We start from the raw sequence: 70,825 nt of genomic DNA, 5'->3' as shown, positions 1-70,825 counted from the left end.
TCACTAGTACTCCGCTGTTGTGGGGGGCTGGCCGAGGTGGAGAGGAGCTCAGAACGAGGCCTGGAACAGTGGTGGTGTGCAGAACAAGGATGGATGACGTCACTGGCAAACAACGCGTTTCCTGAGCATGCGCACTGCGAGTGCAGCCACGCTCCTTTATCAAGCTCCCTGTGTTCCCTAGGAGACTTAACAATATAAGAATGAATAAAGTAAATGCATTACCTATGTGATAGGATTGTAGAGACCCCTGCTACTACAATAAAAAATCCTTAGCATAAAAATCAATAATGTATGAAGCTCCAATGCCAACCTTTCAGTTGGCATCGAAGCTCAAACCCTGGTCAATCCCAACATAAACATAGTGGAATGAAAGAACCTTTTTATCCCAGATATGGGAACTATAATCTGAACCATAAATGTTTTTTGAAATTACTTCTAATCACTAATAATTTCAGCTGTAATGTTCCTCTGAATGTATACTTTATTTGGGTGAAAAATTCCAAAACCACATGAAAATCAAACTGTTTATTGGATACTTTCATAATTAATTTGGGATTGCCATTAGCAGTTTTGTTGCTGTCTCTTTCCCTGACATCAGTGAGCTACTGCAGAGCCTGAGGGGACTCTGCCACTGGACAGTCAATGGGAAGTGTCCACATCATACAGGTAACAATGTGCATACCCAAAGATGAGCCCTTCCAATCTGCAGTTCAGAGCATAACATGACCAATGATTCAGGAAATTATTAGGTGCTTAAATGTACTTTTTTTCAAAATGTAATTGGTTTATTTGTTTTAGATATACTGTATGTGAAATATTCCCAGACAATCTTTTTTTCATCACCTTAACTAACATTTCCCTTTTTAGCCACATTTCTTTTTCATCAAACTGTACTTGGCATGAAAGCCAAGCAAGGGTTAATGACAGTTAGGTCTGAATTTGTGTTTTTTGAGCTAAAGCCCTGGGTTTCTCATACTTCAATAAAGGAAAAAGCAATGCTGACAGCTGTCATCACTTTGTTCTTAGTTGAATACGTAGGTCCCTAAAAACGCTGGCTAGGTCTGACAGACCCCAATGGAGCTTTGGGATTTGTTGGGAATGTGGGTTTCTTTTTCAATTCAATCCTTGCCTCTAATAAAGCTTCTTTACTCTTGAGTCCAGGTACATTGATTTGAAATAAGTCATGTTCCAAGACCTGTGTTGTAAAAAACCTATTTAAAAAGACCAGTGGGTGTCATACCTAGGACCTGCTGCTGAACACTAGTAGTGAGGATGTTGCCAAGTTTGAGAAATAGGCTTTAGGACAATGCCAATAAAGATATGTCATTGGTGTTTAAGCAAACCCTACCACCACCCTACACCCCCCATTCTACAATTTTTTTCTAAGGGCTTCTAAAGCATTTTTTAACATTTTGTCATCACATGTCTCTCTCTGATGCCTTTTCTGGGAGTGGACACCAGCAATCCAAGACTGCAGTTTGGGATTGCCATGAGCAGTTTTGTTGCTGCCTCTTTCCCTGACTTCATTATGCTACTGCAGTCTTCTAGAACCTGAGGGGACTCTGCCACTGGACAATCAAGGGGAAGTGTCCACATTATATATGTAACAACTAGGGATAAGCTTCGAGTTCGAGTCGAACTCATGTTCGACTCGAACATTGGCTGTTCGCAAGTTCACCGAACAGCGAACAATTTGGGGTGTTCGCGGCAAATTCGAATGCCGCGGAACACCCTTTAAAAGTCTATGGGAGAAATCAAAAGTGCTAATTTTAAAGGCTAATATGCAAGTTATTGTCATAAAAAGTGTTTGGGGACCTGGGTCCTGCCCCAGGGGACATGGATCAATGCAAAAAAAAGTTTTAAAAACGGCCGTTTTTTCAGGAGCAGTGATTTTAATAATACTTAAAGTCAATCAATAAAAGTGTAATATCCCTTTAAATTTCGTACCTGGGGGGTGTCTATAGTGTGCCTGTAAAGGGGCGCATGTTTCCTGTGTTTAGAACAGTCTGACAGCAAAATGACATTTTGAAGGAAAAAACTCATTTAAAACTACCCGCGGCTATTGCATTGCCGACAATACACATAGAAGTTCATTGATAAAAACGGCATGGGAATTCCCCAAAGGGGAACCCCGAACCAAAATTAAAAAAAAAAAATGACGTGGGAGTCCCCCTAAATTCCATACCAGGCCCTTCAGGTCTGGTATGGATATTAAGGGGAACCCCGGCCAAAATTTAAAAAAAAAAATGACGTGGGGTTCCCCCTAAATTCCATACCAGACCCTTCAGGTCTGGTATGGATTTTAAGGGGAACCCCGCGCCAAAAAAAAAAAAAAAAAACGGCGTGGGGTCCCCCCAAAAATCCATACCAGACCCTTATCCGAGCACGCAACCTGGCAGGCCGCAGGAAAAGAGGGGGGGACAAGAGTGCGGCCCCCCCTCCCTCCTGAACCGTACCAGGCCACATGCCCTCAACATTGGGAGGGTGCTTTGGGGTAGCCCCCCAAAACACCTTGTCCCCATGTTGATGAGGACAAGGGCCTCATCCCCACAACCCTGGCCGGTGGTTGTGGGGGTCTGCGGGCGGGGGGCTTATCGGAATCTGGAAGCCCCCTTTAACAAGGTGACCCCCAGATCCCGGCCCCCCCCCTGTGTGAAATGGTAAGGGGGTACATAAGTACCCCTACCATTTCACGAAAAAAGTGTCAAAAATGTTAAAAATGACAAGAGACAGTTTTTGACAATTCCTTTATTTAAATGCTTCTTCTTTCTTCTATCTTCCTTCATCTTCTGGTTCTTCTGGCTCTTCTGGTTCTTCTGGTTCTTCCTCCGGCGTTCTCGTCCAGCATCTCCTCCGCGGCGTCTTCTGTCTTCTTCTCCTCGGGCCGCTCCGCACCCATGGCATGGGGGGGAGGCTCCCGCTCTTCTCTTCTTCTCTTCTTCTTTTCTTCTTTTCTTCTTTTCTTCTCTTCTTCTCTTCTTCTTCATTTTCTTCTCTGGGCCGCTCCGCAATCCATGCTGGCATGGAGGGAGGCTCCCGCTGTGTGACGGCGCTCCTCGTCTGACAGTTCTTAAATAACGGGGGGCGGGGCCACCCGGTGACCCCGCCCCCCTCTGACGCACGGTGACTTGACGGGACTTCCCTGTGGCATTCCCCGTGACGTCACAGGGAAGTCCCGTCAAGTCACCGTGCGTCAGAGGGGGGCGGGGTCACCGGGTGGCCCCGCCCCCCCCGTTATTTAAGAACTGTCAGACGAGGAGCGCCGTCACACAGCGGGAGCCTCCCTCCATGCCAGCATGGATTGCGGAGCGGCCCGGAGAAGAAAATGAAGAAGAAGAGAAGAAGAGAAGAAAAGAAGAAAAGAAGAAAAGAAGAAGAGAAGAAGAGAAGAGCGGGAGCCTCCCCCCCATACCATGGGTGCGGAGCGGCCCGAGGAGAAGAAGACAGAAGACGCCGCGGAGGAGATGCTGGACGAGAACGCCGGAGGAAGAACCAGAAGAACCAGAAGAGCCAGAAGAACCAGAAGATGAAGGAAGATAGAAGAAAGAAGAAGCATTTAAATAAAGGAATTGTCAAAAACTGTCTCTTGTCATTTTTAACATTTTTGACACTTTTTTCGTGAAATGGTAGGGGTACCATTTCACACAGGGGGGGGGCCGGGATCTGGGGGTCACCTTGTTAAAGGGGGCTTCCAGATTCCGATAAGCCCCCCGCCCGCAGACCCCCACAACCACCGGCCAGGGTTGTGGGGATGAGGCCCTTGTCCTCATCAACATGGGGACAAGGTGTTTTGGGGGGCTACCCTAAAGCACCCTCCCAATGTTGAGGGCATGTGGCCTGGTACGGTTCAGGAGGGAGGGGGGGCCGCACTCTCGTCCCCCCCTCTTTTCCTGCGGCCTGCCAGGTTGCGTGCTCGGATAAGGGTCTGGTATGGATTTTTGGGGGGACCCCACGCCGTTTTTTTTTTTTTTTTTGGCGCGGGGTTCCCCTTAAAATCCATACCAGACCTGAAGGGTCTGGTATGGAATTTAGGGGGAACCCCACGTCATTTTTTTTTTTAATTTTGGCCGGGGTTCCCCTTAATATCCATACCAGACCTGAAGGGCCTGGTATGGAATTTAGGGGGACCCCCACGTCATTTTTTTTTTTAAATTTTGGTTCGGGGTTCCCCTTTGGGGAATTCCCATGCCGTTTTTATCAATGAACTTCTATGTGTATTGTCGGCAATGCAATAGCCGCGGGTAGTTTTAAATGAGTTTTTTCCTTCAAAATGTCATTTTGCTGTCAGACTGTTCTAAACACAGGAAACATGAGCCCCTTTACAGGCACACTATAGACACCCCCCAGGTACGAAATTTAAAGGGATATTACACTTTTATTGTTTGACTTTAAGCATTATTAAAATCACTGCTCCTGAAAAAACGTCCGTTTTTAAAACTTTTTTTTGCATTGATCCATGTCCCCTGGGGCAGGACCCAGGTCCCCAAACACTTTTTATGACAATAACTTGCATATAAGCCTTGAAAATTAGCACTTTTGATTATTCATGTTCGTGTCCCATAGACTTTAACGGTGTTCGCATGTTCGAACGAACTTTTTTCCTGTTCGCATGTTCTGGTGCGAACCGAACAGGGGGGTGTTCGGCTCATCCCTAGTAACAACGTGGATACCCAAAAAAGAGCCCTTCCACTCTGCAGTCCAGAGCATAACATGACCACGGATTCAGGAATATATTAGGTGCTTAAATGCACTTTTTTTCAAAATGGAACTGATTGATTTGCTCTGGGCATAAGTGAAATATTCCCCAAACATTTTAAAGGATTGTTTGTTCACCATGACTAATTATTATACGAAACGAACTGCACATGTCTAATGGAAAATAAGTGTGGTTGAACACACTTATTTTCCATTAGACATGTGCAGTTCGTTTCGTTCCGAATTGAAATTCGGACGAATTTTAATTTTTCTGAAATTCGGATGTACCCGAATTTCCGAATTACAATGGTACTGAATTTAAACGAATCTGAAATAACGAAAAAAAATTTGAACAAAATTCTAATTTGAATTGATTTGAATAGTTTTCAAATTGATTCAAATAGTTTTTTAATCAATTTCGAATAGTTTTCAAATCAATTTTGAATAGGTTTTGAATTCAAAAAGTTTTTCAATTTCCAAAGAGAATAAAATAGAATAGAAAATAAAGAAATAGAAAAAAAAATGATAGAATAGAAAATAATATAACAGAAATTAAAATAATAGAATAGAGTAAAACAGAGCAAAATAGATTAGAAAATAAAAGAACAGAATAGAATAAAAATGAATAGAATAAAAAATAATAAAAAAAAGAATAGAATAAAATAGTATGAATATAACCTTCTTATGATATTCGAATTTCAAATAAAATAAATTTGAATTTGAATACATAGAAAAAGAATAGGATAGAAAAGAATGGAATAGTAAAAAAAGAATAGAATAGACTATAATAGATAGAAAAGACATTTTTTTAAAAAACAATAGAATAAATTAGAATGAATATAACAATTTCCCAAAAATCAAATAGAATCATTTTGAAATTGAATAGAATAGAAAAAAATAGATTAGCATAGAATAGAAAATAACAAAATAGTATAGAAAAAAACAACAGAATAGAATAGAATAAAATAGAAAGAATAAAACTATATTCTGAAATTCGAATTTCGAATAGAATACATTTGAATTTGAATAGAAAAGAATAGAATAGAAAAGAATAGAAAAGAAAATAAAATAATAGAAAAGAATAGAATAAACAGATAGAAAAAGAATAGAATTAAAAAATAATAGAATAGAATAGGAAGAATATAACCATTTCCTAAAATTCAAATAGAATCAATTAAAATTTGAATAGAATAGAAAAGAATAGATTAGAATAGGAAAATGGTTATATTTTTTCTAATCTGGAAAACAGCAGGTGCAGGTAGCAATTATATCATGGGAAAGGAGCTGCTCTGTCCCTGATACACTATTCGAAAGATATCTCCCATGGGACTTTGTTGCAGCAATAGAAATCACACAATTTCAAATTAGTATATAAAAAATAGAAAAACTTATTGAACAACAAGTTTAAAAATTGGCTGGTCTAGACTAGGGATGAGCTTCGAACAGCGAACAATTTGGGGTGTTCGCGGCAAATTCAAAAGCCACAGAACACTCTTTAAAAGTCTATGGGAGAAATCAAAAGTGCTAATTTTAAAGGCTTATATGCATGGTATTGTCATAAAAAAGTGTTTGGGGACCCAGGTCCTGCCCCAGGGGACATGAATCAATGCAAAAAAAGTTTTAAAAACGGCCGTTTTTTCGGGAGCAGTGATTTTAATAATGCTTAAAGTGAAACAATAAAAGTGTAATATTCCTTTAAATTTCGTACCTGGGGGGTGTCTATAGTATGCCTGTAAAGGGGCACATGTTTCCCGTGTTTAGAACAGTCTGACAGCAAAATTACATTTCAAAGGAAAAAAAGTCATTTAAAAGTACTCGCGGCTATTAATGAATTGCCGGTCCGACAATACACATAAAAGTTCATTGATAAAAAGGCATGGGAATTCCCCACAGGGGAACCCCGGCCAAAATTTTTTTTTAAAATGGCGTGGGGTCCCCCTCAAAATCTATACCAGACCCTTCAGGTCTGGTATGGATTTTAAGGGGAACCCCATGCCAAGATTTAAAAAAAATTGGCGTGGGGTCCCCCAAAAATCCATACCAGACCCTTATCCAAGCACACAACCTGGCAGGCCACAGGAAAAGAGGGGGGGACGAGAGAGCGCCCCCCCTCCTGAACCGTACCAGGCCACATGCCCTCAACATTGGAAGGGTGCTTTGGGGTAGCCCCCCAAAACACCTTGTCCCCATGTTGATGGGGACAAGGGCCTCATCCCCACAACCCTTGCCCGGTGGTTGTGGGGATCTGCGGGCAGGGGGCTTATCAGAATCTGGAAGCCCCCTTTAACAAGGGGACCCCCAGATCCCGGCCCTCCCCCCTGTGTGAAATGGTAACCTACCATTTCACAAAAAAACTGTCAAAAATGTTAAAAATGACAAGGGACAGTTTTTGACAATTCCTTTATTTAAATGCTTCTTCTTTCTTCTATCTTCCTTCGGTTTCTTCCTCCATCTTCTTCTTCTGGTTCTTCTGGTTCTTCCTCCGGTGTTCTCGTCAGGCATCTCCTCCGTGGCGTTTTCTTCTCTTCATCTTCTTCTCCGGGCCGCTCCGCATCTATGATGGCATGGAGGGAGGCTCCCACTGTGTGATGCTTCTCCTCTTCTGACGGTCATGGGGAATGCCACAGGGAAGTCCCCGTCAAGTCCCCGTGCGTCAGAGGGAGCGGGGTCACCGGGTGGCCCCGCCCACCATTATTTAAGAACCGTCAGAAGAGGAGAAGCGTCACACAGCGGGAGCCTTCCTCCATGTCATCATGGATGCGGAGCGGCCCGGAGAAGAAGATGAAGAGAAGAAGATGCCATGGAGGAGATGCTGGACGAGAACACCGGAGGAAGAACCAGAAGAACCAGAAGAAGAAGAAGATGGACGAAGAAACCGAAGGAAGATAGAAGATAGAAGAAAGAAGATAGAAGAAAGAGGAAGCATTTAAATAAAGGAATTGTCAAAAACTCTCTTGTCATTTTTACATTTTTGACAGTTTTTTTGTGAAATGGTAGGGGTACTCTTGTACCCCCTTATCATTTCACAAAGGGGGAGGGCCAGGATCTGGGGGTCCCTTTCTTAAAGGGGGCTTCCAGATTCCGATAAGCCCCCCGCCCGCAGACCCCCACAACCACCGGGCAAGGGTTGTGGGGATGAGGCCCTTGTCCCCATCAACATGGGGACGAGGTGTTTTGGGGGCTACCCCAAAGCACCCTCCCAATGTTGAGGGCATGTGGCCTGGTACGGTTCCGGAGGGGGGCCGATCTCTCGTCCCCCCTCTTTTGCTGCAGCCTGCCAGGTTGCGTGCTCGGATAAGGGTTTGGTATGAATTTTTGGGGGGACCCCACGCCAATTTTTTTTTTAAATTTTGTCCGGGGTTCCCCTTAATATCCATACCAGACCTGAAGGGCCTGGTATGGAATTTAGGGGGACCCCCACATCATTTTTTTTTTAAATTTTGGTTCGGGGTTCCCCTATGGGGAGTTCCCATGCCTTTTTATCAATGAACTTTTTTGTGTATTGTCGGACCGGCAATTCATTAATAGCCGCGAGTAGTTTTAAATGACTTTTTTTCCTTTGAAATGTCATTTTGCTGTCAGACTGTTCTAAACACGGGAAACCTGCGCCCCCTTACAGGCATACTATAGACACCCCCCAGGTACGAAATTTAAAGGAATATTACGCTTTTATTGTTTGACTTTAAGCATTATTAAAATCACTGCTCCCGAAAAAACGTCCATTTTTAAAACTTTTTTTGCATTGATCCATGTCCCCTGGGGCAGGACCCAGGTCCCCAAACACTTTTTATGACAATAACTTGCATATAAGACTTTAAAATGAGCACTTTTGATTATTCATGTTCGTTTCCCTTAGACTTTAACGGTGTTCGCGTGTTCGAGTGAATTTTTTGCCTGTTCGCAAGTTCTGGTGCGAACCGAACAGGGGGGTGTTCGGCTCATCCCTAGTCTAGACAGTTCACGTCCTGATATTGAAACATTCCTACAATGCACATATACTTCAGGAATAAATACAATTATTTTAAATAAACGGCATATCCAGCAAGTCAATCCAACACGTTTCAACTTATACAAAGTCTTCATCAGGGGTAAGGAAGTGGAAGCCAAAAAAAGCCAAGTTTTTACCAAATTATGCATGATTTTATTATTTCATATGACATTCATAACAAATATAGTAAACTTACAAAGATATGGACGTGGCCAAATGTCCAGACCAACAGGAATTGGCTCAGTGGTGCAGACCACATGGGTCTCAACCCAACCCAGACCTCAAGCCCCATAGAAGATCAATGGCAATCAAGGGGAAGGCAACAGAGGCAGCTTGCTCACATTCACTAAATTAAATCAGAACTTAGGGACACTCTTTAGCTGGTCTATAACATTTTTAAAGGTGTTGTGGTCTATAAATTCTTGTAGGCATTTATAATGATTATGGGAATCAGGATGAATGTAATATTGTGCAAATTTAGGACAAACATCTGATTGGGCGTATCAGATATAACAAGGCACAGATGGGGCATAATTAATTGAAGAGTGAGAGGCCACACAATATGTATCTGAAGCTGCAACCGCAGGAAGCGGAAAGCAACCTCCTATAAAGCTCTATGGTAAAACAAGGAGAGGAAAAGCTATAAAAAAAAATCAAAATTTGAGTTTGTTGAGAGAAAAGTGCTTTGCATACTCATACTCACATGCAGCATGTATTGGCGATATGGACTCCACTGGCTGAATGTGGGAAGGGAGGGAGCTCTATATATATGTGTGGTGATGCAAGTCTGCATAAGTGCCCCCAGCTGATGCCATTCTATTTGATTTCCCCTGGTGCCCAATCACCTCTCCGCCATCCACGTGAGGCGTGAGTGACTGCTGCTGCTGACGTCAAGAGCTCCAGGCAGCACAGACAAACATTTTTTTTTTCTCATGATGAGTGGATTTAAGGCCAAGATTGGGTCAATTTAATGACATTATATGAAACAGGCTTTGCACCCACAGAGCAGGTAGACACAGAATTGTCCTCCCTATTCTTGGCAAGATGTTGGAGAAAAAATCTTCTTTATGTTGACACATTTGTGCCTTTGATAAATATATTGAAAACAATATTAATACAATAGGCTTGCGTGTTCAAATTCTTCCCAACGATGACATGTAAGTACAGATTGCAAAAAGGAATGGGAGAACAATCTAAATACCTGCACTAAGAAAACGATGACCATTTTGAGTACAAAATATAGGAAACAGACTGAAGTTGGACAGTGATTTGTCAGTTTTGGAAACACAACTCACTTCCTTTAATACAAATCTTTTCTGTAAAGATTGTGAAATCAAACTAAAAGAGAGTCTAGCATACTACAACAAAAAACTTTTACAGACAAAAGAGAAAAAATCTTGGCAAGACAAACTAGCCTTTGATGAGGGCCGAGCTTACAAATTCATCAATTCACAAAAAACACAAAAAGGTAGATTTTTTTTTTTTGTTTAATACATTTTTATTAAAGGAAAATATAACAAAAATATAAATTACAACTCAAAGTAGGTAACATTTTCATATTAGCAAAAACATAGATTATAGTACTCATGGATGACAGCGAATATGTGTAAGTCAGTTATACAGTATTTATCTCTATATATATACAGAGAATTAACGTTCAACCTAATTAGGAAGAGGATTTTTACTATGTGAGCACTATAATCCAAACGCTTTTAAAACCAGAAAAAAGAAAGATGTAACTTTGGTTTAATGAAAGTACTGAATATAAGAGGATAGTGGAGGGAAAGTAGAGAGAAAGAAAAAATAAAGAAGAGGGAAGGACGGAGAAAGGAGAAATGAAGGGAGAAATAGAATAAGGAAAGAAGAGGGGGAAGGTGGGTTGCCGGCATGCATAGCCATATATTAAAAAGGTGGGGGAGGTATCAGAGGTCAGATGTATGATAGCTGAGTTTGAATAACAGGTTTTAAGGGGTTTGTGCAATGAGGTCTCTATATGAGGAGGAGGTTTGAAATTTTTTCCATGGATCCCATATTAACGAATGTTTCTGGGAGGTCCCTCTAATATTGTGAGTGATGCTCTCCATGAGGTGAACATTGTCAACTGTATGTAGCCACACTTTTATAGAAGGAGATACTGGTTGACCCCAAAGAGTGGGGATTAGGGCCTTGGCAGTATTCAACAGATGAGGGATGAGTGAGCGTTTATACACCCTTATAGGAGTTGTTGTAACATGAAAAAGGATAGCCCAGGGGTCATTAGGTATATCGACTTCAGCAATCTGGACAATCAGAGCACGTATGTCATCCCAATGTGATCGAATAACTGGACAAAACCACCATATGTGAGCATGAGTAGCTTTGTTCCCACAGTTCCTCCAGCACAATGGGGAACTGGCGGGGAACATTTGGTGCAATTTAACTGGTGTGTAATGCCACCTAGTGAGCAATTTATAGTTTACCTCTGACATTTTTGAGGCTACGTATGAAGTGTGGGCTAATTGTAGAATCCTATCCTTTTGGTTATCAGTCAAAGGAAGATCTAGATCAGTTTCCCATTTAGTCAAGAAAGGTGGGAAGTCGGGAGTTTGAAGAGCAATGAGAGCTTTATAAAATAAGGAAATACTATGTAAAGGGGGGTCCTTTGGATGAAATATTATTTCTATATCGTTTAAGTCGCTGACACCCCTAAGTGGAGTAGGAAGAGATCTTACGAAGTGTTGTAGTTGGTGGTATCTCCATTTATCTAGAAACGTGGCATGGTTAGGTGCGAGGATCATATGTAATGGTTTAAGTATATTGCCATCTAAAATATGATGTAGTAAGAGAGGCTCTTCCGGCCTCCATGTTTTAAAGCCTGGGTCAAGAAGGCCTGCAAGAAAATATTTGTGATTAAGGAGCGGTAGTAGGGGGGAATCATAGTTCCAGGAAAATTTTTTATGTATGTCGTCCCACACATCCAAAGACATGGTAAGAACCAAGGTATTACGATCAAGGTTCCTGTGAGAACGGGGTATCCAAGGAGCCACTGAAAGATCCACTCCGCTCAGGAAATATTCTATTTGTATCCATAGTTTCGAGTTAAGAGCGTATTTCCAATCAGCTAGCCTGGCTAAAACTGTCGCTTGGTAATATGCTTTAAAACTAGGAAGTGCCAGACCACCTGAGCATTTGGATCGAAACAATAGCTCCCTGGATATTCTGGCATGACCTTTTCTCCAAATGAAGCGGGAAATCATGGATTGTAGAATAGTAAAAAACCCCACTGGGACACATAGTGGGAGCATTTGAAAGAGAAAGAGGACGCGAGGTAGTATGTTCATTTTGATTATATTTACCTTCCCTAACCATGTGTGGGTCAGGCTAGACCATTTTCGCAGGTCACCTCTAATCTTGTTTAGCAAGGGAATATAATTATATCGAAAGAGGGATTGGAGATTAGAGGTAAGATAAATACCTAAATATTTCAAACATTTTGTTTCCCACTTAAAGGGAAAGAGGGGCTTGAGAGAGAGAGCCTCGGACTTAGGAATGTTAATGTTTAAGATTTCGGATTTGGATAAGTTTATTTTGAAGTTAGAAATTGAATGAAACGTGGAAAATGCAGACATTAAATTGGGGATCGAAATGCGTGGTTGTTGGATGAAAAATAGTACATCATCTGCGTAAGCTGCGTATTTATGGGATCTGTTGCCTATTTGTATACCTTTAATATTATCATTATTCCTAATTGTAGCTAAGAAGGGTTCTAATGTAATAGCAAAGAGGAGAGGGGAGAGGGGGCAGCCCTGTCTAGTACCATTGTGTAAGACAAAGGGGTCACTTAACGTACCATTAATTCTAATTTGTGCTGAGGGATTGGAATACAGGGATGAGATACGATGAAACATTTTAGGACCCAGCCCTAAGTGTCGTAATGTCAGCTTAAGATACTACCAGTCCACCCTATCAAAAGCTTTTTCTGCATCGGTGGAAAGGAGTAGGGTGGGCTGGGAGCACCGCCGAACATATTGGATTAGAGAGATTGCACAAAGGGAATTATCTTTTGCTTCTCTGTGGGGTATGAAACCTGACTGATCAGCCGAGATCCATCTGGGTATGAGGGGAAGTAACCGGTTTGCCATTACTTTGGCGAATAATTTAATGTCAACATTTATTAGTGATATTGGCCTGAAACTGTTACACAGAGTAGGGTCCTTATCTGGTTTGGGAATGACAGTAATGTGAGTTGAAAGCGACTCCGGGCGTGGTCCGGAGGATTGAGAAATAGAATTTGCATATGCAGAAAGACGAGAGAGTAGGATGTCGCTGAATGTTTTATAATATAAAATAGTGAACCCGTCAGGTCCAGGGGCTTTACCAGATGGGGAGGACTTTAATGCTGCCTGGAATTCCTCAACCGAAAAGTCTTCCTCCAGTTCTTTAAGGGCAGAGATGGGCAGTTTAGGAAGATTGGCGTCTTTTAAGTAGGAAAGCATGCGGTTTCTTCTCTCCTTGTGAGGAAGATTTGATAAGTCGTTTTTGACATTATATAGGTCTGAATAATATTCTCTAAAGGCTTTAGCAATGTCCGGAGTTGCATGGGCCAATTCACCTGTTGAGAGTTTGATTTTGGGGATAAATGACTGCGACTGTTTAGTCTTTAATGATCTAGCTAATAATCTACTTGGTTTGTTCCCCCATTCATAGAATTTCTGTGACAAACGTTGAAACTTTCTCTTGGTGTCTAAATTAAGGAGAGATTATAATTCCTCTCGCTTAAGTGTGAGGGACTGGAGGTGTTCAATATGCAAAGAGAGTTTATGTTGCTTGTCAAGAACTGCTATCTGTTGTAGCACCTGGTCAATTTGTTGACCATGTTCCCTTTTCTTCCGAGCACCAAGCTCAATAAGTCGGCCTCCAATAGTAGCCTTATGAGCTTCCCATATAATAGAGGGGGAGGTGTCAGAGGGTTTGTTTTCCTTAAAGTATTGCGACAAGTGAGAGGCCAACATGGAAACCTCTGCTTCATTAGTAAGAAGGGAGTCATTAAGTTTCCAATTGGTGATATGACGCGGTAGGGAAGGCATGGTCAATGTCATCGACACAGGAGCATGATCTGAAACAGATGCGGTGCCAATGTGAGTAGATTGTAGAAGGGGGAGATGAAAATGGTCTGAGAATATGTTGTCTATTCTAGAGTAAGATTGGTGTGTTGAGGAAAAATGTGAAAAATCTTTCTCTTTAGGGTGAAGGAGACGCCAGACATCCATTAACTGAAGATCCAGAAGCCTTTTTTTTACAAACTTCAGTCGTTTAAAAGAAATGTTAGAGCGGCCCAATGACGTATCAATAGTGGGGTCTAGTGACATGTTTATATCCCCCACTAGGATAATAAGTCCCTTGGCAAAGTGTGACAATTTAGTCAGTATTTGGGAGAAAAAAGCAGGTTGATTATGATTTGGACAATAGATATTTGCAAGAGTGCATTGATTATTTCCAATAAATCCTCTAAGAAAAAGAAAGCGTCTATGATCATCCGCCAGCATATCAGACAGCCTAAAGGACACATTTCTGCAAAAACCAATGGCTACACCCTTGGCCTTATTGATGTCCGATAGGCTATAATACCACTGCGGAAAATTAGGTGATGTTAGTTTAACAGGTGTCGTGTGGGTTAGATGCGTTTCTTGGAGGAAGGCAATGGAACATGTGGCTTTTTTCAGTTCCCAAAAAATTTGATGTCTTTTAGCAGCGACATTAAGACCCCTAACATTATATGATATAATCTTTACCGTAGCCATTAATAGAATAAAATGTAGGTTTTCAGCCTATCCTGCCATGCATGCCAGCAGGGAGGGGGAAGAGAAGGGGAGAGAGAGGAGAAATAGTGAGAGAGATGAAGAAAGAAATAAAAAAATAAGCCTATACATAGAGTATACACACAAATCAGAAAACTTGTGGGCAACATATGAATATCACGCAGAAACCTGCAGTGGTCCCATTGGGGAAAGAGAGAGCGAGAGGCCATCCCAATCCCTGAGCAGGGATTAAATAGGATAACTACTGGGCCTCCCACTCTCACCAGCCCCAGAAGGAGATGGGGACGGGGTTGCGCTGTAGGGGAGAGGCAGCTAGGGAGGTGCACCTCTACAGCACACGGCCTGTAAAAAAAAAACAATTAATTTGTAACTACAAGTAAATAATTAGTTCCAGTTAGAAGTGTGAGACACTATTCATGTATATCCAGGATCAATATAAACAATATACATCCTACAAGAAAACATATAGGTAGGCCAACTGGGAACGTGAACCAAAAAACAAAAGAAAAAGAAAAAAAAAATTTGAACAGTGGTCGGTATAATGATAGGTCCGCTTTGAGCATATAAAGGTAAATAAAAGTAGAAAAAACCTGCAACCAAAGCTGGACTCTAAATTAAAGTTCTTGTAGGAGAGAGGTTGTTTACATTATTGACAAAAAGGTAGATTTAAACGTACTACACATTAAATGACTAATCACAATTATGTTTCTGGTTTTCCTCCACAGTTTACACAGGTTAAAGATCCTGCAAGACCCAATACTACACCAACAAAAATAAACTATCATGGTGATGGGATACCTGAACAACAACAGAAGAAATGAATGGTTTCTCAACATAGTTCAGATTCCCAAACCTCTAGTGGTGTGTCACAATATTTTTCTGGTTATCCAACAGGTTATACACAAGATGAGGTGGTGGGTGACTCTAATTCTTCTCTGCGTATGGTAAAATATCTGCGCTACCCCTAGAAAAAAATTAATACTGGTGCTGCAACTTAAATAGCCTGAATATTCAGCTAATAACATGTATATAAAGAGAAAAAGTGTGCAACCAAGCAATATATAAGTTCCTTAATATAAAAGGAAACAATTGACAAATTATAGAGATCAAACACGCTCATCAAGGGATCACTCAGATCAGGGATATTCCTCCATGGGTTCATCCGATGCAGGGATCCTAGTAATACAGCGAACTCTCCCGCGGTATGGTTATCCTGTAGTTGCAACGGTATCCTTACCATAAAATCTCCAGCAGTGGGATAATTCATATGACAGAAAAGAGAAGCTTCATGGTGCAGTACCCCAGTTTAAAAATGTATTGAAAAGTTTTCTTAGGCACTGACATCCAAAAAAGCTGGTGAATGGTACATTCAAACAGCCGCAGCTCAAGCCGGCCAGCTGATACATGGTGATGCCAAGAACAAGTCCTTGACGTCAATGTGGTGATAATGGATGATTCTCAATATAAGAATATGTGTATGCTGATTGTTTCCAACAAATAGTGTTATCGCCAAATGAATTCCTCTACAATGAGGAAATTCAATCAAATATTCCCAAAGACCTTTGGGAATATATACGTACACTATATCCCAAGATTTCGATCTTTTATAGCCTCCCAAAATTGCATAAAAATCCTATGAATCCAACAAGTAGACCCATAATTTCTGGAAATGAGGGACTGACTAAGAATTTAAGTCAAATCATTGATGCGTATCTTCAACCACATGTCACTTCTCTACCCACTTTCACAAAAGATACAATTCATTTTCTTCAGGTCATTGATAACCTTTCAGTTCCAGCCAATGCCTACCTCGTCACAATTGACGTGGAAGCATTGTATAGTTCAATACCACACAACCTTGGTTTAGCAGCTGTAAAAAAGATCCTGCCCCAAAGGATACTTGCAGGACTTGAATTCATCCTGCACCATAACTTTTTTCTGTTTTATGGCTCCCACTACCTGCAGTTGCAGGGCGTAGCGATGGGGACGTGTTGTGCCCCATCCTACGCCAAGCTGTACCTGGGAGAGTGGAAGCATAACTTTCTCTCAGACAAGGAACTGTACATGCCGTGTCTCTACATGGCAAAGGTACATAGAAGAGACATATTTCTCATCTGGGAGGGTCCAGAGGACATTTGATGTCAATGTCTTGAAGCCATGAACAACAATTCATTCAATTAAAAATTTACGATGACCTATGACCTAACCACTGTGACCTTTTTGGACACGAGTATTACTAAAATGCCAGACGGACGTCTTACCAGCAGCCTCTATCACAAGGGTACCGCTGGCAATACAATACTCCGTGCTCACAGTTTTCATCCTACCGGTCTTGTCAACTCAATACCTTTCAGTTGGTATTTGCGACTGAGAAGGAATTGCTCCATGGATTCCACTTTTAACTAGAAGCTGTTAAATTAAATAATAGGTTTTTGGAAAGAGGATGTAGTAAAACTTGCCATTGAAAAGCTTTCAACAAAGTGAGTGACTCCCTCATGAGGAGCTACTCTTTAAACATAAAAAAGTCCCGTGATCTTCCATCTGCACGTGTAATTCTAAGACATACCAATCAACAATCAGAAATCAAAAGAATATTGAATAGGCATTGGCCTATTCTAGCTGAAGATACTGTAATTAAGCAGTTCATCAATGAAAGACTAGCCATTACCATCAGAAGGGCTGCCTCTGTGAAGAATAAACTTGTGAGTAGAGAATTCCGTAATGGAAAGGGTGATCCATGTCGACAGGGTGGCACGTTTGCCTGTGGTGGGTGCTTTTATTGTACTTACATGTTAGGGAAAAGTCATTTCACTCTTCCCAATGGTGAAACCTTTTAATACATTTTGCAAATTGTCGCACGCAAGGAGTAGTATACATGAGCACATGTGATTGTGATTTGTTCTACGTTGGTAAAACCAAAGAAGAACTATGGCAACGTTTATATAGACATATTCATTGCATGCAAACAGTAAGTAAGGGAAGTAAGAAGTTTTACTACAATATATTTGCTTTCCCTCCCCCCTTTCACTTTTTTTGGGGGGCTGTCATTTTTAATATTTTCTGTCCCAGCTTTATGAATTTTCAATTGTGAATTTTTTGAATAATACTAAATAAATTTTGTAGGATTTGATATTTGACATTTATGTGACTTTAGGTCATTGGCTCATGTGGTGCGTAGCCCATCTGGGTTTTCGGGTCCCCTAGCGCGAACGTGGGGGTCTACGTCTGTCCAGTCTGGACGAGCTTTTCTCCTACTTGCCTTTCTGCCAGCTTGAATTGTCAGGGGCGGTTTTGGGCACACGTCTGTGCTGTTGGTGTCCCATCTGCCGATTTCTGGGTGCACTTGCCCCATCTATTTTGGTTGCCCTGCCTGGAGCGCTTGACATCAGCAGCAGCCACTCACGCCTTCCGGGGACAGCGGAGAGGTGACTGGGCGCCAGGGGAGATCAATTTGAATGGAATCAGCTGGGGGCAATTATGCAGACTTGCATCACTACACATTTATATAGAGCTTCCTCCCTTCACACATCCAGCCAGTAGAGTCCATATCACCAGCCCATGCTGGATATGAGTATGCAATGTGATTATTATGTCAATAAACTCAAATTTTGAACTTTTTTTTATAGCTTTTCCTCTCCATGTTTGACCATAGGTCTTTATAGGAGGTTGTTTTCCTCTTGCTGCGGTTGCATACTATCCAGCTTCAGACACATATTGTGTGGCATCTCACTCTTCAGTTAGGTATGTCCCATCTGTGCATTGCTATATCTGATACACTCAATTGGATGTTTGTCCTAAATTTGCACAACATTACATTCATCCTGATTCTCATAATCATTATAAATGCCTAAAATAATTTATAGACCACAACACCTTTAAAAATGTTATAGACCAGCTAAAGAGTGTCCCTATGTTCTGATTTAATTTAGGGAATGCGAGCAAGCCACCTCTGTTGCCTTCTTCTTGATAGCCATTGATCTTCTGTGAGGCTTTAGGTCTGGGTTGGGTTGAAACCTGTGTGGTGTGAGCCATTGCATTTCGGTCTGGATATTTGGCCATGTCCATATCTTTGTAAATATACTATATTTGTTATGAATGTCATATGAAATAATACAATCATACAAAATTTGGTAAAAACTTAATATAAATGTCATTGTGCATTTTCTCTTGCTTTTTTGATGTATGTAGGGTTGTTTCTACTTCCTTACTCCCTGATTAAGACTTTGTATAAGTTGAAACACGTTGGTTTGACTTGGTGGATATGCAATTTATTTTAAATAATTTTATGTATTCCTGCAGTATATGTGCATTGTGGGAATGTTTCAGTATCAGGACGTGAACTGTCTAGACCAGCCAATTCTTAAACTTGTTGTTCAATAAATGTTTTTCTATTTTTTTATATACTAACTTGAAATTGTGTGATTTCTATTGCTGCAACAAAGTCCCATGGCAGATATCTTTCGAACAATATTCTTTCTATTCTATTCTGTTGTTTTCTTCTATACTATTGTGTTATTTTCTATTCTATTCTAATCTATTCTTTTTTATCCTATTGAAATTCAAATTAATTCTATTTAAATTTTGGGAAATGATTATATTATTTCTATTGTATTCTATTGTTTTATTCTATTCTTTTCTATTCTATTTTTTTAGTCTATTCTTTTCTACTCTATTATTTTCTATTCGAATTTCAGAAGATGGTTATATTATTTCTGTTTTATTCCATTCTTTTTTACTATTCTATTTGTTTCTATTCTATTTTATTCTATTCCATTCTATTATGTTGTTTTATTTTCTATTCTATTTTGTTCTCTTTTATATTCTATTCTTTTATTTTCTGTGATATATTTTTTCTATTCTATTCTGTTTTTTTCTAGTCTATTACTTTATTTTCAATTTTATTTTATTCTCTTTGGAAATTGGAAAACTATAGAATTCGAAAACTGTTTGAATTAGAAAAGTATTCGAATTTGAAATCTATTTGAATTCGAAAACTATTTGAACTTGATATGAAAACGTTTCAAACCGATTTGAGTTTGGAAAATTTTAATCAATTCGAATACGAATAAACAAAAATAATTCCGAAAACTAATTATACGGATTAAACAAATTAAACCAATTAAAATAAAACAAAACAAAATCAATTGTTTCATTCTGCACGTGTATATTTTCCACACTACAAATAGTTAGTGATCTTTAAGAATACACACTGGTTCAGGTAGATTGTTTATGCAGGTCCATAGCTAGATTAAGCTGTTTTTGGCCCACATAAATGATAATGCTCTTTTATAACTGACCTTCTGTCATGCAATTATATAATAGAAACTACTGGTGGTATGGGCTGCTAGAGGTGGCATATGGTCTGCCTTATATGTTTCCTCAACTATAAAGAGTTTTGAACTCCTCTCAGAATCCCCTGTACCCCCTTTCCTCTACAGCCTTGCTTTTTCTTGCTCAATTAAGTCACAAATGACCAGGTGGATAGTAAATTCTGAGTCTAGATGCAGCCCCTCCCATTCTTGCTTCCCTAGGCATCGGTCCATGCAAGGTCGATCCTAGGGTCACAGACACCTGGGTGGAGAAACATTTCTGGCACCCCCACATGGGCGTGGTCATCTTATCAGTGCCTATCAAATGCAGCCTCATCAGTGCCCATCAAATGCAGTCTTATCAGTGCCCATCAAATTTAGCCCCATCAGTGACCATCAAATGCAGCCTTATCAGTGCCCATCTAATACAGCCTACCAGTGCCTGGATCACACAGAACGGCGATCTCCCGCTGTGCCACGGAGCTTGGATTTGAATTGCCCGGGCAGCCACTGTGACAAGGTCCTGCCTCCTAGACTGGCTCCTATGATGCACGATTCAATTTCCCAGCATTGGATCAATGTGCCATCTATCACAGAATCCAGTCTAGGAGGCGGGACTTTGTTACAGCGGATGCTGAACATTTCCAAGCTCTGTGACACAGCGGGAGATCGCCGCTCTGCATGACACACACAAGGAGAGGAAGGGAGGACATGACAGGGGCATGTGGAGATGACACCCCCCTGACACCCCCCCAATGTGTGGCACCTGGTGCGGACTGCCCCCTCGTTGGTATGCCACTGCCACTTGAGTTTCAGCTCCCCTCACCTCAGCTCATGGCACCTGGGCGCAGTGCACCCTGTGCATCTGCCCAGGATCGACCCTGGGTCCATGAGTGCCTTGTGGGCACTTATGTGAAAGCCTATTTAGAATTTCTATTTTATTTTTTATAATGGAAAAAAACATGTGCATCATTAATACCACAAACACAGCTGATTGCATGAACAAAATAGGATTAGTTTTATTGAAAATATTGTAAGTGACAAGGATATGAGAACGATGATCAAAATTCAACCAGAATACTGCAGTAGTACACCAGAATATTCATATATTCACAATAATCCTAACACATTTTAAATAACCAGAATCTAGGGCTTAGTATGTCCACCACAATAAAATATGCATTTTGCATGCTAATATTCCATTAATATGTGCAATGGTAGATAATACAAATAGGCTTATAATATCTGATTAAAAAAACGATACTACAACTCTATAATAAAACCTGCACAGGATTATGTCAATAAAACTCCCTAAAGTCAAAACAGTAGTTCCACTTGAATTAAGCATGTGTTTTATATGTGCATTCACGTACTATAGGCACATTTTAAGGTGCTGTTTTTTGTTCTTTTTAAAAGGAAACTACATTGCGAAGGAGAATTCAGCAAAAAATCATATTCTATCCTATACTGATCAGACTGGTTCATATTCTAACTCATTTTGCATATGATCATTGTAATTCAAAATGACTGATTATGGTGCAACTCACTTCTTCTGAGTGAAGCAAACTGCCTTGCAACTTTATGTACCATAAGTGCCTGTTTATGCTTGAACATGTTACAGTAACACATGCAGCACAACTCATTCTTAGGGCATTGTGGTGCACTCCATTACCACAGGTTATTTGTTCTGAATGGGCCTCAGGTAAATATGCTTGCACTCTATTGTTTTCTTCAAGCACTACCATGTAATCCACATTGTGCCGCGTGGTGTGCTGCATCAAGCCATGGCACTGCAACACATTGCACTACGTGTTAGCACAACGTCTGGATATTAAAATGCATTTTTGTAACAAGATGGTGTGAATGGGCACTAAAAATATTAAATGTGCTCCAGAAAAGGGAATGGAAAGTCAAAACTTATGCTCCTGCGTAATGTAATCCCTAAAAAATGCTGGATAGACTAAAATACCTTCATTCATTTTGGATCTTTAAAAAGTGTTCAAAGGCCAGAAATCCATAATTTTTGTAACACGTAGGTCAACAGCTTGAAATTAACTTACAACTTAGGTAAACTTCAAAAGTTTACCACCAACCTCTAAAGATGAACAGATATCTAACTAATCCTAAACCTTGCATAATTTCAGTTGTGTCTACTGAGTATTTTGGTGAATAAAGTTAGTGTCTCATGCCAAGTTTTGCCTAGGAAAGGAGATCCCGAAGACCACATAGGAAGAAGACACCAAAAGACTTTCTAGAGATACTATTATCCACAGAGTTCTCCAGAAGATATAGAAACACATTAGCATACATTATGGTGATTATGATGTTGATGACTTTGATGATGTTTATGATGAGTGTGGCTAGTCGCATGTTGAAGCTTCATTGCGTGGTGAGATCCTGAAATTAGAAGATACAATATTTAAGATTATTAATGATCTAGGGCACATTATAAAGAGATGCAAATTGTCAATGTTTTATATATCAATCCACCATATTCCAATTATCATTGTTATTGTTACATAACTAGTCAGGTTGTGAAACCAGCCTATGTACAATAATTTGTAGATATATTGATTTTAGCAGGAGTACCCTGAAATGTATTTATTTAGTAAAAAAAAAGGTTGAGAAACTTTACATTAAACTATGTTTTTTAAAATGTAGTTAGCCTTTTATGTTTTGTAGTTTCATGAATTTACCCAACTTTTTTGGAAACAGTCTAAATCTAAAATCAATTCCTATGCAAGACTATTCTACTTTTTTACAGTTAAAAACTATTGTGGGTCATTTAAATGCTATTTGTCACATATACAAGGGCATTTCAAAATTCACAGCAGACAATGTGACTGCTATGGAACTGATTAGCAAAATGGCCTAGAAATATCTGGTTACATAGTGATTTATGCAATGTGATTTTCAGATAGCATTTTTGTAAATTTATTGGATAGAATAAATGTTTAGAGAGTAATGCCCCGTACACACGGTCGGATTTTCCGACGGAAAATGTGTGATAGGACCTTGTTGTCGGAAATTCCGACCGTGTGTAGGCTCCATCACACATTTTCCATCGGATTTTCTGACACACAAAGTTTGAGAGCAGGCTATAAAATTTCCCGACAACAAAATCCGTTGTCGGAAATTCCGATCGTGTGTACACAAATCCGACGGAAAAAGTGCCACGCATGCTCAGAATAAATAAAGAGATGAAAGCTATTGGCCACTGCCCCGTTTATAGTCCTGATGTACGTGTTTTACGTCACCGCGTTCAGAATGATCGGATTTTCCGACAACTTTGTGTGACTGTGTATATGCAAGACAAGTTTGAGCCAACATCCGTCGGAAAAAATCCTAGCATTTTGTTGTCGGAATGTCCGAACAAAGTCCTACCGTGTGTACGGGGCATAAGACTGTTGATTAAAGTAATTGGTATTGGGTATCAGTAAATGAATGCCATTAAGATAGAGATTAAAGAGATGGTGTGCTCTTTTCAATTATTTGCTATGGGACCCTATATGGTGGTGTCTAAATGCCACTAATGACCAGGTCATTGTTTACATTTTTCTCATATTTTACATTCTACATTTCTACAAGTTCATGTTCTGCCATTTAAGTCAATATATGTTTACATACCATGACTGCCTCCTAGAAAACTTTGATTTGAAGTGCTGAAAATTAAAACACATGGTAACAATTAATGAAGAAATATATGGTATTCTGACAATTCTGTATGGCTTGGTTTAACTAATATATTGATAAACAAAATAGAAACAATTGATGGACTGTTTGGTCTTAAGCTATTATATTGTTCTGTTGTGATTGCTGATTGCATATTATAGCAAATACATTCAGATAGCAACATTATTTCTTTCCTTTTTAAGATTTAATGTGAAAAGGTGTTGCTTTAACTTGACCTGCATATTGTTTTTTTTTTTTTTTAGAATTAACTATTTTTAATAGAAAATCAAAGTTTAAGGATAAACCTTAAGGCAATAAGCAGTACATATTACATCAGTTGGAAGGACCTCGTAGAAAAAGGTAGGGGCATCATAGTTACATTAGCATTGCCTGCTACATATATTGTTTACTGGTGAAAACCAATGAGCCCAGCTAAAGAACCGAGGGAACTTTTCATGTCTAATTGAAAGTAGCGTATATCACAAGTCAAAATAAAGTTATCTCAAGAGGCTAAACACAACTGTAACATTTTATATTGCCAAACAATGCCAAAATGGTATGGATATTCAAACAAGTCGTGAATTGAAATGAAAAACAGGGTATAATAGTCACAAGAATTATAGAATCAAGTGGAACACAGTAAAAATCAGAAAGGAAAAAACAAGAAAGAGACACAGAGCCCTCATGCAGCATATCTGGGACCTAGCAGTTGTCCAACTAATTATAAAAGCTAAAAGAAGTGTCGAGTCACGAAGATGCCACACTTCCCAGATAGCATTATGTCCACAAGACCTACATATTTTAAAGAATATTAGTTCAGTTACTTGTCCTGTGTGAAATACATACTGGATATCATGACCCTCCAATAGGCGCTTATAGGTGGCGATCTCCATCTCGAGGTGAGTCTTTTGGTCCATCAGGATCTTGTATTCCTGTTTCTGACGTTCAAGATCAGATCGGATTTGGGTCAGCTGGGACTCTACATTGTTGATCAAACATTGTAATTGGGCAAGTTGAGACCCAAATGTGCCTTCTGTCTCTGCCAAAGTGTTTTCCAGAGCAGATTTCTGGGAAAGGATAAAGAAAGATTTATACAAAATAACAAAATGTTATAGTACATAGAGTTAGTATTTGCAGAATGAACTGAAGACCCACACAGACTTAAACTATGAGCAACTGGCCCTTGATACAAACTTTATTGATTGACTGGTAATAAAACTTACCAAGCTGAGCTGGCTTTGCAGTTCAATTTCCAAGGTTTGGATGGTACGTCTCAAGTCAATGACTTCAGTTTGAACAGACTGGAGTTGTTCAGAACCAGAAGCAACTTCACGATTCAATTCTTCAGTCTATATAAACAGAACATTTGTTAGAGTCATTTTCCCTTTAATATACGGAGGCTGATTTCCATATAGTTTTACATATAAAGCCAAAGAAGGTTTATTTCTGATCTTCTGTGAAGAAACATAGTACTCATTTTTAATACAGCAAGACTTAAGTTGATTTGTACTTTTCTATTAGTTTTATTATCTTTTAAGTTATGCCACTGCCTTTTTTCCTTTGTGTCCTTAGACAACAGCCTTAAAGCCCAGTTGTACTGTACACCAACACTCAAATTCCTGATCAGGAAGCATGAGCATGGCCACTTGGCCAGAGTAGTTGTGATTGTGCAAGGGATGTGGTAGACCACAGAAGATCTCTGTATTAGAGCAGTAGTCCTGATCTTCAGTGTAATGGGAATACTGGAATGGTACAGTACATCTGAGCATTAAATCCAATCATGTTCTCATCAATATTAATTGTTTTTTGGAATATAACCATGAAATAATAGTGCCTAATGATCAAAATTTAATAGATAGCTATCACACTATTTTTCTAACAGGTTTAACAAACTTTTTTAGTCTACAAATAGACTTACCCTTTGACGGAAAATAGTCTCCACCTCTCTCAGATTTCGCTCCATTAGATTCTCATACTGCTCTCTGATCTCAGACAATGCTCTATTCATATCAGCAGATGGTGCAGCATCCACTTCCACATTGACCCTGGCACCCAATTGAGCTTGCAAAGCGTTGACTTCCTGTAAATAAAAATGTTAGAAACAAGTAGTATGATGGGTGCATTTCTGGAGATCTTCATATTGTGTGCTTTAGGACCTGTTTTGACTTGGCATTTAGGATTATGTCAATGTGCAAATGCAGTGGGCTTTTAGATGTATTTGAGAATAGTTTGAGACATTTCTGAGAACATTTAAGGCAATTGACAACTAAAAAAGATAAAAAGATTAAAAAAAGGTGTCAAAGTTGCCAATTTTCCACATATGGCCCAGGATGGCTGCATACGACTAAAGCAAAAGTGATTTCAACATTATTTTTCTTCATATTAATGTCTGATTTAGCTTGAAAAATGGGTAGCAAGCATTCTACCTCCCCATGGTTCCTCTTCATCAGCTGCAGTTCCTCCTGAAGATTTTCTACTTGTGCCTGTAGCTGACATATTTCCCTGTTCAGCTCTTCTAGGAGTATACGAAGTCCATTCACATCAGCCTCAACACTGCTTGCCAGTTGGCGTTCCATTTCATACCTGGTGACAAAAGGAAAACAAAAGCAATTAATGCTGATAATGATAATAAGGATGAAGGACATTAAATATGGAAAGGCTTACTTATTTTTGAAGTCATCTGCTGCCAGACGAGCATTGTCTATTTGTAATACAATCCTGGCATTTTCCACAGATGTTGAGGAGATCTAAAAATATTGGAGTCAATTATTTATTACAAAGGGTAAATTCATACAATGTAATAAACTTAACTTTCCACTGTATCAGTTAAGCTGGTTTATCTAGTATGTAAGTTAAGCTGCATATCTAGTATGGCTTGCACTGTAACATGATTTAAGGGTTTTTTCACACTAGCCATATGCTAAAACTTTCCCATTTAGCATGCAACTGGTATCTGCTGTATGACAAGGGTTATTAGCAGTGCCTTGCATTTTACAACGCAAGGCACTGTTTACCTATTTTTTTTTTTTACTTTATTGAAAGTGTATACTCCATTTAGGTCTTTGCACAGAGGTGCAGTGCCCTGCCCTGCAGTGTCCTCCAGTGCTATCCAGTGTGCTTCAGAAAAATGCAGCATATCTGCATTTTTCCGTAAGACACATCACACTAGTGTTGTGGTGTGAATGGGGAACAATTATTTTCTATGTAACCTGGTGTTGATCCAGTGTGGAAAAACACAGGTCACCGCATTATATGTGAAGAAGCACTCTACCCCAACAATGAGCTCTCCCTGCCATAATTTCTGTTCACAAAACTTGGATTTTAGGGGTTCCTGCCAACTTTTATGTGTTCCAGCAGGGATAGTAGGGAACCATCATAATGGCCACTGGAGGTATTATCAGATGGTTTACCTCCCCAGTACTTACCAACCACTAAAACACCAGCACTGTCTGGACTAACCTTCTAATTAATGCTGTACAGTGCAAAGTCCAATAATCCTGTTGAAGGAAACTAATGTTGAATATTTTATAGCGTCTTTTCAGTCTAAAATGGCTGCTATATTAAAGCATATCTGAACCTAAAAACAAAATATTATATATTACGGTTTACCAACCCTTACACATGTGGTTAGTTCTCTTTTTTCAATCTAACAGCTTGTTGATCTTGCAAATTCATTCAATACATTTGATAAAGCTGGAGAGTGCAAAGTCAGGCTCCTTCTGCACAGAAATCAATCAGCTTCCTACCTCAGCTTGTTCAATTAAGCTTTGACAATAAAACTTGGAAGCTGATTGGTTTCTATGCAGAAGTGAGCCTGATTTTTCACTCTCCAGCTTTAGTAAATAAACCTCATACTGTCCTAAAATCATGTTTTTTTTCAGTACATGTCTACATGAAAGTGCCAGATAGCATGAACAAAATGCACTGAGATCTATTTCTGGTGCTGTATAAAATGTCTCATCTGGTATCACTTTAGATACCTAATCTAATCTAATCTATTTTTATAATTTAAATATGTAGGTGTCAGTGTGAGTTTAAAAAATATAAATACTTAATTACTACAATATTTGTGTAGATTTAGTGTTCATCAAAAAAATATGTATCAAAATAATTTCTTAATTATCATACCACTTATGTAGACCAATTCTTTTATTTACCTGGCCTTGAAGCTCTTGAATGATTCTGAAAAAGCAGCTGTAGTCAGGTAAAGAGCTGGGCTGATTCCTCTCATACCACTCCCGGATATTCCTCTCAAGCTGGGCGTTCTGTTGCTCTAGGGAGTGGACTTTGTCTAGGTAGGTAGCCAAGCGATCATTCAAATGCTGCATGGTTTCCTTCTCATTGACATTGAACAAACCATGATGGCTAATAATGCTTTTATGGCTGCTGCTGTGAGCACCTCCATGAACGTGCTTGGATATGGAGATTCCTTTGCCTCCTGATCCTCCATGTACACTGGGGGCTCTATAGTGATCGTTATGATGGACTTTATGGGAACTTCCATGGTGGGTGGCATTGGATCCTCTATGATGAGAACTAAGAGAACCTGTAGAATGGAATCTGTTGGAGCCTCCATGATGAGAAGTAAGGGAACCTCCATTATGTAAATTATGGGATCCTTCATGATGAGAAGCATGAGATCCCCCATGGTGGTGAGAAGAGTGGGATCCTCCATGATGGCTAATTGAAGATCCTCCATGATGAACACCATATGTGTGGCTTGGGATATTAGACAGATGACTACCAACATGGCAGATTCCATGGTGTGATCCAGCAGAGGAGTGACCACCGTAACTCATGATGACAGATGTGAGTGGAACAGATGACCTAAAAGTGTGCTTTTCTAAGTGGATGTCCTTCACAATATGTTCTCCATTCATTCTGCTCCTTTATATATGGAAAACTGGGAGTGCCATGAAACATTAATTGCTAATGTTAATGTTTATAAGTATGTGACTGCTCATCAATCCACTGCTTTATATGCTTGACATGAGGATTTAACATTAAACATTTGGTAATCTGCTTGGAAAACATTAGACAATTGTTAAACAACTTCAAAATAATTAATTTATTGCTGTCCAGCTCATTAGAAACTTTTGCTCACTCCACCCTAAAGAAATAACAATAAAGGAAAATCTGACTGACTTGGCTGAACACACCTCAAATAAAACACTCAAAAATGCAATATTGTAATCATAAATTAATGAAACGTTTAATCACAATATGCAGATGGTCTAAAGCTGGACACAAAGCATCAGATTTATTTTTAATTTGATCAATCAGGTCTGAAATACCTAAATCAAGAAGGCGGTAGCACGCAAATTTGCAGAAGCAAAAATTCAGACATGGTAGGAGTTTGAAAAGGCCATTTTCAAAAACTTGTGGCTCAGAGGAAGTTATGGCAAATTGTCTAGCAATTAAGTAGAAGAAAGAGGACCCACTTTCAGGCTGTGCTGAGCAAGAATGGGGAGTTTCTGACCATTGGTAAACAACTGAGCAATGAAATAAGCATGGTTAGGACTTTTCTCAACGTGTTTAGTACTCTTGTGCTGCCTGTGCACATGTGCTGAAAATCAAAGTTAATAAGCAGAATAGATCAGCACCTACAGTTTTCAATTAATGGCAGAAAAGCAAAAGTTGTCCATTTAATGCCCCTGTCCCAATGGTCATAATAATCTAACTTTAAAGGAGAAGAGGACTAAGGCTCTTTTGGCCCTACTTTTCCTGTGAGTCACAGGAGTTTGTTTAATTCTGCACTCCTGTGACCCTTGGACAGCTAGGAAAACCTAGCTGTCCAAGAGCACCTTGAATTACAGCTATTGGTCCTTTGAAATAATAGCTACAGGCTTAGGTTGTCTGAAGATACTGATGCCACTTGACAGATGTACCATATAGAGGACTTTTTTAGTACAAACATGGGGAAATGCAGTTTCGGCACCTCCAGCACTAAATGTATGTAATGGCAAGGGGTGCAGGTGTATGCTGGAGGGTTTATTGATGCTGGCTGCTGTTAGATCTATTGTCATGAGGGGGAGCTATTGTTGATGGGGGGTTAATAATGCTGGGGAGGTCTATTGTTGCTGGTGACAGATATTTTGTTGCTGGGGGGTACTCCTGAGGGAGGGGTCTGTTGATGGTGGCTGCTAGCTGATCTATTGTTGCTGGTGGGGGGGTCTATTGTTGCTAGGGTGGATCTATTGTTTCTCAGGGGTCTATTGTTACTGGCTGCAGGGATCTATTGGGATTACTGTTTTTCTAGTTATTATTAACACATTCTATATAAATCACTTAGCACCACAAAATTATACTTGGTTCTGTATTCTCTAAAAGCGGTGGTACTGCAAGGTGGGTAGGGGCAAAGACAAAGGAGTGTCTTTGAAGGAAGGAGTACCTGCATCTATTCTCTGAAAAAAAAAAATAAACGTGACTATACATGTCCAACTGACACCAGACACTGTGGCAGGCCCACAACATGTTGCCAGTATTACCTCTCCCAACTGACCTAGAAATGCTTTGGCTTAACCTAGAAAACACTGGAGTCCAAGGCAAGCAAAGTGGGAACTGACTTACTGACATGCCCAGCCTGTTCTCCCTGTGATCCCCACAAGACTCAGAGATATAAAAATTAATAAATAAGTAAATGCATTATTTAAACGGAGTCCTGCTCCCCCCATCAAAAAAATTAAAAGTCAACAGCTACACATACTGTAGCTGCTGACTTTAATATAAAGACACTTACCTGTCCTGAAAACCAGCGATGTCGGCACCCCAGCCAATGTTTCTCTTGGGTACTGGCACCGTCATGCCAGGCAAACCAGCAGTGAAGCCTTTCAGTTTCACAGCCAGGTCCCTACTGTGCATGCGTGAAGAGCGCTGCACTTTCTGAATGGCCTGGCGGCGGGGGAAGGAGGAGGGGGGCCGAACTTCCATCCCCACTCCACTCTCGGAAGTGGGGAAGGGTACCTGTCAAAAACAGGTACCCACTCCCTCCTTCCCCTGAAAGGAGCCAAATTTGGCACTGGCAGGGGGGAGGAGAGAGATAAGCAGAGCTTTCACTTTTGGGAGGAACTTTGCTTTAACTGAGAGGATTGTGGCGACCCCCTACTACTACAATAAAATCCTTAGCAAAAAAATCCATACAAATGTACGAAACCACCAATGCCAACCTGTCAGTTGGCATATAAGCTCAAAGTCTGGTCAATGGAAACATAGTGGAATGGAAGCAACTTTTTACCCCAGATATGGGAACTATAATCTGAAACATAAACCTTTTTTGGAGTTACTTCTAATTACTAATAATTTCATCTAAACCTATACGTTAGTTGGGTGGACCATTTCAAAACCATAGAAAATCAAAATGTTTATATGGAATAGTAGAGATGGGCTCAGGTGTGTTCGGAATCCTAGTCCCAACCCACCTGCCCGATCCCACCAGAAAGCCAACACTGAACACCGCTAATCAAAGGCAGTGAGTTATTTCCCGGTCCGCAACTGCACAGACCGGGAAACATCTCACTGTCTGTGATTAGCGGTGTGCAGTGTCGGCTTCCTGGCGAGATCGGGCAAGTGGGTTGGGACTAGGATCCCAATCACGCCTGAGCCTATGTCTATTGGATAGTATTGTAATTAACCTCTGTCTCCTTTTCCTTCACAGCCAACGATCATGCAAAATGTTCAAGGGTTCAAGATATCACAGGCAGAGGGCACAGAAATGATCACCATGGGTCTTTGGACTGATGAAACAAGTCAATAAAGATGCATCATGTTAATGTACTAAAGTTTTTGAAATTGACCACTCTATCAACTAGGACTTACAGTATCTCACAAAATGAGTACACCCCTCACATTTTTGTAAATATTTTAATATATCTTTTCATGTGACAATACTGAACAAATGACACTTTGCTACAATGTAAAGAAGTGAGTGTACAGCTTGGATAACAGTGTAAATTCTATGTCCCCTCAAAATAACTCAACACACAGCCATTAATGTCTAAACCACTGGCAACAAAAGTGAGTACGACCCTAAGTGAAAATGTCCAAAATAGGCCCAAAGTGTCAATATTTTGTGTGACCACCATTATTTTCCAGCACTGCCTTAACCCTCTTGGGCATGGAGTTTACAGGTTGCCACTGGAGTCCTCTTTCACTCCTCCATGACTACATCACGAAGCTGGTGGATGTCAGAGACATCGGCTGTTCGCTAGTTCGCCGAACAGCGAACAATTTGGGGTGTTCGAAAAATTCGAAAGCCGCGGAACGCCCTTTAAAAGTCTATGGGAGAAATCAAAAGTACTAATTTTAAAGGCTTATATGCATGGTATTGTCATAAAAAGTGTCTGGGGACCTGGGTCCTGCCCCAGGGGACATGGATCAATGCAAAAAAAAGTTTTAAAAACGTCAGTTTTTTCGGGAGCAGTGATTTTAATAATGCTTAAAGTGAAACAATAATGCCGCGTACACACGGTCGGACTTTTCGTCTACAAAAGTCCAACGGACGCCGACGGACTAAAGCTGGCTGGTAATCCGATCGTGTGTGGGTTTCTCCGGACTTTCAGCAGACTTTTTCAGCCTCAAATCCGACGGACTTTAGATTTGAAACATTCTTCAAATCTTTACGTCGTAACTACGACGGACCCCGAAATCCGCTCGTCTGTGTGCTAGTCCGACGGACAAAAACCCATGCTAGGGCAGCTATTGGCTACTGGCTATGAACTTCCTTATTTTAGTCCGGTGTACGTCATCACGTACGAATCCGTCGGACTTTTGTGTGGTCGTGTGTAGGCAAGTCCATTCGTTAGAAAGTCTGCTGCAAGTCCGCCGAAAGTCCGCCGGAAGTCTGTCGGACAGGCTGTCGGACTTTTGTAGACGAAAAGTCCGACCGTGTGTACGCGGCATAAAAGTGTAATTTTCCTTTAGATTTCATACCTGGGGGGTGTCTATAGTATGCCTGTAAAGGGGCGCATGTTTCCCGTGTTTAGAACAGTCTGACAGCAAAATGACATTTCAGAGGAAAAAAAGTCATCTAAAACTACTTGCGGCTGTTAATGAATTGCCGGTCCGACAATACACATAAAAGTTCATTGATAAAAACGGCATGGGAATTCCCCACAGGGGAACCCCGAACCAAAATTTAAAAAAAAAATGGCGAGGGGGGTCCCCCTAAATTCCATACCAGGCCCTTCAGGTCTGGTATGGATATTAAGGGGAACCCCGGACAAAATTTTAAAAAAATGGCGTGGGGGTCCCCCTCAAAATCTAAAAAAAACCTGAAGGGTCTGGTATGGATTTTAAGGGGAACCCCGTGCCAAAATGTAAAAAAAAATGGTGTGGGGGCCCCCCCAAAAATCCATACCAGACCCTTATCCGAGCACGCAACCTGGCAGGCCACAGGAAAAGAGGGGGGATAAGAGAGCGGCCCCCCCTCCTGAACTGTACCAGGCCACATGCCCTCAACATTGGGGGGGTGCTTTGGGGTAGCCCCCCCAAAGCACCTTGTCCCGATGTTGATGGGGACAAGGGCCTCATCCCCACAACCCTTGCCCAGTGGTTGTGGGGGTCTGCGGGTGGGGGGCTTATCAGAATCTGGGAGCCCCCTTTAACAAGGGGACCCCCAGATCCTAGCATCCACCATGATGGGAGGCTCCCGCTGTGTGGCGCTTCTCGTCTTCTGATGGTTCTTAAATAATGGAGGGGGGGCAACCCGGTGACCCCGCCCCCTCTGACGCACAGGGACTTGACGAGGACTTCCCTGTGGCATTTCCTGTGACATCAGAGGGGGCGGGGATAGAAGATAGAAGAAAGAAGATAGAAGAAAGAAGAAGCATTTAAATAAAGGAATTGTCAAAAACTGTCTCTTGTCATTTTTAACATTTTTGTGAAATGGTAGGGGTAGTAGTACTTTTGTACCCCCTTACCATTTCACACAGGGGGGGGCCGGGATCTGGGGGTCCCCTTGTTATAGGGGGCTTCCAGATTCTGATAAGCCCCCCGCCCACAGACCCCCACAACCACCGTGCAAGGGTTGTGGGGATGTGGCCCTTGTCCCCATCAACATGAGGACAAGGTGCTTTGGGGGGCTACCCCAAAGCACCCTCCCAATGTTGAGGGCATGTGGCCTGGTACGGTTCAGGAGGGGGGGCGCTCTCTCACCCCCCTCTTTTCCTGCAGCCTGCCAGGTTGCGTGCTCGGATAAGGGTCTGATATAGATTTTTGGGAGGACCCCACGCCATTTTTTTAAATATTTTGGCGCGGGGTTCCCCTTAAAATCCATACCAGACCTGATGGGTCTGGTATAGATTTTGAGGGGGACCCCCACACCATTAAAAAAAAAATTTTTGTCCGGGGTTCCCCTTAATATCCATACCAGACCTGAAGGGCCTGGTATGGAATTTAGTGGGACCCCCCACGCCATTTTTTTAAAAATTTTGGTTCTGGGTTCCCCTGTGGGGAATTCCCATGCCGTTTTTATCAATGAACTTTTATGTGTATTGTAGGACCGGCAATTCATTAATAGCCGCGAGTAGTTTTAAATAACTTTTTTTCCTTTGAAATGTCATTTTGCTGTCAGACTGTTCTAAACACGGGAAACATGCGCCCCTTTACAGGCATACTATAGACACCCCCCAGGTACAAAATTTAAAGGAATATTACACTTTTATTGTTTCACTTTAAGCATTATTAAAATCACTGCTCCTGAAAAAATGGCCGTTTTTAAAACTTTTTTTTGCATTGATCCATGTCCCCTGGGGCAGGACCCAGGTCCTCAAACACTTTTTATGACAATAACTTGCATATAAGCCTTTAAAATTAGCACTTTTGATTATTCATGTTCGTGTCCCATAGACTTTAACGGTGTTCACGTGTTCAAACAAATTTTTTGCCTGTTCGCATGTTCTGGTGCGAACCGAACAGGGGGTGTTCGGCTCATCCCTACCCAACAATTACGAACGTAGTGACGTACAAGCCCTATGTGATATCTCCATTACGAACGCAAGTTTTCCAAGACCGAGCGCTTCTGGCTTTTACTTGAGTCCGAGCTTGTGTGGACTTCTGTGCTATGGACTTGTGTACACACGATAGGAAAATCCGACAACAAAAGTTTGTTGTCGGAAAATTTGAGAACCTCCTAGCCAACATTTGTTGGCAGAAAGTCCAACAACAAAATGTTCAATGGAGCATACACACGGTCGGACTTTCCGCAAAGCAAACTCACATCCAACATTTGTTGCCCGAAAATCCGATCGAATGTACGGGGCATTAGTCTACTTGTCCTCAGCAAACTGTTTCTGGGCTTTCTTGTGCACCATCTTTGGAAGAGGCTTCCTTCTGGGACGACACCCATGCAGACCAATTTGATGCAGTGTGCGGCATCTGAGCACTGATTGGCTGACCCCTCACATCTTCACCCTCTGTAGCAATGCTGGCAGCACTCATACGCCTTTTCCCAAAGACAATTTCTGGATATGATGCTGAGCATGTGCACTCAACTTCTTTGGTAGACCATGGCGAGGCCTGTTCTGAGTGGAACCTGTCCTGTTAAACCACTGTATGGTCTTGACCACCATGCTGCAGCTCAGTTTCAGGGTCTTGGCAATCTTATAGCCTAGGCCATTTTAGAGCAACAATTCTTTTTTTCAAGATCCTCAGAGAGTTCTTTGCCATGAGTTGCCATGTTGAACTCCAGTGACCAGTATGAGAGTGATAACACCACATTTAGCACAACTGCTCCCCATTCACACCTGAACCTTGTAACTGATGAGCTGAACACCCCCTGGTTCAGTTCACACCAGAACATGCAAACAGGTAAAAAATTTGGACGAACACGCAAACACCGTTAAAGTCTATGGGACATGAACATGAAAAATCAAAGTGCTCATTTTAAAAGGCTTATATGCAAGTTATTGTCATAAAAAGTGTTTGGGGACCTGGGTCCTGCCCCAGGGGACATGTATCAATGCAAAAAAAGTTTTTAAAACTGAAGTTTTTTTGGGAGCAGTGATTTTAATAATGTTTAAAGTGAAACAATAAAAATGAAATATTCCTTTAAATACAGTCAGGTCCATAAATATTGGGACATCATCACAATTCTAATCTTTTTTGGCTCTATACACAACCACAATGGATTTGAAATAAAAAGAACAAGATGTGCTTTAACTGCAAAAAAAATTGTATCTGAATATTAAACAGAATTTACCTATGCAAAATGACCTTGTATAAAGTCTTTTCACAACATATTCAGAGTAGATTGAAACCTATTTCCTTACTCACATATAAGTTGTTCACCATAGTGTCATTTAAAAAAAGAAAAAGAAAAAGGGCAGCCCTGTAAGAGCCTCTACAGTCAGGTCCATAAATATTGGGACATCGACATAATTCTAATCTTTTTGGCTCTATACACCTTCACAAAACAAGATGTGCTTTAACTGCAGACTTTCGTCTTTAATTTGAGGGTATTTACATTCAAATCAGGTGAACGGTGTAGGAATTACAACAGTTTGTATATGTGCCTCACACTTTTTAAGGGACCAAAAGTAATGGGACAGATTAACAATCATCCATCAAACTTTCACTTTTTAATACTTGGTTGCAAATCCTTTGCAGTCAATTACAGCCTGAAGTCTGGAACACATAGACATCACCAGATGCTGGGTTTCATCCCTGTGATGCTCTGCCAGGCCTCTACTGCAACTGTCTTCAGTTCCTGCTTGTCCTTGGGGCATTTTCCCTTCAATTTTGTCTTCAGCAAGTAAAATGCATGCTCAATCGGATTCAGGTCAGGTGATTGACTTTGCCATTGCATAACATTCCACTTCTTTCCCTTAAAAAACTCTTTGGTTGCTTTCGCAGTATGCTTCGGGTCATTGTCCATCTGCACTGTGAAGCGCCGTCCAATGAGTTCTGAAGCATTTTGCTAAATATGAGCAGATAATATTGCCCGAAACACTTCAGAATTCATCCTGCTGCTTTTGTCAGCAGTCACATCATCAATAAATACAAGAAAACCAGTTCCATTGGCAGCCATACATGCCCACGCCTGACACTACCACCACCATGCTTCACTGATGAGGTGGTATACTTTGGATCATGAGCAGTTCCTATCCTTGTCCATACTCTTCTCTTCCCATCACTCTGGTACAAGTTGATCTTGGTCTCATCTGTCCATAGGATGTTGTTCCAGAACTGTGAAGGCTTTTTTAGATGTTGTTTGGCAAACCCTAATCTGGCCTTTCTGTTTTTGAGGCTCACCAATGGTTTACGTCTTGTGGTGAACCCTCTGTATTCACTCTGGTGAAGTCTTCTCTTGGTTGTTGACTTTGACACACATACACCTACCTCCTGGAGAGTGTTCTTGATCTGGCCAACTGTTGTGAAGGGTGTTTTCTTCACCAGGGAAAGAATTCTTCGGTCATCCACCACAGTTGTTTTCCATGGTCTTCCGGGTCTTTTGGTGTTGCTGAGCTCATTGGTGCGTTCTTCCTTTTTATGGATGTTCCAAACAGTTGATTTGGCCACATCTAACTTTTGGCGTTGCTGAGCTCATCGGTGCGTTCTTTCTTTTTAAGGATGTTCCAAACAGTTGATTTGGCCACACCTAATGTTTTTGCTATCTCTCCGATGGGTTTGTTTTGTTTTTTCATCCTAATGATGGCTTGCTTCACTGATAGTGACAGCTCTTTGGATCTCATGTTGAGAGTTGACAGCAACAGATTCCAAATGCAAATAGCACACTTGAAATGAACTCTGGACCTTTTATCTGCTCCTTGTAAATGGGATAATGAGGGAATAAAACACACCTGGCTATGGAACAGCTGAGCAGCCAATTGTCCCATTACTTTAGGTCCCTTAAAAAGTGGGAGGCACATATACAAATTGTTGTAATTCCTACACCATTCACCTGATTTGGATGTAAATACCCTCAAATTAAAGCTGAAAGTCTGCAGTTAAAGCATATCTTGTTCGTTTCATTTCAAATCCATTGTGGTTGTGTATAGAGCCAAAAAGATTAGAATTGTGTCGATGTCCCAATATTTATGGACCTGACTGTATCATGCCTGGAGGGTTTCTATAGTATACCTGTAAAGTGGCGCAGTTTTCCCATGTTTAGAACAGTACCACAGCAAAATGACATTTCTAAAGGAAAAAATGTCATTTAAAACTGATCGCGGCTGTAATGAAGTATCGGGTCTCAGCAATATAGATAAAACTCATTGAAAAAAATGTCATGGGTTCCCCCCCAGTCCATTACCAGGACCTTTCGGTCTGGTATGAATATTAAGGGGAACCCCCGAACCAATTTTTTTAAAAATAATTGTATGGGGGTCCCCCCAAAATCCATACCAGGCCCTTCAGGTCTTGTATGGATATTAAGGGGAACCCTGCACCAATCTTTTTTAAAAAATGGCATAGGGGTCCCCCCCAAAATCCATACCAGACCTGGTATGGATTTTAAGGGGAAACCTGCGCCAAAATTTTAAAGAATGGCATAGGGGCCCCCCCAAAATCCATACCAGACCCTTATCCGAGCACGCAAGCTGGCAGGCCGCAGGAAAAGAGGAGGAGATGAGAGAGCACCTCCCCTCCTGAACCATACCAGGCCACATGCCCTCAACATGGGGAGGGTGCTTTGGAGTAGCCCCCCAAAGAACCTTGTCCCCATGTTGATGAAGACAAGGTGCTTTGGGGGGCTACTCCAAAGCACCCTCCCCATTTGAGGGCATGTGGCCTGGTATGGTTCAGGAGGGGGGCGCTCTCTCATCCCTACTCTTTTCCTGCGGCCTGCCAGCTTGCGTGCTCGGATAAGGATCTTATATGGATTTTAGGGGGACCCCTACACCATTTTTTTTTAATTTTGGCGCAGGGTTTCCCTTAAAATCCATACCAGGTCTGGTGTGGATTTTGGGGGGACCCTATGCCATTTAAAAAAAAAAATTGACGCAGGGTTCCCCTTAATATCTATACTAGGCCTGAAGGGCCTGGTATGGATTTTGGGGGGACCCCCACGCAATTTTTTTTTAAATTTTTGGTTCAGGGGTTCCCCTTAATATTCATGCCAGACCCAAAGGGCCTGGTAATGGACTGGGGGGAACCCATGGTGTTTTTTTAATGAGTTTTATCTATATTGCCAAGACCCAACAATTCATTACAGCCGCGATCAGTTTTAAATGACTTTTTTCCTTTAAAAATGTAATTTTGCTGTGGTACTGTTCTAAACATGGGAAAACGGTGCCGCTGTACAGGCATACTATAGACACCCCCCAGGCATGATATTTAAATTAATATTTCATTTTTATTGTTTCACTTTAAGCATTATTAAAATCAATGCTCCTGAAAAAACAGCCATTTTTGAAACTTTTTTTTGCATTGATACATGTCCCCTGGAGCAGGACCCGGGTCCCCAAACACTTTTTATGACAATAACTTGCATATAAGCCTTTAGAATGAGCACTTTTGTTTTTTCATGTTAATGTCCCATAGACTTTAATGGTGTTCCGCTGCTTTCGAATTTGCCGCGACCACTGCATAATGTTCGTTGTTCGCCGAACGTCCGAACAACCAAAGTTCGGCCCGAACTTATGCACGGGCCGAACCGTTCGCCCATCCCTACTTGTAACACTTATGAGTCACATGACACCCGGGAGGGAAAATGGCTAATTGAGCCCAATTTGTACATTTTCACTTAGGGGTGTACTCACTTTTGTTGCCAGTGGTTTAGACATTAATGGCTGTGTGTCGAGTTATATTGAGGGGACAACAAATTTACACTGTTATACAAGCTCTACACTCATTACTTTACATTGTAGCAAAGTATCATTTCTTCAGTGTTGTCACATGAAAAGAGATAATAAAATATTTACAAAAATGTGAGGTGTGTACTCACTTTTGTGAGATACTGTAGGTATATTTATTAAACTTCTCATAAAAGAATCAAACCTTCAAGTACCAGTGCTCAGTAGCAGGCCCCTGCTAAGTCTCTTGGTAGCAGCATCCAGCCTTCTCCTCTTAAACATGCCATAATTTTACCTTTTGAATTCAAGCTGGTCTGGCTCCAATCCTCTACTGCTTCCTTAAACCAAAATGTTCTAAGCTCCAGTGCAAAAGACATGCTATGCATTCTACTCAAAGCTGTGATTGCATGCACAGATTCAAATCATAGGAACCAGAGTTAGAAATCAAAGTGGTTTCAATGCTACAGACCATAAAAACCTGACCCTGAACCCTGTGGCTGCAACTTTATCTGCAACTTGCTTTTTCAAATACATATACGACTTAACTTGCTAATCCTACATGCACTATCCAAACCCTGCTTTTACCACTACCATGTTAAAAAAAAAACAGCTACACTATATTAAATGAGACTTCCAGGTTAGAGATATGTTACCGGTGACTTCCCACCAAAAGAGATAGACATTTTTATTCCATTTCAATAATTGTTACCCCCCTCTGATCCCTCCCTAACATTCTTATAACGCTTTGCAATATAGTGTCCAACCTGGATCCCCATATTCTTGATGTGGTCTTACAAGTAATTTAAAATGGGGCAATGGTATTTAGCACCATATATTTTTTGTCCCTCTTTTTATTCATCCCAAGATTTTGTTTGCTTTTACAGCTGCTGCTTGTCATTGAGTGGTGCTACTTAGTGGTTAACTATGTACAACTATGAACAGAATATATAGTCATGGACTTTGTGTGGACATATAGAAGAGGAACCATAAAAACAACTTTATTACGTACCATTAGAAATCTATTACACAACATTAAAAATGATTCTCCTCATAGGGGTTCACAAAATTCCGATTACAGTTAACGTGTGGACACAACTCTTTTAGGGAATCCTTCTTCGGGGGCATATGTGACAGAATCACATGGATAGTAGAACTCATTCCTAATCTTTAATAGAGCAATAATAGCCAGTAGGGTAGGCTGGAATTCATAGCATGTGTATGCTGCCCATAGAGGTGCAAATGAGTAAGCCAAGTTGAAGCCACTGCCTTCTGGGTGGAAAAGTAGGGTACATTCAGTAAACAGCCAATGGTCCTGTACACTAACCTTAAAATATAAGGACCAACTTCCGAAGGGGAAACCATCCAGACCCAATGTGAGTAGGACACCATAAAGACAACGTGGTAATCAAAGTAGTCAAGGCACATTTATTCTAAAGAAGACGCTCCTGATAAGTATCCTTTAAACAAACTCAGTTCACATGAATACAGGCTCTACATGATTTGCTAGGATGTGGACATATAGCACACACAGTCTGGGCTTCTCTCCTGCTATAGATTAGTTATTAAATAATATTCCAAGTCCTTTTCTATCTCTGTTTTTCCAACTGTATTCTATTTAATGCATATGGTGTAATGCTGTTCTCCAGTCAGACTCTGCAGTATAGAGAGATTGTACCACACAGAGAGACTGCCCAATCACATACAACCATGCAGGGAATCCTGAAGTGGTGACTGTCAGTGGAAGTAATCAGTACTTCAGTGTAGTCAGAGGGTTGGCACTGGGAAGATTAACATCTCTCCATGAATCCCTGCCTTGTTTTTAATTTCACTCAATGCAGGCAAAGAATGGAAACATATAAACAGGGCCAAGGATAAATCCAAGGAAAAATTCCACGTTTACTTACCTACCAGCCAACGGACAACCAAATCAACCTGTCTAACAGTATGCGTTAAAACACAGGGGTTTAGTCTGCACACATTTGCAAATACATGCGTAAGCTACAGGCCACATCAAGGCACCCTGGTATCTGTAGTTCCTATCACTAACTGATGAGTGACTCCACTGTGGAAGCACATGCATTCTGATGGGTCCAGTGCCCTTCACCTACTCATCAGAATGAATAAGCTTCCACTGTGGAGTCACTCATCAGTTAGTGATAGGAACTACAGATACCAGGGTGCCTTGACATGGCCTGTAGCTTACGCATGTATTTGTAAATGTGTGCAGACTAAACCCCTGTTTTTAACGCATACTGTTAGACAGGTTGATTCGATTGTCCGGGGGCTGGTTGGTAAGCAAGCTTGGAATTTTTCTTTGGGTTTATCCTTGGCCCTTTTTATATCTATTTGCCCTGCAATGCTGCTTACTGTTATAGCCAGTCATAGGTGGGGATAGTGGACCCCTTTTTTACAACAAGGTTATATTGGTCAGGCTGCGCACTAACACCTTCGCAGCCATTGTGCGATTTGCTGGGTGCTCAGTGTGCACCTGTACCTTTAAGAAGGTAAATTGGGTATCTGGCACTCCAGGAGGCAATGCCCTTACTTTGTATGAATGTACATTTGATTAGTCAGTCTTTAGGTAAAAACAAAGTTGAACCACATTAAGGGGGTGATTTAAAAAGAGGCAGCACTCCTCAGAGTTTGTCCAGCAACTCTGCAAAACATATAACAGAAACATGGGGGGGGGGGGGTCTCTCTAAGTGTAGTATTAAAACAGTATAATTTATTCCACAAGATTAAAAACGCTTACAAGATATAAGTGAGTGGGAGTCATGCTCATCATAAGTATGTAGTCCTGGCAGTTCTACTGTGTCCCACAAGCTCCTCTCGCGATCCGAGTAGCTGGGAAAGGTTCTGGTGTGATGTTGTGCTAAATAGCTGTACATTCAGGAAAACCAGGAAGTTCAATTAAAAAAAAATGTAATTATATATATATATATATATATATATATATATATATATATTTGGGAGGAATATACAGTATCTCACAAAAGTGAGTACATCCCTCACATTTTTGTAAATATTTTATTATATCTTTTCTTGTGACAACACTGAATAAATGACACTTTGCTACAATGTAAAGTAGTGAGTGTACAGCTTGTATAACAGTGTAAATTTGCTGTCCCTTCAAAATAACTCAACACACAGCCATTAATGTCTAAACCGCTGGCAACAAAAGTGAGTACACCCCTAATTGAAAATGTCCAAATTGGGCCCAAAGTGTCAATATTTTGTGTGGCCACCATTATTTTCCAGCACTGCCTTAACCCTCTTGGGCATGGAGTTCACCAGAGCTTCACAGGTTGCCACTGGAGTCCTCTTCCACTCCACTTCCATGGTTCCCTCAATGCACTGTAGCTCCCCAGTGCCGACAGTACTTATGCAGCCCCAGACCATGACACACCCACCAGCATGCTTGACTGTAGGCAAGACACACTTGTCTTTTTACTCCTCACCTGGTTGCTGCCACACACGATTGACACCATCTGAACCAAATAAATTTATCTTGGTCTCATCAGACCACAGGACATGGTTCCAGTAATCCATGTCCTTAGTCTGCTTGTCTTCAGCAAACTGTTTGCAGGCTTTTTTTGTGCATCATCTTTAGAACAACATCTTCATCCTTCTGGAACAACAGCCATGCAGTACAATTTGATGCAGTGTGTGGCGTATGGTCTGAGCACTGACAGGCTGGTTGTGGGGGTCTGCGGGCGGGGGGCTTATCGGAATCTGGAAGCCCCCTTTAACAAGGGGACCCCCAGATCCCGGCCCCCCCCTGTGTGAAATGGTAAGGGGGTACAAAAGTACCCCTACCATTTCACTAAAAAACTGTCAAAAATGTTAAAAATGACAAGAGACAGTTTTTGACAATTCCTTTATTTAAATACTTCTTCTTTCTTCTATCTTCCTTCATCTTCTGGTTCTTCTGGCTCTTCTGGTTCTTCCTCCGGCGTTCTCGTCCAGCATCTCCTCCGCGGCGTCTTCTATCTTCTTCTCCTCGGGCCGCTCCGCACCCATGGCATGGGGGGAGGCTCCCGCTCTTCTCTTCTTCTTCAGCTTCTTCTCTTCTTCATTTTCTTCTCCGGGCCGCTCCGCATCCATGCTGGCATGAAGGGAGGCTCCCGCTGTGTGACGGCGCTCCTCGTCTGACAGTTCTTAAATAACGGGGGGCGGGGCCACCCGGTGACCCCGCCCCCCTCTGACGCACTGGACATGACGGGACTTCCCTGTGGCATTCCCTGTGACGTCACAGGGAAGTCCCGTCAAGTCACCGTGCGTCAGAGGGGGGCGGGGTCACCGGGTGGCCCCGCCCCCCATTATTTAAGAACTGTCAGACGAGGAGCGCCGTCACACAGCGGGAGCCTCCAGCCATGCTAGCATGTGTGAGGAGCGGCCCGGAGAAGAAAATGAAGAAGAGAAGAAAAGAAGAAGAGAAGAAGATGAAGAAGAAGAGCGGGAGCCTCCCCCCATGCCATGGGTGCGGAGCGGCCCGAGGAGAAGAAGATAGAAGACTCCGCGGAGGAGATGCTGGACGAGAACGCCGGAGGAAGAACCAGAAGAGCCAGAAGAACCAGAAGAACCAGAAGATGAAGGAAGATAGAAGAAAGAAGAAGTATTTAAATAAAGGAATTGTCAAAAACTGTCTCTTGTCATTTTTAACATTTTTGACAGTTTTTTAGTGAAATGGTAGGGGTACTTTTGTACCCCCTTACCATTTCACACGGGGGGGGCCGGGATCTGGGGGTCCCCTTGTTAAAGGGGGCTTCCAGATTCCGATAAGCCCCCCGCCCGCAGACCCCCACAACCACCGGCCAGGGTTGTGGGGATGAGGCCCTTGTCCTCATCAACATGGGGACAAGGTGTTTTGGGGGGCTACCCCTAAGCACCCTCCCAATGTTGAGGGCATGTGGCCTGGTACGGTTCAGGAGGGGGGGGCGCACTCTCGTCCCCCCCTCTTTTCCTGCGGCCTGCCAGGTTGCGTGCTCGGATAAGGGTCTGGTAGGGATTTTTGGGGGGACCCCACGCCCTTTTTTTTTGGCGCGGGGTTCCCCTTAAAATCCATACCAGACCTGAAGGGTCTGGTATGGAATTTAGGGGGAACCCCACGTCATTTTTTTTTTAAATTTTGGCCGGGGTTCCCCTTAATATCCATACCAGACCTGAAGGGCCTGGTATGGAATTTAGGGGGACTCCCACGTCATTTTTTTTTTTTAATTTTGGTTCGGGGTTCCCCTTTGGGGAATTCCCATGCCGTTTTTATCAATGAACTTCTATGTGTATTGTCGGCAATGCAATAGCCGCAGGTAGTTTTAAATTAGTTTTTTCCTTCAAAATGTCATTTTGCTGTCAGACTGTTCTAAACACAGGAAACATGCGCCCCTTTACAGGCATACTATAGACACCCCCCAGGTACGAAATTTAAAGGGATATTACACTTTTATTGTTTGACTTTAAGCATTATTAAAATCACTGCTCCTGAAAAAACGGCCGTTTTTAAAACTTTTTTTTGCATTGATCCATGTCCCCTGGGGCAGGACCCGGGTCCCCAAACACTTTTTATGACAATAACTTGCATATTAGCCTTTAAAATTAGCACTTTTGATTTCTCCCATAGACTTTTAAAGGGTGTTCCGTGGCACTCGAATTTGCCGCGAACACCCCAAATTGTTCGCTGTTCGGCAAACTTGCGAACAGCCAATGTTCGAGTCGAACATGAGTTTGACTCGAACTCGAAGCTCATCCCTAGCTGGCAGCACTCATACGTCTATTTCCCAAAGACAAGCTCTGGATATGACCCTGAACACGTCTTCTTTGGTCAACCATGGTGAGGCCTGTTCTGAGTGGAACCTGTCCTGTTAAACCGCTGTATGTCTTTGCCACCGTGCTGCAGCTCAATTTCAGGGTCAGAGCACAACAGGTGCTGTATGGGTCTGTCAGTGTAACATGCTGTTGGGTGCTGACTTTCTTAATATATGGCTGTAATGTGTGTTACAGACTATAACACAGCACAGCCATAACAAAGTCAGCACCACACAGCATGTTACACTGACAGAGCCATACAGCACCTACTGTGCTCTGATCATCATAATGATGATGACCATGAGCACACAATGAGATGCTACTTTACACATGTGATGGGGGGAAGGGACAGTAAAAACACACAGCCAAGCTGTATTTTTGACACCCCAAAACCACTTCCCTTTGATAAATTTTCATCTAAGCTTTGCAATCAGGTCCGCCTGTCAGTTTTTCATGCAGACCTGATTGAAAGCTCCATTTAGGTCTTCAGGAGTCCAGATATGAATTGACTTGTGTGCATTTAGATCCGCTTACGTCCGTGTCCATTCAGGTAAAAAAAAAAAAAATGGAAAAAAACATTCTTTTCTATTTTTCCAGACCTAAATGTGACAGATCAGAGGTAACCTGATGTAAATGGACACAAGTCTGTGGTGTATGCGGACACAAACTGAATGGGCACAGATGTCAAAACACTGACATCTCTCCCATTCAGATCCAGTTATGATTGTTGGGGTGCTGTAAAGATTCCTGGTGGTAAAGCTAAGGTGGGTTCAGACTATGTTCTGAATATGCCTGAGCTCATCCTAGCTAATTAGTTGTTGTAAAAGTTCTAAAATAAGATATCTCTGCTGATTTATAATAGTGTAAAAAGTTTAGAATAATAATGGTTATTAAAGGTTCACCTTTTGGAACATGTTACATGTTTCAGCTCCTGCCACCGTTCCCCCAGATTTTGTGACAGCGTGGGGTCAGGGGCAGAGCCAGGGGTGGTGTTGTGGGTGGGGCCAAGGGGGGTCCCGTCAGGTAGGCTGTATGGGGCCCCATGATTTATAACAGGGGCCCTGCCTACAATAGGACACTTTGGGTTTCTGCATAAGGAACGAACCCAAAAGGGGGTCTTCCAATAAGATTGGCCAGTGTTTAATAAGAATGTTTTCCATTTTTCTGTGGCAGTCATGAAATTGTGACATGAACCGTATAGGCTGGGGTATATGTGATGTCGTGGACTTAGGCAAAGGTTTAATTGTGTACTGTTGGTAGGCATCTTCCACAAGTATAGATGGATATCCTTTATCTAAGAATTTATCGGTAAGGAGTTGACCTTGGGTCTGGTAGTCCTCACCCTGGGTACAATTGCGGCGAATCCTATGAAACTGACTCTGAGGGATATTGTTAATCCACTTGGGATGGTGACAGCTTCGATAATGGATGAATGAATTTCCTGCAGTAGGTTTTGTATAAATAGTGGCCTCTATGCGTGAGTCACTGTGGTACAGTTCTAGGTCCAAAAAGACCAGTCTGTCAGGATCGACCACATGGGTGAAAGATAGTCCCAGATTGTTATTGTTGCGTTGTGATACGAACTGTGTCAGGCTGTCTATGGTGCCATACCATATGATGACTAAGTCATCGATATAGCGCCCATAAAAAATTATGTTGGCTGAGAAGGGATTATTTTGTGAAATGTACTGTAATTCCCAATAGTGAGGTAATTTTTTTGTTGATTGATTTTTTAATATTAATTTTTGGCCTTTTTTTAGCTCAGTATGTGCTCTGCTTTGTCAACCTTTGTAAGCCCAAGTATTTAATATCTACTGTTTTTCCAAACTTCGTTCATCCCATTGCCTTTGGTCCACTGACCATTGTAGTTCTACGGCCGTGGACCTCATGCCCAGGAGAGTGTATTCAATGATGCTCTCCTCCAGAGAACAACAGGCCAGTAGAAGGAGCCGTGAGCTCCGAGCCCATAGTCTTTCATTCTACAGAGACAGTCCTGACCCCCTTCCTCCCGCCCCCTGCTGGTGACATCATTTCCGCTTCTGGTTCAAGCTGGTCAGCATGGAGCTGACTACTTCCTGGTTTTCCTGAATGTATAGCTATTCAGCACAACATCACACCAGAACCTTTCCCAGCTACCCGGATCGTGCGAGGAGCTTGTGGGACACAGTAGAACTGCCAGGACTACATACTTATGGTGAGTATGACTCCCACTTATATCTTGTAAGTGTAGCGCTGGTAGATTTTTAATCTACCGCTGATAGGTAAATCTTGTGGGTTACTTGTTAGAGGAAGTTAGATTTGCCTCTGTTCCAGCTTGGCTGAGTTGTGTGTAGTTCCACACTGCGCCAGTGGGTGTCGTTGTCACCATGGGCCAGTGTTGGAAAGGCAACGTGTTGAAGCGTATGAGTGCTCCTCTGTCCCGGAGACAACTCGGTGGAGGTGGTCCTCCGAGTTGCATTCTGGGAGAGGGTATTTATGGGACAGACGCCATGTTTAAGGGTTCGTTTTCAGCCACCTGCTGGCCCTCCTGGCCGACAGGTATGCGTTAAGAGTACCACCTCGTGGTCCTCCGTTCCGGAGGCCCATGTCGCTGCAGCTTGTGGGTGGGCCCAGAAGCCTGTCTGGGGCCTACCACAGCAGCGGAGGAACGGTCCTGAGCTGTCTATCCTGAGTGAAGAAGCTGGACAACCGAGGAGATCCCAGGGGAGGACCCATCATGGAAGGATCATGCAGAGTGCTGGTATGGAGAGGGGCCTGGTGACTCGGTTGGAGGACGTATCCTGAAGTAATCTTACTGCATAGTACTGCCGAGTTGGCTTAAAGGTTCAAGTACATTCATCGCAAACCAATACATCCTGTGACAGAGTATCGTACGGGTTTTATTCCAAACAAGTCTGTGGCAGAGACTTTTGTTTGTGCTGCGTACTGGCTGCTAGGCAAGTGAGAGAGGCCTATCCAGGGAGGCAAAGATTGAATCCCACAAGGGGAGTGCATTCAACCATTCAACCACAAGTGTTCAATTCCAAAGATTGTTCTAAAGAATACTAAGGAAAGGTATTTGAGCTTCCCTGCAACTTTCCTTCTTCCTCTTTCCTGCTACTTCCTGTATTATTTGTTCATTAAAGCATTGGAAAATATACTCAAGTGTTGGTGTCTACATCGTCCGGAGGTAAACTCAACGGGACCCTAGACCCGGTGCCGGTAAAACAGAGGCATCGAGAGTGAAGGTAACAGCCCGCTTTAAACCAGCAGCTCCACCGAGAGTTATTGCTACATAAGTGTTTTTAATCTTGTGCATTAAATGATACTGTTTTAATACTACACTTAGAGAGGCGCCCCCCCCCCCCCTTGTTTCTTTTTTACCTTTAAGAAGGGTTGGGCTCCCTTCAGTCCACCTGCCCTCCACCTACTCATCAGAATACATATGCTTCCACTGTGGAGTCACTCATCAGTCAGTGACAGGAACTACAGATACCAGGGTGCCTTGATGTGGCCTGTAGATTTTGCATGTATTTGCAAATGTGTGCAGCCTAAACCCCTGTTTTTAATGCATACTGTTAGAGAGGTTGATTCGGTTAATGTGAACAAAAGAAAGATATACTCCTGCGCTCATGAGGGTGTTGTTAGTATGGGTACGTAGTACTGTTATGGTGGCCAAACTGAAGAAAGTGATTGAGTATGTCCCACTGCTTTGACTGACCCGGGGTGATCTGAATAAGATAGTATGGGAAGGATGGATGGAAGGCACGTGATCAGACACTGGCATCAAATCCTACAGTTTATTCATAAATAATAAAATACATACATGTAAGAAATAATAATAAAAACATACTACGTTTTATAAGAAGGGGTTACAAAATATATATACACACGCTTGTAGTGTTACAAGTGGACCATGCCCAAATGGGGGCAAATGCTAAAAAGTCTGTATAGACATATGGACCAATGCATTTGCACATAGGGAGGAGTGGTTAGTGGGGAGACTTATCAAATGTGGAATAGTTAGTTCTCCTTAACTCCATCTAAGTCCACATCTGAGCACTCTATAGCAGCAAAGGTGTGTTTGCAGGGTTGTCCTTCTTATAGGGATGGGACTGTCCGGTGGACCTGTGACAGGTGAGGAAGCTGCAGCCTGCGGACGTCCTTCGGAGGCCAGAAATACAATATCGTGGGGGATAAGAGGTGTCTCTAAATGTGCCCAGTCATGTACTTGTAAGGCGCTGTGTCGGTCGCCGTCCATGAAGAACATGGGGATCATGGGGATCTCGGAGATTGAACTGCCCTACCGGGACACTCAGATCTACAGCCCATAGGATGTCGATTAAGGCTTATTAACCTCCAGGGTCTGATGAGTTTGAACCCCTTGTGGGTGTGTGGAGCACGCGGTGGGAAAGTGTTTGGTGAACGGTGCACTCATCAATCTTCTACTGTGTACATCTTGCTGACCCACCAGAGACTCTTGTTCTAATTTTATTGTTTTTGTTTTATTCATTCACTATTTTCAGACTGTCAGTGGTATTATTTGTCTGATGTGAGCACCGCTTAGATGTTTTAATTATTTCTCTTTTGTGGTTTTAATTTTTACATTTGTTTACCATATTCTAACCTCAGAATACAGATTTCGGAACTAGTCAGTCAGTGGTGGATAATATCTTAGCAAATGGTGCTCCCAGATGGTTAACAAATTTGAAGGCAGACTTTCCCAGAAAGAACGTTCAAGCAGTCACATTCTAATTAATGACCAACAAACGGGAGAAGAAAACATTCAAACCAACTTGTCCGCGGGCTGGTTGGTAAGTAAGCTTAGAATTTTTCCTTGGATTTATCCTTGGCCCTGTTTATATTTATTTGCCCTCCAATGCTGCTTACTGTTATGGCTAGTCATAGGTGGGGAAGTGGACCCCTTTTTTAAAAGAATGGAAACATCACTCTGCTGGCACCAGCCAAATGAGTGCACACATGCTCCCTTTACTGTAAGCAAGCAGTGTTTTCTTTCAATGACAGCAGAATCAGTAAAGTCTATGCATCTCTAAATGGCACTGCTATACCCTATAGAAATAATTTCCATAATTTTAAATGATAGGTGCTCAAGCACCCCCAAGCCACCCAGTATCTGGTATAAGTAAACTGACTAGACCAGTCTGGGGAACAACATGTATTTTTAATGTATAGTTACACTAACCACGCAAATTTCATGAAAATTCAGGACTCAAAATTTATTATCACTTTCATGTATAAATGTTCAAGTAAATGTTAGGATGACTTATGAATTGCTGCTTCTCGTTGGGCTGATTGCAGTCATTAGGGTGGTGCAAAATTTTCAGGTATTTCATCACAATTATGATAAAAAGACTGTCAGATGATCAGAGCTGTGGATGGACATAAGCTTCTCTGATGTTTTCATAATTAGCACGCAGAACATTAAGTCATTTTAAACTGCAACAGTCTACAAAAAAAGTGCACAATCACAGAAAAATTGCTTTGTATGTGTAACTCCCTTGGTGGCCTATAAAAGAAAATACACGTACATATGAACCATTGTCTTCAGAGCAAGATACATTGCAACAACCCAGTATACCTCAAATAACCACAACCATCCACCTTGACCACCATGAGCCACAGCCAGCACAAGCAGGGTATGCCTACACCTTTAAAGGCAGGTGTTCATGTAAGGAGCCACTCTCCCAAACTCTCAGTTCATCATGGAATCGGACAATTTTCACATCATGGAGGATATCATAAAGTCCACCACACAACCCATAATACCCATGGGGGGGCAAGTAAACCAATAATCTTTACAAAACACTCTTCCATCACTCATGGATGTGGCTACGGAAGTGTACATAGTGCTCATAATAATGACAACCACTTTAATAGCATCGGGAGCCACGGTGGTTGGAAGAATGATGGTTTTTTCAATGTCAATGAGAAGGAAACCATGCAGCTCCTTAATGACCGACTAGCAACCTACCTAGAGAAGGTCCACTCTCTGGAACAAGAAAATGCCCAAATGGAGAAGAAAATCTGTGAATGGTATGACAAAAATTCCCATATATCAACACCAGACTTCCAACACTACTACAAGGCTATTGAAGAACTTCAAAGCAGGGTGAGTCAATGAAATATAGTATACTTAAAATACATTTTGAGATAGGAAGTCTATCTGAGTTTAGGTTAAATTGTGTTTTATTTTTTTTTGCCAATAGAAAAGGAAGGCTTACCAATATAATGCCATTACAAAATATTGTGAAGATAAATTGTAGCTTGTTCATCAATAGCATCAGACATTTCACCTTGATACAGCAAATTAATGTGTCTTACGTTTATTGCCTACAAAATATTCCATAATTTTTTTTTTGTTTCATATTTGAATAATTGAATAGATCTCCATAGCATCACTGGACAATGCCAGGGTAGTCCTACAGATAGATAATGCAAGATTGGCTACTGATGACTTCAAGAACAAGTAAGTCAGCAGGTCTTTTTGATATACACAGTATATTTTTAGTTTGGTAATTTTAGAAACATTGTTTATTTTATAGCAAGGTTTACTCTGAATCTGCCAAAACTTTTAATTGGTAATAATGGAAAATTTTTACAATGAGGACACAGACAAAACATTTTTAGTAAAGTGGGGGAAGAGTAGAATTTGTGCCAACATTTTTTTTTTTATCTCTGTCCCAGTAACAATTTCTCTCTTTGGTCCATGGTACCGTTCCATTCATGCATCGGTTCTGTATTTTGAACCATTTGTTTTGCCTTAGAACCACAGTGAATTGTTTAGATTCCAGATCAGATTAGTAGCTCAGTAGTTCTTACAGACAAGCTGAGGCCCATCACTGTAAATTGTTTGAGGATAACTGCTCTGGATTTGGAGAACCCTAAGCAAAGAAAAAACAGCCCTCTCCCCCCTAAAATTTATACCAGATCCTTATCCTAGAGAAGGGTTCTGGTGTAAATTTGTAAGAAGGAAACCACACAAAAAAATCTGGGTTCCCTGAAAATCCATACCAGACCCTTATCCAGGCATGAAACCCAGCTGGTTAGGAAGGGGAGGGGCAGTGAACGTTAACCCCCTGAATCATACCAGGCCATATGCCCACAACATGGATAGGATACTCCTCATAGTACCTCTTGTTTTTCATTCACAAAGAAAGGTAAAATGTAAATAAATACACCCACGCTGTGAAAAAGTCCTTTATGAAAAAAAAAAAGTCCAGTGTTGTAAATTCATCATCAATCATGTCATCCAGCAAAGAAGATCCATTGTTAATTATGATGAATGATGCCCTGTTGACCTGTGCATGACAATCTGGCTTCTGCCAGATTCTTGCTGCAAGTGACACGTCCCTTTCAGTCCTCTAAATGTAAACAAGCCAGAGGGTGATGCTGCCTGAAGTCAAAGACCAAATTTGGTCACTGATGTCACCTGTCATCTCTCAGCTGGCTTGTTTATTATGGGAGGTGGGTCAGGAAAATGGTGTCATTTAGTGCCGGCAGTAATACCGCTACTAAATGAATAAAAGATGCCCATGAACACATGGGACATTTGTTATGGGAACATATTGTACAGAATGGTTGACAACCCTACTGCCCCACAATGGTGTTTTAAAACTAGATCTGATTAGAAGATGTAATGTAATTGAATCATTCTGCATATTCTATATTATATGTGTTTAATTTTTATTTGCTTCTAATTATTTAATCCTATCTCTAAGATATGAGCTGGAAGGCAGGCTAAGAACTTTTGTGGAGACTGACTTGAAAGGATTGCGTAAAGTAATAGAAGGGCTTAATATAGACCAAACTGACCTAGAGGTTCAATTGGAGTGCCTGAAGGATGAATTGTTGCAGATGAAGAAGCATCAGGAAGAGGTAATTTCAAACTTACAAATCAAAATAAAATATAAAAGTGCTGCATATTAAAGGGGTTATAAACCCTTGTTTTTTTTTAAATAACAAACATATCATGCTTACCTCCACTGTGCAGTTAGTTTTGCACAGAGTGGCCCCAATCATCGTCTTCTGGGGTCCCCCAATGGCGCTCATGGCTCCTCCCGTCATCGGTAAACCCCCTAGGAGAAGCACTCTCCCTGGGGGCTACTGTGCGGGCATGCTCCCGAGTCCAGCATTTGTGTCCATAGACACAGAATGCTGGACTCTGCCCCGCCGCCCCGGCGCCCGCATCATTGGATTCGATTGACAGCAACAGCGCCAATGGCTGCGCTGCTATCAATCTATCCAATCAAGAGCCGAGAGCCTTGGCCAGAGAGGTAGAGCATGGGGAACGAAACAGAAGTTTTTTCACCTTAATGCATAGGATGCATTAAGGTGAAAAATCACAAGGGTTTACAACCCCTTTAAGTAAAGTATGGTGAAATTGCATTTTTTCAGGAAACCCATAAGGTGTCAAAACTAGATTTGGAAATGTATGATATCCCTTCATTTACCACAGTTGCTCCCCTGTCTCCAAGTCTCGGGGGGGTCAGAATGTTAACTTCCAACAAGATAGCATGGTTGTGCACTGATATTCTCATGACATGCTTAGATTCCTTTTCCTTAAAGACTTCAGGCCACCAAGTCACACTAGCTAATATTTACACTCCAAATGTGGGTTCCTTGAACTGTGCCTTCAGAAGCTCGTGAAATTTGCAGAGGGTGGTTGGTCGGAGGCAAATTGAATGCTGTGGATTTATCCCTAGGAGACTTGCACTTATCTTATGCTGGTCTACAGTGACATAAAGGGTACTTGTGTGGAGAGCATGGTAGAGATATGGCGCATATTGCTCCCGATACACTGGATTATACATTTTACTCCATGCCTCATAACTCGAATGCTTGTCTCAACTACTTTCTCGTACACCAGTCAAGCCTGCCCCCAGTTGTTTTTGGGGGAGATTGGGTTCCGGATAATATCAGATCACATGCCAGTCACTGTATCGTTGACTTTGGGGGAGACAGCAAAACAGATGGGGAATTGGAGACTGAACAAGAGCTTGATTCAACAACCACAACATGTGCGTACCATTGAAGGAGACATCAGAGACTATTTTGCCACCAATGAGACCATTGAACTTTCTCTGCAGGTGGTTTGGGAGGCCATAAATGTGTAATCAGAGGCAGCCTTATCAAGCTGGGTGTGAGGGCTAAAAAGGAGAGATTACAGGAGATTGCTATACTTTTGGACCACATCCATACCCTGGAGCATTCCCATAAATGCTCCCTAGCAGTTAAGACAGCCATTGACCTTAAAATTCTTTGGGACTCTATGAACTCCATTTTGCTCTCTAAAGCTAAAACAAAGCTCATTTAATCTTGAAGAAACTATTACAAATTTGGGGGAAAGCCAGGCAGACCATTGGCCAGAGCCTTGTGAGAGAATAAACATAAAGCATTTATACCCACAGTGAAATTGAAAAATTGGTCAATATGGACTATTATGAGAAACTCTATAATTCACTTAATAGTCCAGCTATGTCAGACCCACATACTTGACTATCAGTGATAAATGAATAAATATTTCAATCCTTTAGGGATGCCATGTTTCTCACAGGAAAGAGAAGAGTTGAAGGGTCCCATCCTTTACACGGACGTTTTGAAGGCGATGCAGTGTATGGAGGCAGGCTGGACACCAGGTCTAGATGGTTTTCCTATACGCTATTATCAGACATTCTCTGCCTTTCTAGTCTCCTAATTAGTTCACTCTAGCAACACCTTACCGAATAGAGTAACTCCCACCCAAAACCACCACTCACACCCACATAACCTTAATCCCAAAGGAAGGCAGAGATGGTTCAGAGTGTGTAAATTATTGCCCCATCTCTTTATTCAATCTTAACCTTAAGATCTTCACAAAAATTTTAGCCAACCACCTCCTGGCATATATATACTTGTTGGTCTATAATAACCAAATGGGATTTATCCCAAATAGGGTGGCTAGGGGCAATTAGTGCGGGGTGTTGAATTTAATCCACTCAACCTGATCAAAATACATCCCGACACTGCTGATTTTAGCGAATGTGGAGAAGGCCTTTGATTGAGTCAACTGGGCTTTGGGAAAAGGGTACTCCAGCACATTGGCCTAAGGACTAAAAAATGTACATGGATAGATGCCATTTATTCTCACCCTACAATGGCAGTCCAGGCCAATGAAGCACTGCGAGCATCTCTTACTATAAAATAAATGTACACAAATCAGAGGCCCCAAACATTAATCTTGCTCCAGATTCTCTGCAGTGAATACAATCTAACTTTCCCTTCACCTAAGACACATTAGAATATCAAATATGTAGGTATAAACTTAACACCAAATTTCTCAGAAATATTAAAGAAAAATTTCCCTCCGCGACTGTTGTCGACTAGGTCAGATCTTAAACCTTGGCATCAGCAATCTTTTACGTGGTTCAGGAGGAACAGTGTTCTAAAAATTACAGTCCTCCTTAGACTGCTAAATCTCCTGCAGACCTTTTAAGTGGCCCTACCACATTACTTACATTGCGCAACAAAAGCAGAATTCTTCACCTTTCTCTGGGGCCACAAGACAAAGAGGGTCACTTACCACCTTTTGACTTTGCCAAAGGAAAGAGGGGGCATTGGTTTTCCAGACCCTTTTAAATATTATGCTGTCTACATGCCATAAACATTAGATTGGATTAAACATGGAACAGAGAAAGTTTTGGTGGTGCCAGAGCAGGCTTCCCCCTCCCTTCACTACAGACTCTCCCATGGTAGTCCTAATTTTTGCCTCCTGACCGCCTGATGTAAAATCACATTTTATGTTAGGAACTACCTTTTCGGTTTTGGCCAAGGCTTGATTCATGACGACATCCCATCAGGCTCTTATGCTTATGCTACCAATAATTGGAACCTGGGAATATCCCCTGGACTGATGGACACACAGTTCAAGGCCATTGTCCGGATCAAGTTCAGACTTTGTCACTTTTGGCTGGAGGGCTGTTGGCAGACCATTCCTGAGTAACATGCTTTCCCCCCTTCACTGGACCATTGGCAAACCATACAAATACAATACTTTATAACATATATGCAATTAGGTAAAGTTTCCAGGGCACCAACACACTTAAAAAGAACAGTTATCTTTCAAAGAAGAACTGTCTAATGAAAAACAAAAATTGGTGACGGTTACCTCTCCTTCTGAGAATGTAATGAGTCACTGATCTGGAGTAGGTTTGCAGAGAAGGGCTTTTGACTTTTTCTGACTTCCTTAAACTTGGAACTAGTGCTGGTTCAGTGACTCAGAAAGTAATGAAGTTGGTCCACATAGCAGCCAGGGCAATAGCATTTTCAAAAGAGGGTCAGTAATGGCACTGTCCTATATTTACAGGTTTAATCTATTGTTCCAGATGCTTCCTGTTCGTTATCATGAATATACATTCTTACATTTTGCTTTAACCTTAAAGGATGTGACTTGTCTGCGAAATCAGCTGGGTGCCAGGATCAGTGTTCATGTAGATGCTGCACCATCCGTTGACCTGACAAGGGTGCTGTCTGAAGTCAGAGAGCAATATGAAAATCTGATGGAGAGGAACCTGAGGGAAGTTGAGAGCATTTTTATTGCCAGGGTAAATCCTCTTTTATTTGGTAAACTTTGTGACAGTTAATTAAACTTTATTCATTATTATATGACTTAATTTATCTTTTATACTTTTAGAGTGAGGAATTGAACAGGGAGGTGGCTTCTGGATCAGAACAGTTGCAATCAGTTCAGACCGAACTTATTGACTTGAAGCGTTGTTTGCAAACCCTTGAGATTGAGCTTCAAAGCCAGCTGAGCATGGTATGTGATGTAATGTATAACTTAGCATACTGTCATGGAGGTTATGTAGTTAAAACAAAGCAAAGTTCTCTTTGCAAATCAGTGTAAAGTATTCATGGTGGGGATTGCCAGTGTTTTGTGGAATTTCAACTGCCACTGCAGTTAGAAATTCTTTTCCCATACATTACCAGTTAAATGGTAAAATATCAATTGTGTGCTCATAGTCCCTACTATATGTGTTGCTCTGTGCAAAATCAGCTTTGGGTTAAAGACTAACACTGTGCTGTTGGCATTGTACTTCTGGTATCTGGAAATACAGATACATGAGATGGGTGTAGCTAATGGGCTTGTACTACAATGGAGCCTTAAAATCTCCCATGTACATTTAACTACATATTACATATGCAATATATTACTGTGGCAATAGCTTTTTACAGCTTTATAGAACAATGAAAAAATAAACTTGAAATTGAGCATGGCTCACCTGCTGCCTGTCTCAACATCAATAGTGAATTAGTATTTATAATGACAACAGCAGTTTGATCTCTTGGACTACAGTATGTGAGTTCCTAACATTATACTGAAGTTCTGCCATTTTTAAGTGCAACTTTTCCTGTGCAAAGTTCTTTAAAGTATCAAGGCAAAGGCATCTTCCACATCTTCTGTAACAATCTTTACAATAATCAATGTGCCTTTTTGTTTTAATTATAATTATGAGACCCGATGTGAGATACAGTTCCTCTATGCTGTGGTTTTGGCACTGCAATAAAAGAATAGTAATTCTATTGCTCCTGGAGCCATCCTGAAGGACCCGAGTCTACATACTGTACACAGAGCCATCCTGTACAGGAGATAGACACTAGAGATAAAGACCTCGAACAACACCAGTGTCTCTTTATTCCTCCATCCACTTTTAGAGGTTGAATGCAAGCCTAGTGCCTCCTGTTTCATTGATTTGCAGAGTAAATGTTATCCTAGTCCTTTGACTACATGATTTCCATTAGTGATGGAGTTAAAATAGCTTTAGCAAGATGAGAAGGGCTCTAGATCAAATGCAGATAACTAGCATGAGTGTTTTACGTGTGTTTCCCTGGCATTAGTTTGATTTGTCCTGATTTTAAGTCTATTCCTACACATGTTACCATTTAATTTTTTTCTCTAGAAATCGGCTCTTGAGTGCACCTTGGCAGAGACAGAAGCAACTTTTGGCTCCCAACTTCATCACCTACAAAACCTGATTGACAACGTGGAAGATCAACTCTCACAGATTCGATCAGAACTAGAGAGACAAATTTATGAGTACAAGATTCTCATGGATCAAACAACCCATCTGGAGATGGAGATCACCACATATAAGCGATTGCTGGAAGCACAAGATATTCAGTAGGTGAAAGGGGGATAGTCTGTGTAGGCCAATGAGAAGGAAAGGGCATTAGTTGAGGTGAGAGATGTTAAAGCAGTTAATTAGTAGTTTAAGGCTGGGTTCACACTATAACACGCTGCGGATCGCACAGGAGCGCTGTGCATCCCTGTTCCCCGTTTCAGGGACGAATCAGGGCCAATTCTATGCCTGAATTCGGCCCTGAGACGTAGCCAAAGACGCACAGCGTTTTTGTGCAGTACGCTCCGCAGCCGCCCCGGAGATATGTGAACCGGCTCCATAGGGAGCCAGTCACATTCTCCTGCTATGCAAATTAGATTCGGGGAAACGCGCATCTAATTCGCATATGTGTGAACAGGCCTTAAGGTATCATTGGTAAGAAGGGACATGTTTTGAAAATTTTATAGAAGAGAAGGTTATAAGCTCAGTCTTGTAAAGATTGCTCTTTAGAAAGTAGAGTGACATCGGTACTGCTGTGTGAATTAGTAAATTATTGATGCATGGGAAGGTTATAGTGGTGAGCTGAGTACAGAGATAAATCTGGGTGTCATCTGCATAACAATGGTATTGGAGGCTGTGTACGGTTACCATTAGACTGAGTAAGGATGCATACAGGTATATAGGGAATAGAAGGGATCAGAAAACAGAGCTATGGGAGACCCTATGGGAAGAAGGAGAGGAGATGAGGGGATTGGGTAGTATCTACATTCAATTTAAATATAAAATACGTGATTTTTAAAGTGCCATTGCACAAAAAAACAATGTTTTTGTTTCAGTCGGTGCCAGAAAATGAATTTGTCCACTGATATTTTTCTCTGAGATCTCTGAGTTTGAGTTCACTTAATCAGATGCATGACAGGATCATCAACAGAGGATTTATTCTGCTTTTTGTTTTTAATTTCATTTATATTGTGAAAACTGCAACTAGAAGATTCATAATCCTTCTTTGGCGGCAGTGTCAAGGCACATTTTGTTTACTATTTATTTTACCATTCGTGTAAACTTGTTTCCGTTTTCTCTCATTTTATTTGTTTCTGGAGCTTGAATCTAGCTGTTTTACTCTGCTCCTTATAACTAAATAATGCTGGTTTAACCACACCCATTAAGCCATGCCCATTTTACTTAAGCTGTGCCTACTTTTCATCATATTTTACTGCAAGCACAGCAACATAACACCCTTGTTGAGTTTTCAGTAGAGCAAAAGTTGGTAACCCTAGGGCTAGCTGCCATTTCTGCTCCTTGCTGTTGCCTGGCCGCTGTATGTTTAGATTTGCAAGTACAGTCCTACCACCTTGAGGCAGTTTTGTACCTTTACTGCTCCTGGTGCCCCCCACCTCCACTTATGCCCCACCCCAACTAATGACTATCAGAAGGGAGCACATTGGCATCTTCTCTACAGGAATAAAAGGACCAGATACTGGCTGCAGCGGGGGATGTTAGACTGTTGAAGTCAGAAAGTCTGGTAGGCAAATTTTAATGTCATAATTCCAAAGAGATAATAGAATAAAGTATTTTAGAAACCAGCGCATGGGCTGATATTTTAAGTAGGCATTCAAGAAATTGAAGAATTCCAGCCATTTCTGCTTTTCCAGAAATGAGCATGTTGAATATGCATTAATCCAGCACTAAACTGTAATTAAGTTATATTCAAGGATATACAGTATCCAGAATATAGCTACGATCTGCATGTAAAGTTTTTTAAGTCATGACTTCAATACTATTTCAATGTACAATGTATTATCATTCTTCATACATGCTAGAGTGTTAATGCATATCCCGTATCTCTACAGTGTTCCAGAACATCATCAGCAGCATGAGAAGTTCCGTAGAGAAAGTAAGTGTGGAAGTTAAAGACGACAAAAATGATCTGAACCAAGTCCAAGTTTTGCTGTTTTAAGCTTTTATAATAAACTCATGATTCAACTTGGGATTGATGCCAAATTTGGGATAGATGACACATGTAAAGTGTTCAATTATATTTGTTTTACAGTAGTGCCTCCCTTAGGAATATATGGACAACAGCTGCAGATGCTGGATGGAACATTTTGGTTTATTGTGGTCCTCATTACTAAATACAATAGACAATTAAAGTGCAGGTCTAGGCAAAACCTTCTTGCCCATTTTCCCATGGGGGGGGGGGGGGGTTACCCCTCTGTTTTGTGACCATTTTCTCCAAGAAAGTAAGGGGAAATCCAAATTTTAGAGTAGTCCCCAGAACAACAGTTGAAGGGAAATCATTCAATGGGGATGCTTATTCTGAGGAAAACTGTCTAAGAGGGGAATGCTCTTCACGATGAGATATTGCATCTCTGCAACAGGAAGTGAAGGTAAATTTCCCCTGTAGTACACAAACAGCATATAATCTGGCATGGGTTTAATCCTTCTCTACTCTAGCCAAAAAAATGTTTTATTTAAAGCAATGATAATACTTTCGAATCACATCCATATTTCTGCTCAGCAGCATCGACCATAGCCTAGGACAGCAGGTGTTCACCCACCTAAACCACTCCCACATCATGTTGCTGCCTGTTAGCATTACATTCCTATATATTTTACTAAGTTCTAGAATGCCACTCTGCCTGCCATTGTAAACCATCTCCCCATTTCTCAGCATAATGTAATATGATTTGCCCCACCAACCATCACCATTTGCCATCACCAACTACCACTTTTTCTTAATAGTTTGGACTGTTACAAAAATTTCAATAAATAATGGATCTACTGGCATGATCGACAGGTAATAACATTATATTACATTTGCCCGTAGTTCCACCTTAACATTCTAATGCCGTGTACACACGGGCAGACTTTTTGGCATCAAAGGTCCGACGGTATTTCCGACGGACTTTCAACGGACATTTGACGGACTTCCGACGAACTTTCAAACGAACGGACTTGGACACACACAATCACACCAAAGTCCGATGGATTCGTACGTGATGACGTACGATCGGTCTAAAATAGGGAAGTTGATAGCCAGTAGCCAATAGCTGCCCTAATGTCGGTTTTCGTCTGTCGGACTAGCATACAGACGAGCTGATTTTTCAAAAGGACTTGAGTCCGTCGGAAAGATTTGAAACGTGTTCCAAATCTAAAGTCCGTCTGATTTTCGACCGAAAAAGTCCGCTGCAGGTCCGATGAAGCCCACACACGGCCGGATTGTCTGCCGGATTCGTCCCGTCGGACCAGTCCGGTCGAAAAGTCCACACATCACTATGGGGTGCAAATTTATGGGCTACCTCCAGACCTAACTGCCTTCAATTTGTATATTGCTGTATTAATTTCATTAAGTAGCTTAAGGGACCACACTTCACTTAGTGACCTTGACGAGGCAGTTTAGCGTCCATGTATATTTGTTTTTAATACAAATGTTAAAGTGGAACGATACTCACTTCCACTCCAGCGCTGTGGTGTTCTAGAGCTCCATACTAGATGTTGACATCTTTGGCCCGTCTTCTTCTGGGTACCAATCTTTGGCCATTTTCATTGTCTGGGATGAGATGAGGTCAACTCAGATGCACTGGAGTTTATTCATCTCAGCAGATGCTGAATATATACACTGAGCTGTGCCTGCAGACAGGTAGATGAGAAGCTTTAATGCAGATAAGACAGTGGGGTTTATTAACTAAAGTCAAATAAACTGCGCACTTTGCAAGTGCAGTTGCAGTCTGCAAGGGAATGTGCTACAGAGCTTAGTAAATGAGGAGAAGATCTGCTGACTTCCATCATCCAATTACGTGTAAGCAAAAAATGTTTTATTTTTTATTTTTGTTGAATTTGATTGGGTAATTTTTGCAAAGAGACGCTTCACCATATTTACTAAGTTCTTGTGCAAATTCCCTTGCAGCGTGCAACAGTCTGTTTGCCTTTAGTAAATGAACCCCATTATGTCTGTCTGTTCACAATTCTTCTTTTCTAAATATAGTTCATCTTTAAGAGCCCTTGCACACTGGGGCGGTTTGCAGGCGCTATTGCGCTAATAATAGCGCCTGCAAACCGCCCCGAAAGTGCCGCTGCATGTATTCCTGTGTGAAAGCCCCGAGGGCTTGCACACTGGAGCGATGCGCTGGCAGGACGGTAATAAAAGTCCTGCTAGCAGCATCTTCGGAGCGGTGAAGGAGCGGTGTGTATACCGCTCCTTTACCGCTCCTGCCCATTGAAATCAATGGGACGGCGCGGCTATACCGCCGGCAATGCGCCTCTGCAGAGGCGCTTTGCGGTGGTTTTTAACCCTTTCTCGGCCGCTAGCGGGGGGTAAAACCGCCCCGCTAGCGGCCGCATACCGACGGTAAAACGCCGCTATTAATAGCGGCGTTTTACCGCCGACGCCGCCCCCGCCCCAGTGTGCAAGGGCTCTAAACAGTGCAATTTGTTTTTTTGTTTACCTGAATTTTTGTGCAGGGACACACTGGAGGTCTTAAGCCACCATTGTGCTGTACTGGACTTTTGGTTTGTCCCTGTGCGTTTATGGAAGAACAGCCTACCCTTTTCCATGTTACTCAATGCTATATATGCTCAAAAATCCTCTTATAGATTTGCTTTAGGGACCACACTATGAAAAAATGAGTCAGAGTGGCTTCCACATACACTATATTGTCAAAAGTATTGGGACGTCTGCCTTTACACGCACACAAACTTTAATAGCATCCCAATCTTAGTCCGTAGGGTTCAATATTGAGTTGGCCTACCCTTTGCAGCTATAACAGCTTTAATTCTTCTGGGAAGGCTGTCCACAAGGTTTAGGAGTGTTTCTATGGGAATATTTGACCATTCTTCCAGAAGAGCATTTGTGAGGTCAGGCACTGATGTTGGATGAGAAGGCCCAGCTTGCAGTCTCCCCTCTAATTCATCCTAAAGATGTTCTATCGGGTTGAGGTCAGGATTGTGCAGGCCAGTCAAGTTCCTCCACCTCAAACTCACTCATCCATGTCTTTATGGACATTGCTTTGTGCACTGGTGCGCAGTCATGTTGGAACAGGAAGGGGCCATCCTCAAACTGTTCCCACAAAGTTGGGAGCATTAAATTGTCCAATATGTTCTGGGATGCTGACGCCTTAACCTCCCTGGCGGTATGATTATTTCAGATTTTTGCGTCTCAAAGCGGTACAATTATTTTGCATAGAAATTTGGCGTTTTATATTGTAGGTCTGTAATTCTTAACAATAACACACTTAAATCTGTCCACCAAGAGTCTAGTAGATATCTCGGGTATGATGAAGTTTGCAACGCAAAATCATGAATTATAATATAATAAATAAATATAAATAATTTTAAAAAATAATAATATAATAATAATAAAATACATTTCCCCACGATTCACTATCGCTCAATTCTGCAAGTGTTCTAATTTACTATCGCTGTTTTCTAGCTGGTTTAAAGCCACTTTTGACTTAAAGGGACACTTTTTGGTTGCTATGGACAATCTTAAGTTTCCAGGCAGAAAGAACAGTATATATAATATAAAACTGCATGCAGGGCACTGGACAAAGCATTGGGGACAAAAGGAATGTGAAATGATTTCATACAGTACTGTAATCTGTAAGATTACAGTACTGTATGTGTTATGATTTTTACAGTTTTTTAAATTTGCCGCTAGGCTCAGCCCACGTGCGTCGCAACGCTCGCAGGGAATGGAGCCTGGCACGGAGAGGCTTCAGGAGGAGGACAGAGCCCGCAGACACAGCGGGGGACATCGCAGGATCCTGGGGACAAGTTAAGTATAACGCACCAGAATCCTGCAATGCAATCCCGAGTGTGGCTCGGGGTTACCGCTAATGGTGCTAAAATTTAACCCCGAGCCACACTCGGGAATACCATCAGGGAGGTTAAGAGTTCCCTTCACTGGAACTAAGGGGCCAAGCCCAAACTCTGATAAACAACCCCACACCATAATCCCCCCTCCATTAAATGATTTCGACCAGTGCAAAAAGCAAGGTCCATAAAGTCCAAAATAAACTTGGCTGGCCTGCACAGAGTCCTGACTTCAACCCAATAGAACACCTTTGGGATGAATTAGAGCGAAGACTGCAAGCCAGGCCTTCTCATCCACATCAGTGCCTGACCTCGCAAATGCGCTTCTGGAAGAATTATCAAACATTCCCATAGACACACTCCTAAATTGAGTTGAAGCTGTTATAGATGCAAAGGGTGGGCCAACTCAATATTGAACCCTATGGACTAAGACTGGGATGCCATTAAAGTTCATGTGCGTGTAAAGGCAGGCGTCCCAATATATTGCTTTTGGCAATATAGTGTATATTTGCAAATGTTGTGCAACTAAAAGCAATGATTTAATGCAAATTGTTAACCACTTGCCGACCGCCGCACGCCAATGTACATCCAAACTTTGGCGGCGGATATCGTTGTTATGGCAGCAGCTAGCTCCCCGTTTTCGTGCGGCGGTCGGCTTTCAGATAAAAGTGGTCCCTGCGGCGGATTCACCGCGAGATCACTTTTATCGGTGGCGGGAGAGGGCCCCCCCCTCCCGGAGCTTACCGGAGCCGTCGATAGCGGCAGAGGCGATCGCGTCCGTCTCCCTTCCGTGCCTGGAGACGAGTGAGGCTAAGATGGCGCCCACTCGTCTCCATGACACTGCTGGGCGGAAGCGACGTCAAAACGTCACTTCCACCCACGCCTCTTAAAGGCACATTTTTTTCAATGTCATTTTTTTAAATTACTTTTTTTTTTTTTTGCATTTTAGTGTAAATATGAGATCTGAGGTCTTTTTGACCCCAGATCTCATATTTAAGAGGTCCTGTCATGCTTTTTTCTATTACAAGGGATGTTTACATTCCTTGTAATAGGAATAAAAGTGACACAATTTTTTTTTTTTAACAGTGTAAAAATAAATAAAATAATGTACAATAAATAATAAAAACAAAAAAATTTTTTTAAAAACCCCCTGTCCTGACGAGCTCGCGCACAGAAGCGAACGCATACGCGAGTAGCGTCCGCATATAAAAACAGTAGTCAAACCACACATGTGAGGTATCGCTGTGACCGGAAGAGCGAGAGCAATAATTCTAACCTTAGACCTCCTCTGTAACACAAAACATGCAACCTGTAGAATTTTTTAAACGTCGCCTATGGAGATTTTTGAGGGTAAAAGTTTGACCCCATTCCTTGAGCGGGCGCAATTTTGAAGCGTGACATGTTGAGTATCAATTTACTTGGCGTAACATTATATTTCACAATATATAAAAAAATTGGGCTAACTTTACTGTTGTCTTATTTTTTTATTCAGAAAAGTGAATTTTTTCCAAAAAAAGTGCATTTATAAGACCACTGCGCAAATACGGTGCAAAAAAGAGTATTGCATTGACTGCCATTTTATTCTCTAGGGTATTAGAAAAAAAACAATATATAATGTTTGGGGGTTCTAAGTAATTTTCTAGCAAAAAAACCTGTTTTAAACATGTAAACACCTAAAATCCAAAACGAGGCTGGTCTTTAAGTGGTTAAACAGTGTACATTTTTCTTTTTGCTGGCTAGCTGGTAGATGTGTTGGGAATTTTTCGTGTTTTTTATATAACTTTTTTCTAATTCTTACAGTATCTCACAGCAGTTCAAAACACCACATCAGCACTCAGGAACCTGACCACGGAGAGCATCAAACCAAGGAACCTGTTCACCCACCAACCAAGTGATTCATCATAAAGAACAACACATCATCTATTTTCCTATCTCCAAGCTGGACCTTCATTTAGGCATTTAGAGGGCTTTTTTTTTATTTTTTTGCGGGCTATCTATTATTACATGGGATGGGTAGGTCTTATTGTTTTGGTGAAACGGTCTAAACTGAAAACATCACGTAAGCATATAATATCCCAAAGCCTTTTGGTAATTCTTGGCTAAAGAGTAAGTCCACCTCAACATGGAGGTAGATTTGACATGTCTGCATATGAGTCGGAATTTTCTGTGTTTCCTAGAGAGAGCTCTTTCACACAAGATCCTATCTCTGTTCCTACACTGTTGACAGGATGTTACACTATATTTTGGCCACGCTGTGATAATATCCATGTCTCCTCTCTTTGACTGCATTGGGTATGGACCTGGCAACATCACGGCTTAGCCCCAGAAACTTTTAGCAATAACGGCAAGAACAAAACACACAAAAGCCACACAAAAATGAATTGGGTAAATGTATTCTTCATACTGCTACCATATGCAATCTACTGAAACTGCATTTGATGTCATTTTCTATAAGGTAGTTAAGGATTATCTCATAACCTCCAACATTTTTACCTGCATAAATGGGACACAGTCAGGCTCAACTAACAACCTAAACCACACCAGTCATACATATGCTTGTTTAGGGGGAGACACTTCTATTTCTCAAGGCCAGGAACCTTTGGAGTTCCAGAAATTATAACTGTGCCTCTAAATGTTGATAGGTGGAAAATATGAATACCACCCATACAGTATACTAAGTAAAAGCCCATCTCTGCACTCCGTGTGCCCACCAAATCACTCTCCTCTTGTGGGAAAGGAGTTTATGTGATGACATTAGCCCCGCTAAGGGTGCTGAGTTGATTCCCTTCCCAGGGAGTGGGCCCACCACACCTTGCACTCACAGTCCTTATTTGTCTTGGGTATCATTCAACCCAGAAGACTGGGACCATCTTGTACCAAACCAGGGGTACTGTGAGTAACAGCTCCAAATTGGGATCAGATAGTGGGGAACCATTACAAAAATAAACATTTTTGTCTGGAGTTGGGCTTTACATAAAAGAGCTGACTTCTTTGTTTCATATTCTATATAATAACACTTTATATGGTGGGTGTAACCAGAGATTAGAAAAGATCTATGAGAATAGATTGGCTTGCTCAATAAGATTTCCTACAGCTTGTATCAATCAAATATACAAAAATTTCCAATAGTCAGATCAGTATGCTGCTATGGATGACTGGTCAGAAATGAAAATTTAATCTCAATCCAAAATCTAAGTATATCTAGCCTTGCACTAACTGGACCTTATATTTCCTAATAAGAGGTTCAATAATCGTGACTTTTTCTTTTACAAAAAGCTTTATTTGTTTTTATAACATACACAACAGAGCCAATGGGATGACAATTACAAAACAATTGTGACTTTTTCACCATAGAGTAAAGATGTGTTTTATTGTTTGCAACAAAGAAACTTGACTCATAGCATGCGCTTGGTATGGTATATGTTCTTTATTTTATCTAATGTTCTATATATTTACTGTAGTGCATGTAGTGCATCTTTCTACAGATGAAATAATAAAATGGCTCCTTTGTGTATTGCAACTTGCTGTACTGTGTATTTAAAACATGCTTTTATTAGATAGATAGATAGATAGATAGATAGATAGATAGATAGATAGATAGATAGATAGATAGATAGATAGATAGATAGATAGATAGTAAGATAGATTTTTAATAATTAACAAAAAGCATACATCTGCACATCTGTTCCTCTACATTGTTCAAGACATAAAAACTTAGTTAATGCTAGATGTGAAGATGGCTTAGCAAATCGTTACATAAGATACCTCATGTAGAATTAGGTAAAAATAAGTGGAGTCACTATCTGAGTATCTGAGTGCAGTTACATAAATGTTAGCAAAACATAGCTTGAAAATAGGTTGGCCAATGTATTAACAGCTGTGTCACAATCTTGGGGTCCATCTGTCACTGGCAATGGGGTAATATAACAATCAAGTCAATCTCCTATTTTGCTTTGAGAAATTAACTGAACATAAATTTCAAAAGAGAGGGAAAGGAAAAAAAGTGGTGAAATAGGATAGAGTAAAGAGGAAAAAATCTTCCTGGCTAAATACCCATCCCTACTTTCTCCCAATTATTAGGCATAAGTAAGGGGCTGAAAATAGTATATCCGTGCATTCCAAACCCTCTCAAATGTAGAATGCTTTGGAGTCATTACAATTTTAGAATGGCACAGCAAAAGGTCTTTTAAACACAACTTGGAGGACTACCCAGATCATAATGAATTTGCTAGGAAGTTCCGTCAGATATAGTTTTGATCATGATATGATACAGTGAGTTAGACCATTGTGTACCAAAGATGGGGCACTGTGAGGATAGCTGGGATCAGATACTGGGTGAACCTTTATAAAAACAAAAAAAAAAATGTTTGCCTGGAGTTGGGCTTTAAATAAAAGAGCTGACTTCTGTGTTTCACACTCTATTTAATTAACATAAAGATGCTGTACCAGCTTACACACACCAAACTGTGCCAGGGTTTACATATTGCCATACTGGGCCTGGTTGGTGCACCTTCTCGATGTAGTATATAGAACTTATTATTAAAGAGCTGTGCTAAGCACAGCTGGCATTTAAACTGGCATGGTTTCTGAAAAATATGCTGTTGTTCAATAATTTTTTTTATGGGGTCTCCATAATGGTAGCAGTCAAATGCACGTGGAAGCATTAGGAAACCTAAGACCAGTGTGCAGCCACTCCTCCCCTTTAGCACTTCTGAGCAGTTCCAGCTGTGCTCTCATGATGAAACAGAAGCTTTCTTTGGTGTTTTGTGAATTAACCTTCACTAAAGAATCTTTCTTTGATCTTATGTAAATTAATGTGGTTGTAATCCCACAAAAAAAAAAATGCAAGACCAGTTGTCCAGAGTTTATTAAATATTGCATATTATATCTTCTACTAGACTGGAATTCTTACTTAAATTAGGGCATATATACAATATTCCAGAAAATGTTCTTGAAACATCCTGTTTCTAATAAGGGAAAACCTAGATGCATACCATAACTGTTCACCTGTCTTTCATGTATGTATAATGCTGCTTTTCAATCTTACCATAGGTGTGGTGCATATTACAGTTCTGTACAACATTATAATAAATGTGTCACAGCTTCTAGCATGCTGTGATCATTTTCTGGTAATCACACAAATGTCTGTTATATAACTCCCATCAACCACTAAATGAAACGGAATAGGATGCATGTGAATTCCTCATAAAATCTCATAGCTTTTTCTACGCCCCCTTCCCTTTGTATAAAATAAGGCACATGAATGCTAGCAATTCTACTAAACTTCCCTGGGAAGCTACAGTGTAGTGTGATTCTTAGAGGATCATCAATATGAGCCACTGTATCAAGTCCACTCATTCTTCAACTGGACCTATGAAGGGAGCCTGTCACAACATTTCTAGCCATACCTCAACTTTACACCACAAGGTCCATCATGGGGATTCTCATAAAATAGGCCATCATGAAGCAACTCATTCTTCCCTTCATGGGGGATTCCATAAAGGACATCATGTAAACTCCCACTTGTCCCATCATGGAGGTCACTGCAGAACTCCAAGTGTTCACGGAGGCTCTGGAGGTAAAGGCATCTCTATTTCCAAACACACTTCTATTGGTCATGGATTTGGCTTTGGAAGTGCCCACACTCGCAGCAGCCATCATAGCTTTGGTGGTCACAGTGGTTGGAAGGCCGAGGGCCTTTTTGCTGTAAATGAAAAAGAAACAATGCAATGTCTAAACGACCGTTTGGCTTCCTACTTGGAGAAGGTTCGGTCTCTGGAACAGGAAAATTCTCAGCTAGAGAAGAATATTCGAGAGTGGTATGACAGAAACCAGCCCAGCACTTTCCCCGATTTCAGTTGCTTCTTTAGGACCATTCAGGAGCTTCAAGGCCAGGTAAGTAGAGACCTATTCACATCTCTGTACTTCATGAGCTGGAATGTGTTTTTGATGCTGTTTCATGGGTAAAATGTATTCACATGAGAGTTGCACTTTTAAGAAACCACACCAAAAATGCAGCATGCAGGATTTTTTTTTTAAAGTTCCTACACTAACATAAAGAGGTGTGAACTATGGGGAAACCAAAGTATTAACATTTAGATCATAAACTATTTTAGGATATGTCTTTTTTTAAGCAAGATGATAATACATTAAATTAAAAAACATTACAGTGTTAAAAAAATTGCATTGGTGTATAGGGGCAGCTAAACCACTTGTCCAGCCTATGCATCTGCACAGTGGCTTTCTGGTGCTTCTTGATTTTTGCTTGACACCAATTAGACTAGAAATGAAGAGGACCTTCTTTGCATGGCCTCAGTTAAATATTACGTTGCATACTCTTCTTAGCTAGCTATAGTATCTATGTATCTATGAATCTATGTATCTATGGAAGCTCCACTCTCAGTTTAAAACACAATGAAAAATTTTGTTAGATAGATAGATAGATAGATAGATAGATAGATAGATAGATAGATAGATAGATAGATAGATAGATAGACAGACAGGCTTTGGAAGCATGCATTCTTTATATCACTAACTAGACGTTTCCTTTCTTCTTAGATATCTTCTGCCACTATAGATAATGCAAGGATTGTGCTGCAAATTGACAATGCCCGACTGGCTTCAGATGACTTCAAGAACAAGTATGACTTCTAACTTTTTAAAATAAACAGTAGTTTAGAAGCAATATTTTTAAGAAATATTTATTCTCTTGGTTTTTGAGTTTTAGTAAAATCTTACAGCATCATGCATGACTATTTTTACAGAAAGTACTTCCAAAATACATTTCTTACTTTTTTTTTTTTATTCCTGCAAGGTATGAAATGGAGATGAGGTTGAAGAACAGTGTTGAATCTGATGTGAATGGTCTTCGCCGGGTATTGGAAGAGCTTAACCGGGAGAGATGTGAACTGGAGAGTCAAGTCCAGAA

At 41.2% G+C, this 70,825-nt stretch overlaps 3 protein-coding genes across 3 annotated transcripts in view; 2 read left to right on the top strand and 1 right to left on the bottom strand.

Annotated features, from left to right (window-relative positions):
* Window positions 1-22,089: 22,089 nt before the first annotated feature.
* Window positions 22,090-28,342, bottom strand: LOC141113767 (keratin, type I cytoskeletal 19-like). The gene is made up of 8 exons (XM_073607047.1): window positions 27,620-28,342; window positions 26,127-26,209; window positions 25,889-26,045; window positions 25,381-25,542; window positions 24,686-24,811; window positions 24,309-24,529; window positions 23,418-23,452; window positions 22,090-22,187 (listed from the first exon to the last, which is right to left on the bottom strand). The coding sequence occupies exons 1-8, from the start codon at window positions 28,340-28,342 to the stop codon at window positions 22,090-22,092; spliced, it is 1,605 nt and encodes a 534-aa protein (XP_073463148.1).
* A 22,180-nt stretch (window positions 28,343-50,522) lies between these two features.
* On the top strand, window positions 50,523-65,792 carry LOC141113766 (keratin, type I cytoskeletal 19-like). The gene is given in 8 exon segments (XM_073607046.1): window positions 50,523-51,101; window positions 51,376-51,458; window positions 52,711-52,867; window positions 56,410-56,571; window positions 56,661-56,786; window positions 57,928-58,148; window positions 59,937-59,980; window positions 65,698-65,792. Coding segments are annotated over 8 exon segments (1,467 nt in total).
* Window positions 65,793-69,228: 3,436 nt separating this feature from the next.
* LOC141113765 (keratin, type I cytoskeletal 19-like) overlaps window positions 69,229-70,825 on the top strand; it is a 7,652-nt gene continuing 6,055 nt past the window's right edge. Inside the window, exons 1-3 of the mRNA XM_073607044.1 lie at window positions 69,229-69,792; window positions 70,456-70,538; window positions 70,712-70,825. The exon at window positions 70,712-70,825 is cut by the window's right edge and continues 43 nt beyond it. Of these exons, the coding sequence (XP_073463145.1) occupies window positions 69,229-69,792; window positions 70,456-70,538; window positions 70,712-70,825 (761 nt within the window). The remainder of the gene's footprint in view (window positions 69,793-70,455; window positions 70,539-70,711) is intronic.

The sequence above is a fragment of the Aquarana catesbeiana genome, linkage group LG12 (genome assembly GCF_042186555.1).
Source record: "Aquarana catesbeiana isolate 2022-GZ linkage group LG12, ASM4218655v1, whole genome shotgun sequence".
NCBI lineage: Eukaryota > Metazoa > Chordata > Amphibia > Anura > Ranidae > Aquarana > Aquarana catesbeiana.
This window is presented reverse-complemented; position numbering and strand designations above follow the sequence as displayed.

Bases quoted from the DNA above. Each gene is read 5' to 3' on its own strand.
- LOC141113767 (XM_073607047.1), bottom strand. From the start codon at position 28,342: ATGAATGGAGAACATATTGTGAAGGACATCCACTTAGAAAAGCACACT. The intron at 24,812-25,380 runs GTAAGTCTATTT...CTGTTTATATAG, and splicing joins AGACTATTTTCCGTCAAAGG to ACTGAAGAATTGAATCGTGA. The intron at 22,188-23,417 runs GTATGTAAACAT...TTCTAATTTCAG, and splicing joins TTTTCTAGGAGGCAGTCATG to GATCTCACCACGCAATGAAG.